Source organism: Lactuca saligna, chromosome 8 (assembly GCF_052625555.1).
Source record: "Lactuca saligna cultivar CGN05327 chromosome 8, ASM5262555v1, whole genome shotgun sequence".
In the NCBI taxonomy this organism is placed as follows: domain Eukaryota; kingdom Viridiplantae; phylum Streptophyta; class Magnoliopsida; order Asterales; family Asteraceae; genus Lactuca; species Lactuca saligna.
The window spans coordinates 246,035,273-246,107,361 of record NC_136424.1 but is presented as its reverse complement, the minus strand read 5'-3'; the positions used below and the strand labels follow the sequence as shown (position 1 = coordinate 246,107,361).

Sequence of the window (72,089 nt, the reverse complement as noted above, 5' to 3'; positions counted from 1 at the left end):
TTTGCATGAGGCTTCTACTTAGGTTAGAGAATTTAGAGTTTAATTCATTTAATTCTTCTTGATAATAAGTTTCTGAAATTTTAAGAGACTCAAGAATAGAATGTACCTTTTTGAACAATCGATCGCAGTCGTTGATCTTCTCACTCACTGGCTTGGCCGCAAAACACTTATTTCAGTCAGGTTCGGTTCCGAATCTGCACTCTCGGTTGATGGACCAGCAGTGACGATAACATTTTCCACCCGAACCTTCATTCTTTGCCACATTCGCCTTTCCATGAGTGGGTCTTCTAACCTCTTCGTCTTCAGAGTCGGTTGACCATACTTCTACGCCACCAAACTCATCTTCCTCAACGTTCTCCTGTACGATTAAGGCATTCATTGAGCTGCTGGACGCCTTTTTCTTTTTGACTTCTTCTAATTTGCGCATATAATACGCTTTGTCATCTTCACCCTCTCTCTTCTCAGCCATCTTTCTCAACATGTAATCTTTGGCAAAATGGTTTTTGCCGTGACAATAGTTGCAGTCGTATTTGGAGTCTCCTGCAAGCGTCTTCTCCTTTTTCTCTTCATCCTTTTGAGAGGAGACTTTCGGTTCATCCTTCATCTTTTCTGAACTGTAGCTTCCCTGCCAGTTTCGATTCTTGTTGGCGGGAAATTTTCTCCTTGCGAATTTCCTTGGATTTGTGATCATCAAGGCATATTCCTCACTTGTAAGCTCGCACTCTGACATGTCTGACTCTTCTTCTTCTTCTTTTTCAGCAATACTTTTTCCTTTAGAAACAAGAGCCAACGATCCCATACCAGAGACCACTTTCGCTGCCTTAGTTACAACACTTTCATGGGATTTCAGTATCCCTACTAGTTTCGCCAGCGAGTACGATTTGAACTGTTCATGCGCCTTGACAGTGGAAACCACAACCATCCATTCTGGTCTCAGTCCATTCATGAACGCTACTTTCTGCTCGATCAGCTTTTTCTCTATCTCATGCTTGATCATCTTACTTAAGAGATGATTGAATTGATCAAAGATCTGTACAAGCTTCTCTTCAGGTTTCTGTTCGAAAACTCCAAATTCTGATAGTAACAGAGTTTGAATGGAGTGTTCCAGATCTTCATCAGTTGAGTAAAGTTCCTTCAGCCTATCCCAGATCTCTTTTGCAGTTGTGCATGAACCTACAAGTCGAAAGGTGTCAGATTGCAGGGCGAAAATTTTCATCCGCGTGGCTTATACGTTACACAAGATTTTATCCTTCTCATCCTGTGGCATCTTTTGAACATCTGTCACCAACTTGTTGTAATCTTTTTGCGTCTTAACAGTCGTGTTTGTCTCCGAATGTACAAACGGTCCTAGAGTGATAGCTTCCCAGATGAGATAGTCATTGTCTTCCGATTCAACAACGTAATCTTCAAAGTGATGAGCCCATACTTCATAGTCTTTAGTATAGAGTATGGGTACTCTAGTTGTTGATCCGATGATGTTTGAGATGTTAATTAGGTTTGTATGTGAATCTTCTTGAGACATGGTGAGCTGCTCAGAATCAAACCTGTAAACTTGAGATTAGGGTTTTATCAAAAATAGAGTTATCATCGATATGAAGACGATGGCTTCTATTTATACGATAAAAGCGGAAACCCTAAAGAATTACGTATACAGAAGGAATGTGTATTGATCACACAGTCTCCTGCTCTGATACCAATTGTTAGAACAAAGTTCTTTTAGGATCGTATGATTCTAAGCAAGATATAAAATAAGAACGTAATAAGAACACAATTATTGCGCTGAATGTGTCGAATGATTAATGCATTAACACCTCAGAAGAGCCCGATAAAGAACTTCAATCTGTAGAGGCGTTTAGGGTTACAAAAATCAACGTAATGAAAAACTTGTTAGTATACGCATACATGCATGCATATATATATATATATATATATATATATATATATATATATATATATATATATATATATATATATATATATATATATATTATAACCCTAACAATCAATCTAGATAATTACGTAACTAATCTAGATAGACACGGATAGACAGGCCCAATCCGGATTACAAAATACTTAGCCCAAGACGCAACACAAATATACTCAACAATCTCCCCCTTTGCGTCCTTGGAGCAGAAACTTCATTCCTTCTTAACAACAGAAGGCTTCTTTACTGTTTTAAACACCTTCGGTATAATGGCCAGAATATGATGTCGAAACGTAATATACCACCGAAGCATGTATGTGAAGTTCTTCTTGTCAGCCACTGAGTTCTGCTTGCATCGATGTATGATATGCTCCAAGCAATCTGTTGAAAACAGATGCTTATCGACCAAAGCGAACAAAAACTTGTGTCTATCACCTTTAGTGAACATAACTGTCAGAAGTTAGATAATTCAAGAAAAACCAATCACGTTTAAACTGGTTAAACAATGCAAACGAGTCAAACTACTCGTAAACTACTCGAGATCGACTTGTTAAAAATTTGACTCGAAATCAATTTTAAACGAGGCGGAGGCAAGCTCGAGCTTAAGATTTGGAGTTTGAGCTTGTGTTACTAACCCCAATTAAACTCCTGAACCTAAACAAGCCTATATATATATATATATATATATATATATATATATATATATATATATAATATTTTGAATTTTACTTTTAGCTATTAAAATAAATAAATATTTAATAAACACTATTTTAAAAAATTATGATATACTTTATACGAGCCGAACCTAACCCAAGCTTAAGCCTAAATTATTTATGTATTATTTAAACGAGCCGATTTTGAACTTCGTCCCGTAAGACTCAAAATGAGCGTAAGACTCGAAATGAGCGTGTATTATGCATGTCAAATATCACAAATTGAGAAAAACAGTTATACTTTTTTTTATAAATATATATAAAAAGTTTATAAAACGAGGAAACAAGTGATAATTATGCTTAACCAACCATCTCTCTTCCACCATATATCATCATGCATGCTTTCTTGTTTTATCGCCCATTTGTCCATTCTTTTCTTTACTAATCTCTCTCTCTCTCTCTCTCTCTCTCTCTCTCTCACACACAAAAACACACAGTTGCCATGAACACCTTCGAACATTTGTAAAGAGAGACAACAGAAAGGGATTTAGAGAGAGGTGAAACCACAGGAAAAAAACAGTTTTCAGAAAGAAAAAGAGTGTTTGATGGTACGAGAAGTGGAACATTGCTAGAAGACTTTCTCGGTAGAAATATTTTAAAGGGTCGATCAAGAGAGAGAAGCAAATATTTCTAGAGAGAAAGAGAGATTGATGATGATGAAATCATGCAAATAATATTGCAGCTGCAGACATGAAAGAAGCAATCAACCCACCAAAATCATCAACACCCAAAGCTTTCTTTCTCTCTCTAATTCTCCTCTCTCTTTTCTACCTCGTCTTTCTCTCTCTACAATCCAAACACCCCAACTCCGGCCACCGTACAATCACCATCAACGGCCTCAAGATCCGACCCGGATACACCTCTTACGACACCTACATCCACCACCAGCTTCACAAAACCACCAACCCAAAACTCCGAAAAATATGGACCTCCAGGGATTGGGACCGAAAGATTCGGGTTTTCACCCAATTTTTTCTCCAATTAAAACAAGAAAAACTGCTCGCAAATTCATCAAAGGCTCTTTGTGTTGGAGCTCGGGTCGGGCAGGAAGTGGAGGCTTTGAAACAGGTCGGAGTTAATGATTCAATCGGGTTGGATCTTGTACCCTACCCGCCTATTGTGATCAAGGGTGATTTTCATCATCAACCGTTCGATGATAAGACTTTTGACTTTGAGTTTTCGAATGTGTTTGACCATGCTCTTTATCCAGATAAATTCATTGGAGAGATTGAACGGACGTTGAAGCCTGGTGGAATCTGTGTGTTACACGTGGCAATTTCTAGACGGTCGGATAAGTATTCGGCTAATGATTTGTATAGCATTGAACCGTTGAAGAAGTTGTTTAACGGGTCGGATCTTGTTCGGTCTAGAAAAGTTGACGGTTTCGGGTTGGATACTGAGGTGGTGTTTAGGAAAAGAAAATGATAATTTATTGAGCGATACATAAATAGAAGATTTATAACACATTACTATGTTATTTTGAACACGTTTTAGTCGTATGAGTTCATTATGTTTCTTGTCTTGCTATTCGTATATTTGTTAAATGAATGATCATGGTCACAATCTAATTGAACTATTTCCTGTTTGCTTCTTTATTTATATTTTAGTAATTTTGATCTTTCTGGTTAACTTATTTAACCAAACATCTAGTATTAAAATTTCCTTTCAATAGATGGTAAAACAGAGTCGAACAAATTTGCTAAAATGTTAAAAAGAATTCAACTCAAATGGTGTTAGATTAACCGACTAACAATTATTTATTTATTGTTTTTGGAAAATGATTTGGAGGGTGATTAATTAATTATGGACAGTCAAATATAATAATGTGTGCTCCATATTGTAGAAGCACAATTCCTTAAAATATATTTTAACATAGTGCCTATGATTGATAATCTTGGAGTTGTTGATGTGCCTTTGATTGGTAAGAGGTTTCCGAGAATCGATGTTGTTGGTGTTAAATTCTGCAAACTTGACTGTTTTTTAGTTTCAGAGGATTTTTTTAGGCTTTCGAAAATTTACAAGTTCTTGTTTTAGATAGGAAATGGTCTGTTCATTGCCCTATTTTGTTGCATTGTAATCCGGTTGACTATGGGCCGTCTTCCTTTAAGTTTTTTAACTCCTGGTTACATGTGGAAGGCTTTGATGATGTTGTTATTGGAGTTGCATCGAAATTTGTTGTTAATCCATGATGGACAGATGGAGTAAGTTTGTTTTATTTAAAAATAAACTGAAATTTATTAAAACTAAAATTAGGAGTTGGCATTTAGCGTACAATGATCAATTTGATGGGGATAACTCTCGGTTGTTGGTTGTTGGTGCGTTTGAAGGAGATTGATAAAGGTATTGATGATGGCATCTCATTTGATGAAGTTATAGGAGAACGGTTAGGTATCTTAGGTGATATCGCCAAGTTAGAAAAAACTAAGTCGTTGGATGTTGTCATGTTGCTCAAAAAGCGAAGGTTAAATGGTCTGTGGAGGGGATGAAAATTCGATTTTTTTCATGATTTGTTAAAACAACCAAGAAGACAAAAGTTGATTAGAGGTGTTACTTTGGATGGGGAATGACTTGTTGAACCTCGTATTGTTAAAATAAAAAAAAAATAAAAAAATAAAAAAATAAAAAAAAACTTTTTTTGATTATTATGCAGCCAAATTTCAACCGTTTCAAGGTATTCCTATGGATCGTAGAAGTCACAGTTTCAAAATTGTTGATCCGACTCTTGCTTCTTCTATTGAGTCTATTTTCAGGGTAGAAGAAATAAAAAATGTGGTGTGGGATTGTGGTTCGGATCGTGCTCCACGTCCAGATGGGTTTACTTTTTGCTTCATCGGACACTTTTGGGATTTATTGGGTAATGATATCATAGCCTTTGTTCAAGAACTTTTTGCTAGACCTTATTTCCCTATTGGTTGCAACTCCTCTTTTATTACTCTTATTCCAAAAGTCTTCAGTCCCATGTTAATTACCGATTATCGTCCTATTAGTTTTATCGGTATTCAATTCAAGGTCATTGCAAAATTGTTAGCTAATAGGCTTGCTCGTGTGCTATAAGATGTTATTGGGTTAGAACAATTTGATTTTCTTAAAGGACGTCAGATTTTAGATGGTCCTCTTATGGTGAATGTACTGACCAGGTGGTTTAAGAAACGAAAAAAGAAACTCATAATGCTTAAGGTCGATTTTGAAAAAGCATATGATTCTATTTATTGGGATTATTTGGATAGAATCTTACTATTATTCATGGGTTTTGGAGAGAGGTGGAGATCTTGGGTTCGGGTTATGTTCTCTGATGCTAGATCTTCGGTTTTGTTAAATGGGTGCCCTAGAGAAGAGTTCCAGCTATTCAATTCAGGGGCTTGCATCAGGGGGATCCTCTATCCCCTTTCTTTTTTATCATCGCCATGGAGGGTCTTCATATTGTTATGGAAGATGTTGTAGTGCAAGGAGTATTCCGTGGCGTTCCTTTGAATTTTAATGACATATTCTTTTCTCATCTTTTTTATTAGATGACATGTTATTTTTAGGAGAGTGGGATGAAGAAAATGTGCGGGCCTTATTCGTATTTTGAGGTGTTTTTATTTGATCTCAAGTATAAGAATTAATCTTCTTAAATCTAATTTACATGGGGTTGGAATTAGTGGTGATGAGGTTGCTACTTTGGCTCCTTTTATCGGATGCCACCTGAATTCGTTCCTTTTTTTGTATCTTGGGATTTCGGTTGGTGAATCTATGGTTCGAGTCAAGGGATGACAGTCGATAGTGGATCGCTTTAAGAAGATGTTGTCATCTTGGAAAATGAAGCTTCTTTCTAGTGGAAGGAACTTGACCCTAACCAAATATGTTTTGGGAAGTCTTGGTATCTATTTCTTCTCTATTTTTCGTGTTCTTGTTTTTGGGGTTTTGAACATGGCCACTACCGCCTTCATTGGATTAGTTAGGTTCGTCTGATCAAACTCATTTATGGGGATAGTGGCGGTTTCTTGGATACTTCTCGCCCAGTAATTGGAGGGGGTGTTTGGAAAAAAAATTGTAAGGTCTATTAATCAGTTACATGATACGGTATTATTCCTAAAAACTGTATGCATAGAGTTATTGGTAATGGTAATTAGAACTTGTTCTAGACGGATGTTTGGTGTGCGGGACTTCACTTAAAAGTGCGTTTCCATAGATTGTTTGCATTGTCTACCTGTCAAAATGCCTTGGTTATGTGAGTAAATTATTGAAATCGTCTCTATGGAGGCGTTCTATTAAAGATGGTGTTGAGTCTCAACAGTTAAACACTTTGTTGGCTTTACTCTCAGACATTGAGCTCCACTCGATCCCAGAATGGGAGTGGGACCTAGATCCCTCGGGTTTGTTTTCAGTGAGGTCGACTAGAAGAAAAATTGATGATGAGAGACTCCCCTCGGGTTTGCGCCCTACCAGATAGAATCATTTTCTCCCTAAAAAAAAATAATATATTTTTTTGGCATGTTCTTCTTGACCGAATTCCGGTTAAGGTTAGATTGGTGGAAAGGGGAGTTAATTTGGATTCCATTCTGTGTCATTTGTCTTAATGATAAAGAGGATGTGAGTTATATTTTTCTTCATTGTGTGGTTGTCAAACAGTTATGGAGACACATTGCTTTATTCCTTCCTTTTCGTCAGTTTGGGAAAAGATGGAGTGGGTGGATGCACGGTCGATTGCTAGGATAGAACGAACGATCATGACTATATTTTCCTAGTCAATATTTGAGTGCTATGGAGATATCCGAATGGTCTAATTTTGTCTTCAAATCCTAAAAAGAAATGTTGATTATGTTATTGAATCTTTGTTTCGTTAGTTTTCTTTTCGTAACTCTAAGGCTAGGATCAATTGGGTTACGTGGTTACAAAACCCAATCATGCCTTAATTTGTGTTTGTTGCTAGCTTTTTGCTAGTTTTGTATTGTTTTGTGTTTAATATATTTGGCTACCCTTCACAAAAAAAAAATGAGTAAATTACTGAAATCGTCCATGTGGTTTGGTTAAAATTGCATATTTGATCTCTAACTTTTATTTTGTACTCAGATTGTCCCTGTTGTTTGATTTTGTTGCATTTTTCGTTCCTGTAGTTTGGTCAAAATTGCATGTTTGGTCCTTAACTTTATGTATGTAAGAGACAAAAAACGTAACAAAATCAAACCACAGGAACGAAAAATACAACAAAATCAAACCACAGAGATGATCCGAGTGCAAAAAAAAAGTTAGGGACCAAACGTGCAATTTTAACCAAACCATAGAGACGATTTCAATAATTTACTCAAAAAAAATTGATGACACTATTGCTGACACTATTATTATTATTATTATTATTATTATTATTATTATTATTTTAAATTGATGACACTATTGCTAAGCCAAATCTATTATTATTATTATTATTATTATTATTATTATTATTATTATTGTAACGGTTGCATTGGGAAGAAGCCGATATAAATACGGTATTTAAAAGTTCTACTTGAGAGGTTAGCAAAAACTTATGTTAATAGCTAGTTAACAGCATATAGTTTTCCCAAATAAAATGTCTAATCTTGAGCTATTATCAGTACTGTGTTATGTGAAAACTCAAAAGACGTTATTACACAAATACGCCATAGTTACATGGAAATGTTAGTCAATTTTAATTTTGCTGATAAAAGTTGGTCAAACGAAGACCACATTTGGTCCTTTTAGCAAATAACTCGGATAATAATGGGTTAAGTTAAGCTAAAAAAGTCAGGTTTAGTGTATTTTTATATTTGTCTTTTCTTTCTTCCCTCGAAGCTTTTCTCTGTTGGATTTGATGAATATTGTCATAATTTACTGGTATTTTGAACATTGTTGGTTCAAATATATGGATAAAATGATCAACGGGGGGTTAAAAGAAACAACCACAAAGTAAATAATACTTGTTTTCTAAAAAATATTTGAAAGGACAATGACGACAGAAGAACAAAAGAGGAGTTCAAAAAAAAATAAGATTCAAGTATTTTTACATTAAAATCATGTCTCTTTCAAACCAAATTATGTTTAAAAATAATAATAATAAATAAAAACTATTTTATCTCTTTAACCTAAATGGGTTTAAATGAGACATGATGCTAATGTTGCCTTGGGCCAGATCTGATATTTAAATGGGTTTAAAAAATCAATGGCAAAATAGTCTTTTTAGGTAAGACAAGAACTAAGTACGCAACAAAAACAAATTGTAAGGACCTTCCGAGTTAAAAATTAAGTTAGGGACCAAACGTGCAAATAACCTCAAACCATAGGGACCATTCGTGTAATTTACTCAAGTAACAAAGGGAACAAAAGTTGTTATTTTTTGTCCAACTCAAAATGGTCAAACAAGGACTCACCCCTCGTATGTGCAAAAGACATAAATGCCCTCATCCTCAACCTCAACCTCGTAAATATTAATAGACAGCAACCAGAAACAAAATCAAAATTAAACCTAAAAAGTTGTTGAATTATAAAAAGTAGCCTTCCTTCCTAACCAAAACTTGAGACAAAAATGCCCCTAAACTTATCTCTTAGCCACGGGTTGACTTTCTGGAACAAAGTCAACAGGCTCACTTTCAGTATCATTGACCTGCGACTGTGATGCAGCAGTGAATCTGGCTTTCTTGTATCTACTTGAACTTTTCAAAAGCTCAGACATTGATATGTTCTTCAACCTGCTCCTATCATATCATACAAGTTCAAATGACCATTTTACCCTTAAACATACATACAACAAGCAAGAAATGGGAAACAAACTGTATATCACCAAACTTACTGTGAGTTCATGTTGTTGTTTCCACCACCTTCCTTTCTTTTCACTTCTGATACAAATTCAAAAGAAATCATCATAAAACGAAATAAAAATCAATGCTGCTTTATGTGGCATAAATTAAAATTAGTGAATAAAATAATAAAAATCAAATTACCATATCTTCTGGAGTCTATGCTGGAATCACTTTCCCCTGGTGATGATGGATTTCTTGATGGAGTTCGTGTGCTGGAATCTGAATTTATGATTGCATTATCATCAGCAGAACTATCATCACTGTTATCCCCAAATATTGTTCCAGGTGTACTCAATAAACTCTTGACACCTGGCACATTTTTCTTCAAGTTTTTAACTTGAGTAGTTGGTTGCTGTTTTGTAATCTTTTTTTGACTTTTCAAAGACCTGCCAAATGATTCTGATTCTGATTCTGAGCTCGAGTCCGATTCACTAAATGGTTGTGGTTGTGGTTTGTTAATCTTCACAGCATCAATCTTTGTTGTTGTTTTTTGGGTTTTTGCTTTAGTAACATGAGGGGCATTTTGGTCTTTTCCCACACCTCCATTTGTAGAAGCTTCTGGAATCTTCTTTGAGGACAAGGCTTTGTTGTTTTCATTTCTTGAAAGAGATTGAATCGCCCTATCGTCTTTTTGTTGGGTTTTTACTTTAGTAACAGTAGGGGCATTTCGGTCTTTTACCACACCTCCATCTGTAGAAGCTTCTGGAATGAAGACTTTGTTCGCATTACCATTTTGTTGTTCTTTTGATTTCCTTTTTGGTTTCTTCTCCTTCACAGACAATTTAGTGTCTTTCCTATTTTCAACATTGTCAAGAGGAGTAGTTTTATCAGGTGAAAAGTAGTCCATGAAGTCGATTTCATGAGATCCTTTACCAACATCAGAATTTACATCATTGCCCTTGGGAGCTTGAGATAGAGTCACATTCTTCGAGGTCTCTTGAGGAATTTCACTTTTCTCAATTTGTGCAGCTTTTGATTGAAGTTTATCATCATCTGTTTGAGATACATCAGCACCTGATTTCTTGTTTCTCTTTTTCCTTTTTCTTTTGATATTCTGTGCATCATCATCCATGTTCTCATTCTGCTTTTCTGAAATCTCTGCATTCAGTTGACTAGTTTTTGAAACTTCATCGTCTTTATCAACATGCAAATCATCATCTATTATTGATGTTTCTTTCCTTTCAATAACTTCATCCTTTTTTGAAGATTTTCCAACGTTTTTTTTCTTGTTTCTTTCTTTGATTTCCTTTCTTGATTTTGCTTCTGCAATCTTCACCTCTTTCACAATCAGATCATCAACTTTAAGAGAATCATCCATTGATGTTTTCTCTGAAGCTTCACTAATTATGTTAGTCTTATCATTGTTTTGTTCATCAATGGTTTTCTCATCAAAGACTTGAGTAGGAACAGTTGAAGAAATGTCAACCACAAGATCATCAGCATGCTTCACTAGCAATTCATCTTCAGTAGTTACTCCTTCTGAAAAGACATTTATTTAACTTAATCAGCTACAAATATTGAGAAAATTAAAGTTATATAGATATAATAAAGGTATCATATGTATGACTTACGCATTGATGATGAAGGTATTTCATTCCCAATATCAGCCTCTTCAACAAGTTCATTGCATTTCTCCTTCTGAGAAGTCTCTTGCTGAATATTCTTTTCCACAGCCATTGCAACATCATGAATAACTTCACTTGCTTCTGTGTTTTTCTGATGATGTGTTTCCTCTCCAACATTTTCTACACTCAAAGGGGCAACAATGGCAACTTGATCATGAGCAGAAATTTTACCTTTTCTAGTTCTTTTTGGTTTCTTCTGAATCACTGATGTGGTTTTAGTATTTTCATCATTCATAGCTTTGGTTACCACATCATCTAAAGCTGCATCTTTACTTTTTGATTGAGAAGCCATTTCTTGTTGACTATTTTGTCCCTCAACCATTGGAACATCAGGAGGAACTTCACTTGCTTCTGTGTTTTTCTGATGTGTCTCCTCTTCAACAGCTTCTACACTCAAAGGGACAACAATGGCCACTTGATCATGAGCAGAGGTTTGACCTTTTTTACCTCTTTTTGGCTTCTTCTGATTGACAGATATGGTTCTTGTATGTTCATCATTCATAGCTTTGTTTACAACACAATCTAAATCTGCATCTTTACTTTTTGATTCAAAAGGCATATCTTGTTGAATATTATTTTCCATAACCATTGGAACATCAGGAATAACTTCAGTTTCTTCTGTGTTCTTTTGAAGATGTGTTGCCTCTCCAACATCTTCTACACTCAAAGGGGCAACAATGGCTACTTGATCAAGAGCAGAGATTTTACCTTTTTTAGTTCTTTTTGGCTTCTTCTGACTCACAGATATGGTTCTTGTATGTTCATCATTCATAGCTTTGTTAACAACACCATCCAAAGCTGCATCTTTACTTTTTGATTTGTCTTCAATGGAGTTCTCATCGTTTATGCTTGTTCCCATGTTCTTTACCTTGTCAGCATCATTTGTTAAAACTCTATTCTCTTCTAGAGCTTTTGCATCTCCTTCTGTCCTCTGAGTCTTACGTCTTTTCATCACAGAAGCTTCCTCATTATGCACTTCACGTATCCTTTTCTTGGATTTTATCTCCTTATCAACAACAGTATATAACTTCTCTGTTACTTTAGGATCCAACTGCTGCTCTAAACTTGGTTCAAGATTAGATGACCTATCTTCCTCGATGTTCTTTGAAGCTTTTTTACAGGAACCATCAGAAGTAGGGAGTTTCTGATTCACAAAGGGAACAAAAATCTTGGGATGCTTTGATGATGATCCATGGATGAGAGACAGCTTTGAAGGTCCCTCTGCTTGAGTTTGACTATCATGTGTATCAATGGAACGACCCTCTTTTACCCAAGGCAAGGCTAGTTGATCCCCTGGCTTATGTTGAATGCCATCACATTGCTCTAAGTGAGAAGCATCTACTGAGAGAAACCAGTTCTTTTGACTATCTTTAAATGCACTCTTAACAAGCATAGAGTCTGATAAGTGATAATAGTTTCCTCTACGTTTTACCTGCCACAAAAAAAGAGAAGTTTGAAGGATGAAGGTACAGATACACGTCTAACAATCAGTAAAGGGAGCACATTGGGACCACTAAGAGTGTATTCTAGAAGGGGAAAAAGGGGAAATCCGGAAAGTGGCTAAATTGGTTAGGGCGTGAGAAGAGAATAAAAGGGAGGAGAATATTTTGTTTTGATCATCTGGTTATTTTGTTATATTTGTATTGGCTCAGGAGTATTCATGCTCTGTGAGAGAGGGACCACTCCCTGGACAATCGTATGATTGGTTTTGATTACGTTTTATCAATAGAAACTATCTCCCTTTCCATTCATTTCAGTTTTTTTACAAAATTTTCTTACATAAGCTAGTATTCTATCAATCTCAATTCTCTATCAGATGAAAAGCTAGAAACAAGATTGATAATCTTTACACAATGTTATAGGAAGAAAATACCTTCAAACAATGGATTTTAATATCTCCAATGGCAGGAAAGCACTCACGATGTTCTAACATAATTTTCCCTGAACAAAAAAGCATGATAAACGTTTTGATAAGAATCAAAATCTGCATTTAGTGGGCATTCAGTGTCCCTACCAACACACCAACAGATATTCTGTAAAATGAGCTTAAACCTACTCTGAAACTTTCATATTGTTGGAACCCTAACACTACTAAAGGGTATTGGTGTATTATAAACTGATTCATAATACAGAGGCCAAACTAATCTTATATGGAACAACAGATTTGTAATGCAAAATAGGATTTTTTTGCACCACATAAGCAAATGTAATGATGATCTTAGCAGTTACAAAATTCAATTCCGTCACCCATTGGTTCTCAAAAATCGTGAAATTCACATCAACTATTAAATCTGAGCAATATACCATTACATGCAGACTGGAAGCTAAGCTCTGTTCATGGAACCTTACACACACACACAGTATAAGTTACAAATCAAAATAACGATGTTCCTTCTCTACCGAAGACAAATATGAAAATGAAGTTAGGTTAAACTCAAATACAAAATGTGTTCATAAACTGTATTACACGATATATATTAGGGTAAACCGGTTACGAATGTTACCTTTAAGATCGGAAACAGTGTCGGAATCGGACACGATAGTAGCTAGATGAGTGTCGAGGCTAGTGTCAACGAAAACCGTTTTTCGATTCCCTTCTCCGTCACCGAGGCCATTCTCCGGCTCCATTTTTGGGTGTATTAAAAAGGTTTTTCAGAATGGGGAGGGGGAAGCGATTATTCTTCAACAATTACACGCCATATTTGTAGGGTTTAAGGACTGCGCACAATTAGGATTTTGGTAATTTGGTTTCCCGCAAAAGAAATTATGTTTTTTTTTCTAAATTTTGTAGTATTATTTTTGTTTTGTTTATAATAATTGATTGATGTAGCCATAGTTATTTATCTTGCATATGTGTAGAAATGTTCCCCTTCTAATTTATTTGGCTCATACGTGATAGGTTATCGTAAGACGTTCTAAACGTTGTTAAAGTAAATGTCAAAGTAGTATCAAATACACATAGGGGGTGTATGACTCCACTAGGTACCATGGGGACTATAATGAACCATGTGTTTTGATCCAAAAATATTTCAAAGTTCACCTAGTTTTTAGAGTGTGAAACATTAATTAAGATTAAGAGGATGTTTGGATAAAATTTGCTTATATCTTATTAGCTTATTAGTGATGAGAGTTGATAGTTTTTACAAAGTGTTTGGATTAGAAATAATCAGTAAGTTGATTTTTAGCACTTAAATTTAACTTATAGCGTAAGCAATAAACTATAAGCTCTTTTTTTTTTACCTATCCAAACACCCTTTAAGTATGGGTGTCAAAATTGAAATTTTGGTAAATCAATGATTTTACTGCAATCCGGGAAAAATGGTTACCGGAGGAACAAAGAGAACTGATTATTTGATTGATATTGCAATAAAATTGTAAATATAATAACATAATTGAGAAAAAAATAATTCGGTGTCAAAATCAAAATTGTATAGTAATATAGTGATTTTTTTTTGCAATCTTCTCGTTTAGTAAATGTAAAATAATTGTTCTTTCAATAATTAACTTGAATGTAAAATCTAAATAAATAAATATCTATGATTATAAAATACTTAAATAAAAAATATTTATATAAATATAAACACTTACATGTTTTATATAGAAAATTATAAAATCATTTGAAATAATTAAATGGAAAAATTATTTATGAAGGTAATGAACTTTTAACTTTGTTTATATTTAGCCTATGTATACCATTTACCAGTGAATCTATTTTCTGTGTTCAAAAAATATTATTATAACCGGTTATTGCAAGTTTATTTTGTAAATCTATTTTTAAATCTCTTTCTAAATCTCTTTCTTATCTTCATAAAAAATAACTAAGCATTAAAATATGACTTAACAACCATCTTAATTATAATAAATGGAAGATATTTTGATGGATATTATATTTATTTGGAACTTCAATCTTTTCAGGTTTTCACACTCGAAATGTCAAGTTAATATGAACATCAAACACGTGTACAAACATTTGAGGTATACACAAAAGTTATATATATTTATAAAAAGTTGTTAGACTAATGGAAATTATATGATAAATAATTTATAAATTTTTATATTTTCTCTTTTAGTACTTTGTGTTATAAATATTTTTATAAATATTATAAAAATTATTTTGTAAGTCCTTTTTATACCGATCAAAATCAATTAAGCAATTAAATATGAGTTTTAGTTATATTAGAAACTTCAATTTTTTCTTTAAAGTTATAAGAATAAAAAATGTCAAATAGATAAGAACAACAAACACTTACACCAATATTTGAGTGAGGCATAAAATTTTAAAAGAGAAAAAGATTGTTCTTAAACTTTTGAGATTTTAATAAAGAGTTTTGATGTTTCAAGGAAGAGAAATATTGTTCTTAATCTTTTGTATATCACTCAAACATGTATACATGTATTTGATATTCATATCCATTTGACATTATACTTGTGAAAACTTGAAAAATATTGAAATTCCAAAGTGAATATAATGTTTAAATGATCAATTAGGATATTGGTAATTTGGTTTCCCGCAAAAGAAATTTTGTTTTTTCTAAATTTTGGAGTATTATTTTTGTTTTCTTTATAATAATTGATGTAGCCATAGTTATTTATCTTACATATATGTAGAAATGTTTCCCTTCTAATTTGTCTGGCTCATACGCGATAGGTTATCATAAGACTAAGGTGAACATTGTTAAATTAAACATCCATCAAAGTACTATCGAATACACATAAGGGGTGTGTATGACTCCACTAGGTTTTTTTTCGGAAACATAAACAAATTAAGCGGAAACCTACTCGCAATATTTCAACAAACACCCTAGGTTTGAGCTCTTTTATAGGACAAACTTAAGGGAACAGAATTTCCAACTTCCGCTCCACATGAGTATAAAACTCGGGTATCAACCCAACTAGATTGTATATCACTTGCACTCCACTAGGTACCATGGGAAGGGATGTTAATGGGAGCGAAAAAAGTTGCCGCCGCCTCTTCCTCCCGCCTCCGAATCTCTCGTTTACATAGCCTAGAATACATTCATCGCCCTCGATCCCGCCCCGTTCCCCCATTTTTTAGGCTTAAATTTGATTTTTTTCTAAAAAATTGATATATTTTGAGCTAAAAAAACTATTTTACATAAGTTTAAAAGCTTAAAATCTAATTTTTTTAGCAACTAAAAAAATAAAAATCCAACATTACTAAACGACAAATCCAATAAACTTACAAATATAAAATACGACAATCTAACATTACAAATATAAAATACATCTCCAAAAATATATGACCAATTCATTACATCATCAATATCCATCGATTGCCTTCAACTTTTCATTTTTTGACATTTGAATATCATCCCAAAATAAATAATAACAATAACAATAACAATAATATAAATTGTTATATTAGTTTAGTCAATACAAAACGACAAATTACCTCAATTCTCTCGTCGTCTTCATCGAAAGGGCGTCGGTAGGCTACAGGCAATTGGCTGTCGGTTACTTTGTCGCCGCTGAAGCTGATGATGGGAATGGTCGGTGTCGGGTCTTGGTGTCTTGGGAGGGACTATGAGAGAAGTCGACATGAAGCCGTATGTGTTAAGTGAAAATTGATGAAGGAAACCCTAAAATTAGATAATCTGTTTTCTATATATATTTTATATTAAATATATTTTTTTCATATCAATATACAAACGGGCCCCTACGGGAGTACGGGACGAAAATTCTCACTCTCGACCCCGATCCCGAAAATAAACGAGGTTTGATCCCGCTACCAACCCACTTCCGAAAATTTTTAAAAATTAGTCTCGTACGGTATCGGGGTCGCACGAGGGTTTTTGACATCCCTACTATAGTGAACCTATGTTTTGATCCAAAAAGGTTTCAAGGTTCACCTTGTATTTAGAGCGTCGAGCATACACCGACTAAGTGTAGATTATTATGAGTTTCAAATACATAACTTGGAATGGCTTTTTTGTATTTAACTAGTGTATGTTGCAAACACATTTGGTTCATCCGTCATTCTTCTAGTCTTGCTTTAGATGACTTTGTTCTTTGTCGAAATATTTATTGGATAAAGAACGTACTAAAACATGACCATTGATCCACTTTTATTATATAAACTAATGCTTTCGATAAAACTTAGCAAAATATGAGGGGTTTCTTTATTTCTATAAATTGACTATTTGTCCCTCTGTTAGAGGTGTTCCAGAAATGTTTGCTATCGGGTAAATAGCTCTACGAACAAATGGATTGGATCGACTTGGAAAATGGAAAGATTTGTACAAGTTATACGTTTCGTCACCACTTTGTGGAAAAGCCTTAGGTATGAATATGTTAGATACCTGTTACTCGATTGCTGAAATAGTATATCTCCCCCCAAAAGCATGTTTTTTATTTACCGACGCACACGAGAGTTCTTTTTCTTAATCTCATGAATAAGATCTAAGAATCCATTTAGTTGATGGAAGAAGAGGGGGCAGGCCTAAGGATCAACCGGTAGTAGGCGAGGGGGTTGCTTTTTCCTTGAACGCAACACCTTAAGATGGCATAGCCTTAAAATTAAGGGCAAGGTTCAAACGTGGAAAGGCTTACATTGGATACCTAGGCACCTAGAGACGAGGAAGGGCGTAGTAAGCGACAAAATGCTTCGGGGAGTTGAAGATAAGCAAAGATCCGGAGATTCCCGAATAGGTTAACCTTTCAAACTGCTGCTGAATCCATGGGTAGACAAGAGACAACCTGGCGAACTGAAACATCTTAGTAGCCAGAGGAAAAGAAAGCAAAAGCGATTCTCATAGTAGTGGCGAGCGAAATGGGAGCAGCCTAAACCGTGAAAACAGGTTTATGGGAGAGCAATACAAGTGTCGTGCTGCTAGGCGAAGCAGTAGAATGTTGCACCCTAGATGGCAAAAGTCCAGTAGCCGAAAGCATCACTAGCTTATGCTCTAACCCGAGTAGCTTTTAGAAATAAAGAAGTCTAAGTCTAAAGTTTAAACCCAAAAAAAACATAAAACATCAAGGTTGTGTTTAGTTTCGAAAAAACAATTTTCCTTTTCCGTTTTGATTTTCAGAAAAATGAAATAAGTTTTCATTTCCAATTTTCATTAGAAAATTTAGAAAACGCGTTTAGTTAAAATTTATTTATTTTCATTTTCGGTTTTAAAAAATTATAAAACTTGTTTAGATGTAGGTTTTCATTTTTAGAAAATGATGGTGGTGGTAGGGTGGGATGGGGGTGGATGTGGTGGTAGCGGTAGCGGTAGTGGTAGGTGTGGGGGTGGGGGTGGCGGCGGTTGATGTGGTAATAGTTGTGGTAGCGATGATGGTGGCGGTGGTGGGGTAAAAGTGGGGTGGTGGTGGTGGTGGTGGCGATGGTGGTGATGACAGTAACGATGATGATGGTGACGACGATGATGGTAGTGGTGATGGATGTAACATCCAGCTCCAGGTAAGCATTTATGTTAGTCTATCAGTTAAATTTTAAAGATTTAGCCTTAGTCACAACGTGAGCACTTGTGTGTCACGACGTGACCATGCCCCAGGAAACATGCATCCAATTGGATTGTCACAACGTGACCACATGTGGGTCACGACATGACAGCCCTTGTGTGCCAAACCCTAATTTCGAGAGTTCTCCCCCAATTTACGGGAAGTGAAGGTTAGGGTTTGTTCACCCTCAGCCTTCATCACCTCCATTCACTCTCAAGAAAACCATAATCCTCCCTTGTTGATTTTGAGCTACTTTTTGGGCGATTTCTAGCCAAAAAGAATAAGAGATAGAGTTTCGGTGCATCATCCCAGCCTGCAAACCTCACTATGTAACGCCCCAAATTTCAACCCAAATTTTTTAATTAAAACTTTAAGTGTTTATTCAAATCACAACTATAATATCTTAAAACATTTATCAGAGTATCATTTAAAAGTTATCATGTACACAAGTACCCATTGATATGCAATCGAATCGTGCCCCTCCTTTATTTTAAGAAAAACTGAAACATTTAAACTACAAATCGTAAGCACAAAACTTAGTGAGTTCCCCAAAATACCATACACAACACATCACAAATAAACAAATATGAGTTATCAGCAACCCTAGGGACTATTAGCAGTCCCAGTGAGCTAATAGCACACTCGATGGATTATCAGCAACCCTGGAGACTATCTACAGTCTCAGTCACATATGAACAGTATAACACAATAATAACAGCTAGACCCAGTTGCTCATCATCGATACAACTATGCTACCACATATGCTCATATAAGTATGCAAGATCGACCTTCATTTATTTTTTGTTCAAATTGAGCTTCTAAACCATAATAATATCTCCTAAATCGGTTAATTGATTGACATTGCAACAAAATTGTAAATGAAATAACAAAATTGAGGAAAAAAAAAAACTCTATGTCAAAATCGAAAATTTGTGGTAATATAGTGACTTTCTTGCAATTTAAAACTGGGTGTCAAAATCGAAATTTTGGTAAACTCGATGACTTTATTGCAATCCGGGAAAAGTGGTTATCGGGAGAACAAATAGAACTGATCATTCGATTGATATTGCAACAAAATTGTAAATATAATAACATAATTGAGAAAAACATAATTCGGTGTCAAAATCAAATTTTATAGTACTATAGTGATTTTTTTTGCAATATTCTCATTTAGTAAATGTAAAATAATTGTTCTTTCAATAATTAACTTGAATGTTAAATCTAAATGAATAAATATTTATGATTATAATATACTTAATAAAAAATATTTATATAAATATAAACACTTACATGTATAGAAAATTATAACATCATTTGAAATAATTAAATGGAAAAATTATTTATGAGAGTAATGAACTTTTAACTTTGTTTATATTTAACCCATTTTTATGTATACCATTTACCGGTGAATATATTTTATGTGCTCGAAAATATTATTATGACCGGTTATTGCAAGTTTAGTTTATAAATCTATTTTTAAATCTCTTTCTTATATTCATAAAAAATAATTAAGCATTAGAATATCACTTAACAACCATCATAATTACAATAAATGGAAATTATTTTGGTGATCAAATATTATATTTATTTGGAACTTCAATCTTTTCAAGCTTTCACACTCGAAAATGTCAAGTTAATATGAACATAAAAAACGTGTGCAAACATTTGAGTGATACACAAAAGTTATATATATTTATAAAAAATTATTAGACTAATGGAAATTATATGATAAATAATTTATAAATATTTATATTTTCTCTTTTAGTACTTTGTGTTATAAATATTTTTATAAATATTATAAAAATTATTTTGTAAGTCTTTTAATCTCATCCTTATACCGATCAAAATCAATTAAGTAATTAAATATGAGTTTTAGTTTTATTAGAAACTTCAATTTTTTCTTTAAAGTTTTATCAAAAATGTCAAAAGAACATCAAACACTTACACCAATATTTGAGTGAGACATAAAATTTTAAAAGAGAAAATGATTGTTCCTAAACTTTTGAGATTTTAATAAAAAGTTCTGATGTTTCAAGAAAGAGAAATATTGTTCTTAAATTTTTGTATATCACTCAAACATGTATGCATGTATTTGATATTCATATCATATATTTGATATGCATATCCATTTGACAATATTACTCGTGAAAACTTGAAAAATATTGAAATTCCAAAGTGAATATAATGTTTAAATGATCATCAAAATAATTTATATTTATTATAATTCGGTGATTCTTAAGCGAATTTTTAATGTTTAATTGTTTTTTATCAATATAAGAAAGAGATTTAAAAATAGATTACAAAATAAAGTTTCACAAAAATGAATGTTTTAATATTTAATAGATTTTTTAATGAAATTAAAATGAAATATTATGAATGATAATGAATTATGAGTTGATAAAATTTTACTTTTGTTCACATTTAGTCATTTTCTTTTTTGTGTACATAATTAATAGTGAATGTATTTTTTTTCAAAAAATGCCCTTATGACCTATGACCTACAATAACCAATTATAATGTTATTTTTTTAATCTCCATGCTTAATAAAAATCTCTCCTACATGCCACTTGTCATTTTTTTAGATTTCATTTTTCCACGTGTCCTCTTTTTGTTTAACCCAAAATTCGTTTTCCGCTCATCTTCCCTTCCTTTATTAATGGATGTCATCCCAAAAAATCAGGGATCCTAATTTAAAACCTTAGTTGTTATCCCAATATATCCAGGAATCCTAATTCATCTCTCAATTTCTATATTTATACTATACATTCCATTCAATCCTTTCAAAATCAACAATCAACATCCACAAATTGATCCATTCCGATTTTGAAACGACTTCAATTTTCTTTTGCGTCTTCTTCTTTATGTACTGAATGTGTTAATTTGTAGCTTTTTGGGTTCGGACTTTTCTCGATCAGGGGAAGGTTTTTGGGTTAGGAATTTTCTCAATCAGGGGGAAGGTATTGTTTTTAAGGTTATCGACACATCTATAGTTTCTATAATTGAAATTTTGAATACCCCGTCCTCCATATCTATACTATGTGTTTCTTCCTTCGATTTGGGTATCTTACTGGATTAGTAGGTTTTTATTCACCTGCTTCATGGTAGAAAACTAGAAACATTATCAACAGGAAAAGCTATTCCGTTATCTTTTTTTCTCTAAAAACCCTAGCCATCGCCGCTAATCGTCTTGATAAGGGAACAAGAACCGTCATACCTTCTTTTTGTATGCATAAATCAGCAAAGGTTAGTCTTATATCTTTTTTTTTTTTCTATTTGAGTCCTAAAATGTTCATATGTTGTTTCTTTTTTGTCTAACGCTTTGGAGGAACACAATAGACTGGTGCAATCTGCTCACTTTCTCCTTTGTGTTAGATCTCACTCTTTCCAATTCTCCCTTCTAATTAGACGGTATCATCATCTTCCTTGCTGCCCTATCTGAATTGACCATGTTTTCACACTTATTCAAAGTTTCAATATATCAATATTCTGTCTATCATCTTCTATTTTAGTTTTTTTTTAATGAGCTTATTGTAGGATATCTATTTTATATATTCGATCAACTCAAATTAATATGTCAATACTAGCTCATCTTCTTGGTGGTTGTAGGAAACATCTACTTCAAAGCTCACTTTGGCTCTAGAGATGTTTTTGATTAGTTATAAGATTTATTAGTATTCAAATGAAAGTGCTCTTGCTGGAAATATCAAATTAAAGACAAAGCAAAACATATCCGGAATAATTTTTTGTGTGTGAGCTGGAGATTTGACATGGTATTATAGTAAGATTGTTCTTCCAATGAGATTGCACTTGCTAGAATATTTAGTTACCTTGATACATATTAAGATTTTTACCTTATGTTTTTAGACATATACTTGAGAAGTTGTCATCATTTATTTTTATTATTTTTCAATTTGTTTTTTGTTTTACAAAACTTTCTTATACAATGAAAGGAATCAAAAAAAATGCGAAGTATATAGCTTTCTGGAGTAAAAAAGATGGGACCTCTTGCCAGATTTTGATGTATATAGCATTTGGGTACTTGCACTAGAAGTGATCAAATGAGAGTATTATTATTATTATTATTATTATTATTATTATAGCATTTGGAATATTTATTTTCAATGAAAGTAAGAAAGAGTGGAAAATAAAAGTTATATAGGAAATCCTTAAGAGCAAATGGTCATTTATTTATAATTTATAATGAATCTAAATTCAAAGGTTACAAAATAAGTAGAGTAGTTATGAGTCAAAACAATTATCACTAATCCATTATCCATTTTTGTACTTTCAACATCTTTATATGTTACCATAAAGATTATTATTAAAATTAATAACCTATTTTTTAATAGAACTAATATTTGGTAGAATTGTTAATTTTATTTCTTTCGTTTTCAACCAAATCTTTGAAGTGTAATACATCTTATGGTAGAATGAATTTCTTAAAAAATAATAATTTTTATGTGCTTAAGACCACATTAAATGCATAAATAGAATGGAGCTTCCCTGTTTAAGTGGTACCATGGGCATTTTTGTCTTTTTGACATTGCTTAAACTTGTATATGGTTTTTGATTTGATTTATTTTTACTCGCTTTGATATATGTTTGATTCACATTAATTCCAGTACACCACCATTACTCTTAATACCGAAGATTGGGTCGCATACTTTATCTCTTAGCACATTCTTTTTGCTAGGAAATATTTATTGCTCTTCCCTCACCGATGCCCCCCTTCTCCCTCTCCATGTTGCCTTAAGCTTTAGGTTTGATTTGAATTCAATTCTATATTTTTTTTCTTCTTCAACGATTCAGGTTTTTTTTTATCATCCCTAAAACCACCGCTCATCATCCGTTGGATGGTTTAACTGTCAGTTTTGGTTTTGGATGTTCGTAATATTAATTTTCTTTTTTTGTTTGTGATTCTTGCAGATTTATCTACTGTTTCTGGGCCTGAGCCTGGGGAAGAAAGTCAAGGACATGGCCTTAGGAAGAAAGTGAATGGCATGGATTTAAAAGAGTCTAAGCACATATTAAGGTATTTTCAGTGTTACCTCCAATGAATGCATACAAATCTATACTTGATTGTGTATACTATTATTCTGTATCTAAAATGTAGACAAATACTTTGTTTCTTTTTTGTTGTTGAAATCTATAATTTTTATTTTTGCTATATTAATGTCAACACCTCTAATATCTACTCCAAATCCAGTGCCAAAGTAGCCATCACTAGCTCTGGCAGAAGCACGGGTTGGGGAAGGCTAATTGATGATATGGATGTTTGTAGAAGCAATTTAATGAAAGGGCAATTTGGTAATATTTATTGGAATATAATCATTTTAGATTTAATTGATTATTTAAATTGGAAAATGAGATTGAAAATATGAATATTGATATAGTTTTTTTTCTATCCCCTTTCCAACTATACCCAATAATGAAAGTATAATAATTTTTATGTTTTTAGCAGGGAAATATGCGAAAAAATCCCAATATTTTAGCCCAATTTACGATTTAGTCCCATATTAAATTTTGTTTACAAAAAAGGACAGATTACCGGCTAAAACTTCGGATTAACCCTTCGTGGCCGGTTTCACAGATTTAGCCGGTATCTCGTCTTTTTTCGTTGATTAATCCAAATTTTGGGGCTTTTTCATTAATTAATCAAAATTTTAGGGTTTTTTCATTATTTATTACCGATAAACCAAAATATTTGGATTTTTCTGAAGATTACCTTTAAACTAATATATATTACATGATCTAATTTAATATGTACTATTCCATATATTCTTTCTTATGCTCTTCTAGGCTCACCGTGTGTTTTTATCGGTGTCGTCAAACCCAACAACAAAAATCTCACTCACAAGCCTCGTTAACTCCATCAATTTTCCAAAATTATATATTCACAACTCTATGATCATCTTTCAATCTCCAAATAAAGAATGGAGAAAATCCTTGTTGATTACGTGGATGTCCCTATTACCTAACCATGACTTAAACCGTGGTTCCAACACTTGGATGTTCCTATTAGCTAACCATGAATTGAATCCTATTTCGAACCCATACACTATTCGCATTGTCCATAGTGTTGTTCAAAACAAAATACGAATCCCACATGGTTTAACCACTGATACCTTGGCTCAAGTCTTACATAACCCTTGTTTCCTTACAATAGAGCTTGAAAACCATGAAGAATGAACCATTAAGCTTAAAAAACACAACATAGGTAAAAAAACCAACTCGATATTATGTACTGAAAACCATGAAGAATGTTAACTCTAATTGTAAAAAAATATGCCAACAAGCTATCCATCATAGACTATTAAAATATTAATTTGGTATACCTACGAACTACGGTTCCAGCACTCGGATGTTCCTATTACCTAACCATGACTCAAACCTTATTTCGAACCTATACACTAATGGCATTGTCCATAGTTTTATTAACAACAAAATACAAATCCCACATGGTTTAACCACTGATACCTTGGCTGAAGTCTTACTTGACCCTTGTTTCCTTACAATAGGTGTAACATCCCGACTCCCAGGTATAATATTTAATTAATTTGTATTCTTATTGTCTTATCAACTTGACAAGTTAGAGGCCCCAACTAGCCGAGTAGAGAGTGTTAATGGTCACGTAATTTCTAGAGTCTACTCGACGAGTTGGAGGACCCCAACTCGACGAGTAGGAGCTGAGTTTGAAAACCCTAATTTTCAGGGGTTGTGTCCTATTTAAAGGACCTTAAGACTTCATTTCCGCCTCCCTTGTCATCTTAACACTCTGAGAGAAACCCTAATTGAGCTATATGCTTGTAGGAGAGAAAGAGGGGATAATATTGCATATTGTAGTGCATTTTTTGGAAGAAGATTAAGGAGAAAAAGGCTTGGGACGAGAAGGAGCTCTTGGATCCATCAATAAGATTGTGTTCCGATCTTTATCAAAAACTTCATCATTTATTGGTTTTTGTCTTGCCAAAAACTAATGCATTCTGGAAGCCCCAAATAGACTAAAATGTAATAATGACAATTGTTGTGATGTTACGTTTAAGTCATAATGACAATTGGTGTGATATTACAATAATTGTCATTATTACGTTTTAGTCTATTTGGGGCTTCCAAAATGCTTTACTTTTTGAAAAGAAAAACAATAAATGATTAACCATGTGGGATTCATCTTATGTTGGGGCTTCTATAGTGTTGTAAGGAAACAAGGGTCAAGTAAGACTTGAGCCAATGTATCAGTGGCTGAACATGTGAGATTCGTCTTCTATTGTTAACAACACTATGGACAACACCATTAGTGTATGGGTTCAAGTCATGGTTAGGTAATGGGAACATCTAAGTGTTGGAACCACGATTTAAGTCATGGTTAGATAATAGGGACATCTAAGTGTTGGAACCACGATTTAAGTCATGGTTAGATAATAGGGACATCTACGCAATCAACAAGGATTTTCTCCATTCTTTATTTGGAGATGGAAAGATGATCATAGAGTTGTGAATATATAATTTTGGAAAATTTATGGAGTTAACGAGGCTTGTGAGTGAGATTTTTGTTGTTGGGTTTGACGACACCGATAACAACACACAGTGAGCCTAGAAGAGCATAAGAAAGAAGATATGGAATAGTACATATTAAATTAGATCATATAATATAATATATATTAGTTTAAAGGTAATCTTAAGAAAAGTCCAAATATTTTGGTTTATTGGTAATAAATAATGAAAAAGCCCTGAAATTTTGATTAATTAATGAGAAAGCCCCAAAATTTGGATTAATTAACGAAAAAAGACGAGATACCGGCTAAATCTGTGAAACCGGCCACAAAGGGCTAATCCAAAGTTTTAGCCGGTAATCTATCCTTTTTTGTAAATAAAATTTAATTTGGGACTAAATTGTAAACTGACCTAAAATATTGGGACTTTTTCGCAGATTTCCCTTTTTAGCATAGTACCTTTTGCATTCTAGATTTAAGTGGGTATTAGAATTGGAGAATGTGTGTTTTTCCTTAAATATTTCTTGGTTTTGATTATTATTTTTAGGATTGTTGATATAACTTGATAATTTTTTTTTGGTGAATTGGTTGTAGAGGGAAACATACACACATAACAATTCTATGGTTTTTATTTCAGAGACAAACATGCACAATAAAACTTCTTGTGAAAAATAAATGTATTATTTGCATGATTCAGGATATTTACTCATATTACAGTCAAATAATGTTGTAATGATGATACAAATTGCCCATTTGTTGTTGATAATATTGTAAACGTAACTTTAATTTGGTCAATCGCTTGATGAAAAGGATGCAGGTAGTTTAATCTCTCTACTTGACATTAGGTTTGGCATGGATGATAATCTCACATGAAATTATTTATGTAGTCATTTTGATGTAGAAATCTATTATAATAATAATGTCTAAATACTTGAACTTATATCTCATATGTAATGACTTTACAATATCAAACTCTTTCATTACGTGCATAAGTATTTTGGATATGTAGATGTGTACTTGAGCACATATTATTGAAGTTAGATGTAAGCCTAATTGAAGATATATGTTTCAACTTTTTAATTTAATTTTTAAATAAAATAGTTATTAAATTTCATGATTTGGTATGGTATCAACATCATTAAACTAAAACTCAAACCACAGACCAAATTCATTATATATATTGAGAGCACATTAAAATTTTGCTGCCAAAAGGAAACTAACTTACTAGAAGTTGCCTAACAATTTTACTAGAGATACATAATATTTCATGCTTTATATAAACTTAAAAAAAAAACAATTTATTTCATTATTTTTATTATTGATTGTGTTTTGTTATGTAAATATTAATTTTAAATTTTAAATAATCAATATAAACCTCTAAACAAAAATTATATCTCTTATTAATTTTTTCAATTATAGTATTTAATTTCATTTCAATGTGGGTTATAGCAATTTATTTCTTTGTTTTTCAATTATATTAAACTTTCATTTTGATATAGATTATATATTTTACTTTCAATGTTGTTTTAGTCTGTCAACCGTGTAGGATACGAGTTATAATCTAGTATAAAAAATAAGTTCACTCGTAAATAGCATAAAAATGTATTTGATATTAAAAATATAAATAAGACACAATTTCAAAAATCGTCCTTAAACTTTTCAGTTTATCCTTAAAATAATCCTTATGAAACCTCTTTTTTGCATGGATAGTCCCTACAAAGCAAAGTTTGCACACAAATGAATGCTAACCAATGGGTCTCTCTCTCACACACACACACACACACACACACACACACACACACATATATATATATATATATATATATATATATATATATATATATAGCACAGATTAGCATCGAGAAAAATGCCATCTTTCAAACCCCAACAAAATTTTACAACCATTTCTTTAATAGATCTACACAAGAAAAAGTGCTCCCAGACTTTGTTTTTCACACAATCTACATCTTTCCAATTGTAATCTTTCAAGCAATCTACAAGCTCCCAAGTGTTCATAAATTCCACGGCTTTGATCAATGGTTTGACATGAAACTAACCTTAAAGTTTTCAAAGTTTCACAGTAGGAAAGAGTTGACAACCACCCATCATCCATTCGATGATCACAGAATGTGACTTCTTCTAAAATTTGACAACATTGTATGATTGCTCTGATTCCATCATAACTCCCCTCGCATCCTCTGAGTTCAAGTTTCGTTAAACTTTTACACCCTTGAGCAAGAATTGTTAACCCTTTGACTGAAAACAAAGAGGAATAAATTTCGTCAATGGTTCCAATCAACTTCAGTAATCACACACAAAATGATCATGGTAGTGATACAAAACCATTTATTGCAAATTCGGACACCCTTTTGCAAGATTTGGTAACCCGATCTCGAAAGAATTTAAGAGTACAAGTCATTGAGATTGGGGTATGTAGTAGCTAAAGATTTCAACACAAAATCTACTTCGTTAATAGGTCGGAAAGTATTGTTGTTTGGTGAAAAGTCATCGGAATCGATGCAAAAGGGGCCAAAACTCACGGCCTAAAGAGAGTCCCCAACTTTTTGTATGGTTGCTAGAAATTATGCTTTCTTGATGTAAATCAATGTCAATGAGGTTATGGAAATCTTGTGAACATTCGACCAGATGTAAGGAAACTCCAATCGAAAACCCTAACAACTTACCTTACCAAACGAACTTGGAGATTGAACCACAATGTGGAGACCAAAGAATTTGAATTCCTTTGAGATTTGTCAAAGAGTTTGGAGAGAATTTGTAAGAGTGTTTCATCATAAAGGAGGGAAATGAAATCGTGAGAAGGGACTACTTCGGGGGAATTAGGAAGTAGGGTTTCTTTGTTATGGGTTTGTTGAAAACGGGGAGAATGAGGAACAACGGTCACTTCATATGGTTGTTGTTGTTGTGGCGGCGATCTCGTCACAGGTGAAATGATTTGAGTTCATTAAGTCATGAACAACTGGTACGTTGGTGGTTAATGGTGATGGTTGTGGTGGCAGGCATTGTCATGGTGGTTAATGGTGGCAAGTTGTGTCATGGTGGTTAACAGTGATGGTTATGGATAATGGTGATTGTTTTGGGGGCAAGTAGTGTGGCCGCAAGTGGGTGGTGGTGGTGGTGATTAGAAAAGTGATTGTAGTAGGTAACAATAGGTAGTGGTGGGCAGTGGGCAATAGGTGGTGGCAGTAGGTGTTGGTGGTAGGTGTATGCTCTTGAATGCGTGTGAATTTTCTTAAGTATATTTTTTTTTATATAAAGAATTAAAAAAACAAAAACAAAGGGTATTTTTGTCATTTCACAAACAAAATTTGTTAAGAAATTTATTCATAAGGATCATTTATGTGCAATGTCTGCTCTGTAAAGACCAAAAAAAAAATCATAAAGACTATTTTAGGAACAAACTAAAAAACTGAGGGACCATTTGTGAAATTTTGTCTACAAATAATAACATTTAAAATGTTGATCAAGTACTAGAAGGAAAGAAATATAAGCATAACCACAATAACTACTAATCGGGATCGCTCTCTTTCGTCTTCTAATGGTTTTATTAGTTTTTAAGCCTGAATGTGTATCACCCTCGCAACTCATAGTGAGGTGATGTGACATTGTAGTGATACGATGAATGTCACATCATATGGTGTGCGGTGAAGACCATCGCATGACACATTTTATTCGTAGTTGTTTCTTTTCTTTCTTTTCTTCTTTTTTAATTTGTTTGATTTATTATTAATTCATATATATTAAAAATTTACAAAAATTATATCAAAATTCATGGTTTTTAATTATCTATAAATAGAGTATAATATTGATGCATTATTTATATATATTGGAAAAAAAAAAATAAAAAAAAAAAAACAAAGTGTTTGGTGACCATATTAGTGTGGGGTGAAAGGAAAATAACATGACGATGATGTGATATGGAAAGAAAAAAAAAAGAGGTGGTGAGAGGGTACACCCCTTAGCCTAGTTTTCCGTACCAACTTATCGCGACATCATTTTCTCCGTCTCACTAGGAGGATATGGTTACATCTCACTCTCTAACTTTTATTTTCTTTTTTAATCAAATATATTAAATTATAATTTAATAATTATGTAAATATTTAATATAAAAGATGAATATTTCATTAATTCATTAATAAAAACAACAATTAAATAAAAAAATAATATTAAAGAAGTCTAGTTGAAACATTTTCAGCTAATTTCCTCTCTTGCCCTCAAAACCATAGTGAGTTTGTATCCCGAAAGATGATCGACGATTTACGATAGAAATTTCATATCATGATCTTTTGTTTCTTTGCGCAATTTTTGCTTATGTTCTTGCGCTTTTTCTTTCTTGACAAATTTATCTTTTTCGAATTGCAAAAGAACTACGAAATTCAAATTATATAATTCAAAACTATTTGCCACTTTGCATATGTCATCAAGTTTGTCGTCCTGACGAAGACTTTTTTGCCCTATCTCTACCTGAACAGACTATTTCTTTGAGCTCAAACTCTTCATCTTGGTTCAAGTGAACCCGAAACAAGCATCCAATGAAGTTGTGTAACCCGTCTCACAATTTTTTGTTTTTTCGATCCACCTTCTTCTTTCCAAAAACATCTTTCCATTTCTGAAAACCAGATAAGAACTTCCAAATATCAACAAATTTGAAAGGCCTCCCTTATTGTATATCTTAAATATTTCTAGCGCCATCTTGTAAACATTTGTATCACATTCCTCGCGATTTCATTGATTATTTAAGTTGTTGTACACATTGCTGAACTTTGTAAAAGTCATGTTCATTTCACGAAACTTAGTCGTCGATTGGTGTTTCGTACGATACTCGTTACTACTTATTTCATTGTGAAACTGTTCGATAATGCATATCCAATTGATTATTCACTTTGCGCATTTCTACGCTCGGGATCCTTGAAAATATTGATCCATGATTCTATTAACTCTTTTTCTTCTTGTGGTGTCCATTGTCGAGGGGTGCATTTTCCTTTCTAGCAGGCGCTTTTCCTTTTCCATCTCCTTTAAGTTCAGATGGTCCATGATGGTGTTCGAGTTTGAGTTTGACTTCAGGTGAGTTGGTTGCATTTCCTAAACAAACTTGATTTCCGACTCAGTCGGGGGTTGGCTTCTCAAAATGTATTATGAGAGGAGAAAAATCGTGAAATAAGGATGGGCTAATGGGCTGCATAGAGTAATATTGTGGTATATTTTTATGGTGAAATTGTTGGGACTAGGGTCGGGGTGGGGTGCGGAAATAAAAAAACATTTAGTTGTGATCGGTAAATCAATTATAAACCGACCGATAGAAAGCAAAAGCATTTCAAATCGGTGTCGTTGAAACCACTTCCACCCGATTTGTTTTCGATTGGATCTGAGATTGGTGGGAGGGTTTTTTGGATAGATTTTGGTAAATGTAGGTTTGAGTAGTAGTAGAAAATGGTAGAAAGTTATGTGAAACAAGGAGTAAAAGCTGTAATATTTGGTAAAATTAATAATTAAAAAAAAACAAAACAAAGAAACAAAAATCAAATACTAGTTGTTAGGAGAGGAGAGGAGAAGAGAGAAAGATAGGCGTCGGTTTTCATCTGTTGCGTTGCGGTGGCCTTCACCACACCACCATGCACTACCCAATGGAGTGTTTACCGCGCCACCACTATGACACCGTCTCCTCTCCACGCGGTTTGCAGGGCATGCACACCCATCCGCCTTATGCAATTTCTTGCATTAAATAATAAATCCACGCATATAAAAAGTTTATCATATTGACATGTATAGTTTATCAAATTGAGTCGTGAACCATAAGCCAAAAAAACAACTTATATATGTAATATGATTATAGGTTTTCTATATTATCAAATACCATTTTAATAAATCCTCTGATAAATAGGTTTAATATTATAACTTTCTATCTGGATTAAATGTAGAACGAAAACACATCAACCCTTTATGTCTTTTTTGGCTGAATTTTAACTAATATACTTTTGTAAATAGTTAACCTAATAATAAATAGTAAATTAGATGGACCAGGTACATACGAAAAAGAAAGAAAATTACCTGTTTAGGACAAGAAAAATTGATAATTATTACAGTAAATATAGTTTTAATAATCATATTTTAGACATCAACTATTTATAAAATTCAAAAATCAAACAAAAACATATTTAACGGTCAGACCAAAGAAAACCATATCCAGCTTCAAAAATGGGACCCACAAACAAATGTAGTATGATTTTTTTTTTTTTTTATGTTTTTGTGATTCATTGAACTATACAAATAATTGTAGTACAAAATGGCACTAATCTAGTACTAGTGATCCTCACCAAAATTTGTACAAATAATATGGCACAAAATGACACCCTAAGGTCAATCTCCCAACATACCCTAGCTGCCTGCCTAAGGGATTGATGGGATTATGTATCTTAGTAGATGGTGACAAGGGCATTTACGTAATTACAGTATTATAAAACACCTTAGTGGTAGTGGGTAGTAGTGGGATCCCTTGACATGTGGTCTTGATAGAAAGGGTCATCGGGACAATGGACACAGCTTAATCTTGGAGAAAAATCCCAACCGTTAACTTGTTCAAGTTCATGGTCTACATTTCTCATAGCCGCTTCTTCTTTGAATTTTAAGAAGAACATCGATGACCAATAATCTTTTGCTAAGTTCTATAAAATAAAATAAAAAATATAAGAGATCAGTTTTTATTTCCTTTTTTTTTTCTTTTCCTAGAATAACAAACAGGTAACACATGACAGAACTATGGGCTTGCTTTAGTGTCTCATATGTGGAAAAGACGTAAATAGCCTCGATTCGTCATATTTTCTTAGTAAATATACGGATGGATATGAGGTAAAAAAAACTAACCATGTTTATCAACTGAAGCAACTCATTGAGTGCGTTTTTGAAGAGATCCGGGTGTGCAATATCAAGAGTTGTGAGAATTTCTTGCCGGGTTCTGTGAGATATATTTACCTCCATGTTTGCACCTGTTTCAAAATTAAGAAAATATATATTATATTTTTTACAAAAAAAAAAAAGAAAAAAAGAAAAAAAAAAAAAGAAAGAAAGAAAATGGGTTTAGACCTTATAATACCTGTGTTTATATATTTCTCAATAATGTGACGTGCCATGTAAATTCTTTTAACCGGATCATTTACTGGTATTTTTTCAAGCTGTTGTACTTCATCATAAAAATGCAGACTTTCCCCTGCCAAACAACTGAAATCATGGAGAAAAACATACTTTACTTGGAATTGGATCACTAAAAAAGACAATATGGACAGGGCTATTTTCAATGAGGAGTAAAAATAAGAGAAGACCTGTCAGCGAATTCCATGAAGGATAAACGGAATCTTCTGTTGAGAAGAAGTTTATCCAAAGGTTGATTAGGATCGACATCTAGAGTTGGATCATTTTGTGACAAAAGCCCACTATCGGGTATTCCAAGAGCCTGGCCCATACTCTTTACCCCAAAGCTATCTTTCTTGTTTAAGCTCATAACCGACACCAGAGGTTGAGAGAATGAAATAGAGAAGAAAGCCACCACAAGAATACTTGCCTATAAAATAACACTCCATATCATGTATCCATAAAAGCTTCAAGCTTTCTAGTGCTCTTTTCAATGATGAGGATGGTAAGGGTATTCTCGTCTTTTTCATACACGAGAGATCGAGAGCGAGCCCCTGTCCCACATTTTCGGATGGATAAAAAATTACAATTTTGTCTCATTGACATCAGTCTCAGTCCTAGCACAATGCACAACAAACACATTGCAACATGTTATGTCCTGTGTAACAAACAAACGGGCCCAATGGGCCCGTTTTCTAGGATAGGACATAACAGGTTGTACTGCGTTTGACATGCATTGGACTAGGACTGAGACAGATGTCAATGTGACAAAGTTGCAATTTTTTATCCATCCGAAAATGTGGGACAGGGACTCGCTCTCGATCTCTCGTGTATGCAAAAGACGAGAATACCCTTCTCATCCTCATCATAGAAAATAGCTCTTTTTAAGGAAATGCCATGAAAGGTATTAAGCATACCACAACTAAAAGCACGCATCTGGTGGTGACTTGAAGCCACATGATCTCCTCATGTGTCTCATTTAAAACATAAGCAACCACCCATACACCTAGAATGAAAAAAAAAAAAAAATCATAACCTAAAGGATCTAAATAAAGGTGATTTTGATTGCCAATCACTGTTAATAGCAACATATTTTCATTTATTTGTATATTATAGCATCTTACTTGAAAGTCTTTTTATTACAACATTGTACTTTATAAAATCTAAAATCTAGCCAGAGTGATAATTGGTTAGATTTTTCAAAGTGCAAAGTTGTAATAACAAAAGTAGAATGCTACAACAAATAAATAAATGAAAGTATATTGCTATTTTTTTTTTTGCATTTTGACCCAACCCAACATATAAATAACTCCAAATTACAAAGAATTATAATCAAAACTTACTGATAGAAAACACAGTTACGAGTATTGCACGCCAGAGATCCTTAAGCTCATCAAATTTGAACTCGATATGATGAATGGCTGCAGTAATAGCAACCAAAGCAGAAATATACAACACAGGAAGGCAAATATGTGGAATAGCCCATTGAATCCCCATGTGGCAGTGGTTACTTAGAGGCTGCTTTATTTGAAGCACTACACAAAAGAAACTAAAATATAAACAGCCTTATGGGAAAAAATAAAAATGGAGGTTAAAAGAAGTAAAAGTGGAAATATTATCTATCTTACATGCAGCCCAACAAATCCACGGAAGAAGAGCTAGTGGAAGACTAATATATGATCTTATAGGAAAGAGACGCCTCCTGAAAATCACAAGGTAGTTAATAAAATACAAAAAAATATAAAATTGAGTTCCTAAAAATGTTCAAGACTGAAAAACTTACTTGACAAATACGGAATATAGGTGAGTTACTTGTATAAGTCGACAGCTCAATAACAATCCAAATCCTAGTGGAACATGAATCCAAACTGAAACCAAAAAGTTGATATAGGCAAAGATGAAATTGACAAATGAAAATGAATGTATAGAGTGATTTTAGTAATCAAGGAAAAAGAAAACATACCTCCCCAGAGATAGCAGGATTGCCACCAATGCGTCCTATGAAACCTCACAATATTAAGAGCCATCTGAAAACAAAATTTGAATTTCAATACATAGATAAATTAGGATTTAGGAAACAGGAACTTTATGTTTTATTAAAGGACAGTAGGCTTACTGCAAGTGACATCAAAAGATTGAAGCTAGCTATGATCTGAATAGTTGGGAGCCAAAAACTACTTCCTTTAGGTCGAGGAACTTTGTGAATTATAAAGGGTAAAGTCGACCTCAAAAATAGGCTGCAAGACAAGAACGATGTTCATCATACACATTGCCAGATATGAGAAGCAATCAAGTCAAGTGTGTTGATCAATGTCAAAAGTGATGGTGTAATGCTTCCTAATTTGACATAAAACAATTTTGAGACAATTGGTTTTCTTGCTATAATTGTACAAACTGAAGGGATTTAACTTATTCTTCTTCTACACCAATGAAAGATGACATAACAACCACAATTCAAAATTCAAAAGTAAAGTTTGCAGTTTAGTCAATTCTAGTAGAAGATATGCACTTGTATAATAGGGTGATAAAGCAGCATGAACAACTAATTTGCTATTTACTTCTATGTACATCATTTCTAGCATCAAGTAATCGGTAATAATTTCTTAGGAAATATTGAAGGTAACTTTAAGGAGATAAAACTATCTGCGAAAGTTGACGTTAACCTAGTGTTGTCGAAATGCGAATCTACAGAACTTGAGCAAAAGCTTTTTTGTGATGAATTTCTAAGCAAATCTGAGACCGATATTATTTCAAATGGATCTGAAGTTCATGAGGTTTCTAAGCGTCTTCTTAGAACTCAAAAGACCAAAACTCATATCGGAAAAGTAACATGTTTAACATCCAAATTCAAGGCGTAACAGCGTTTGGATTGAAAGTAGCATGAAATTATTAAAATCCTAGATTAAATCAAACTTAGATCACAATTCGAAGTTCAAACTTGTATAGTAAATGCGCATAAGCTACGTAATCTTCATCCAAATAAGCAAACGAGATAGCGCAATTGCATACATTCCTGTATAATATATGTGCAAATTGGGGGAAAAAGAGACGTACGAGACGAAAGAGATGATAGAAACGGAAAGAGCAACGTAGTCGCTGGGACAACCGCCTATGACATCGCAGCTAGTCATCTTGCACAGGCATACGGCGGCAAACGGATACCGCCGGCGACTCTTGATCGGAGAAGCGCTGTTGTTATTGGAAAATTGAAAGTTAAGTTCATATATTGTTCAACTTTAGTCCATTCCCAAGTTTGACCATTGACCAAAAAAGGTTTAGCATTTTCTCAAAATAAACGTATAATCCAATTGTCCAAAAGATAAAAAAATCAAAAGTAGAAATATTGTTAATTGCCATCTGTTACGAAAAGCTAGAAATAATGCTTGGTTCAAGAATGTTTATATCAACCGCCTTAAATTGGCTGTTTAGTTGGTTAAAACCTCGATAATTTTGGTAATTGTAAAAGGGAGTTTTGGTATTGTTTTCATTTTGACGTAAGTTGTTTTTCTCTTTTTTGACCAATCTTTTTTTATTTTTTGGTTGTGGTTTTATAAAATCCGTAGGTTCCAAATAAAAAAATATCGTTATCTTGTTTGTATAAATATAAATATTGAAAGTATTTTTGTCATTTTGATTATATATATATATATATATATATATATATATATATATATATATATATATATATATATAAAATAAATTTATTGTCTTAAGTCATCTACAATCGAGCAATGCTAATTAGTTTTTCAAATGTGTCACATTAGCTTTGTAATTACGTCTACATCATTACAATATCATTTATATTTCAAAAGTGGTCCTCACTACCACCAGGATCGGTCCTGAAAAATTAAATATTCTCAAAGGCCTAAAACGAATAAGAAAAAATAATCATTATCTTTGTTATAATTTTATATTTTTAAATAAAAATATATAATGAAAAAATTGGCTCTATGCAGCTGCCCACTTTGCCCCCCCCCCCCCCTCAACGCCCACCATGACTACCACCTCGCCAACCATTTTATATTTTTGCTTTAAAAATATCATAAATATTAATAATAATAATAATAATAATAATAAGTAAATAAATAAAATAACATAATTATAAATATCTATAAATCAAATAAAAACATTTAAAACCATGGTTGTCAAAATCGCGATCCTGATCGTACGATCCTACGATCCTAGGTATGAAAAACGATTCAGATCGTAAAAGGATCGTATTTGGGGTGGGATCGCAGGTAGGATCGTAAGATCGTATGATCGAGATCCGATCCGATCTTACTTTCTTTTTTTTTTTTTTGCAAATGAAATATTTCTTTTACCATTTTATGTTTTTTACCCTTACCAATATACCATTTATCATTTTTTTATTGTGACTTATGATTAATATTTTGAAGTTTTTTTTAACTTTTGAACAAAAAATTAAATGTTTGAAATATTTCCTATGGGTAAATATTATAAATTAAAATTATTTTCTATTTTGTGAGATCTTAGGATCTCGATCCCGATATTGCAAACTAAAAAACAATCATAGGTAGGATCCCGATCTTGACAACCTTGTTTAAAACATGAAAATCCGAATATTAGAAAATTCATCATCCAAATCATCATATTGGTTCCAAATTAATTTGTAATTGAAAAAGGAGGTATATATATATATATATATATATATATATATATATATATATATATATATATATATATATATATATAGGGGAGGGTTCAATTGAGAAAAAAAAAAGGTCCAGAATGAGGGAATCATTCTCAGTCAATCATTTATTTTTGCCGCAAAAGCCTCCACGTACCGGCGGAAATGGGAAAGGAATGCACATGTGTTTTCCAACAAAACATATTTCCTTAAACTATGCTAATCATTACCTTAATATATACAAAAACATAGTTTTTTTTCGTTTTTTTTTTTTAATTTTTATAAGCTATTTTTATCAAAAAATGATTTTAAATATACCAAAATTCATGATTTTTATTCTTTACAAATAGACATCCATATTGATATAGTTTTAAGATAATTTTTTTTTTTTTTTTATATTTTCAGCTATTGTTATTCATAAGTGAATAAAAATGCATCAGGTTTTATTAAAGTACATTCGTTATTCATTTATGAATAAAAAGTATGATTTTTTTTTACAATTTAAGTATTATTCATATATGAATATAGCATATAATAAACATAGTATATTCATATTTTAATATTGGACGATGCATTCACTTGTGAATATTAACATAGTATATTCATTTGTGAATATTAGATGGTATATTCACTTATGATTATTAAATGATATTTTGTATGTGAATATTACATAGTATTACATGGTATATCACATGTGAATATTACATAGTATATTCACTTGTGAATATTAGATGATATATTCACTTATGAATATTACACAATATATTCACATATGAATATTACAAGGTATATTCACTTATGAATATTTGAAGGTATTTTGACAAATATATATATAATTTTTATATGTTATTCACATATGAATAATATAGATTTGCATATTTGTTTTGTGTTTTTAATAATCATATACTGATTCAGGTGAGAAAACATATTCATATGTGAATATAACGTGGCAATTTAGTTTATGCATTTCATCAAACAGTTGGAGTGCAAACAACTTAACTATTTTAAAAATGTTAAAAACATCAAGTTATCAATTCCAAATCATCATATACTTCCAATTTCGACTTCAGATGCGACATCCTATGTCTGATCGATTTCTCATTTTGATTTTGATTTCCGAAAATCCGATTGGGAACCTGTGAGTACCGATTCTGAGTCCCTCAATGTCGACTGTGACTGCGAGTCTAGAACTCCAATTCCAATTTCATGAACAACGAAGAAATTATGGTTTAGTTGAAGAAATCTGGATGCTTATTGAAGGTTGAAGGAAAAATTTTGATAATGAACGAACTGTTATCGAATTCTCTATAGTTACGTATTTGAGATTGAATGTTATTACGATATTTATAAGTTTGTCATTGTGTTTTTTATGCTTAGATTAAATGGGTGACTGAGAATGATTCCCATATTCTCAACCTTTTTTATTTTCTCAATTGAACCCACCTCTCTCTCTCTCTCCCTCTTTCTCTCTCTCTCTCTCTATCTATCTATATATATATATATATATATATATATATATATATATATATATATATATATATATATATATATATATATATATAAAAAATTGGTTTTGATATTTAATTAATATCATTTGATTAAAAAAATAATAAAAATCAACTTGCAAACCTTTCAAATGGTGAAAGACAAAAGCATATGTAGCATTTCAAATTGGTGAGGTGGCATTGCAAGTATGTTTGCAATGTCTTGATGTCGAAGGTCTTATGTGAGGATAATGTCATACAAAGTGATGCGTTTTTACAAATATTTCGATTTATATTATGCGATTGAATATAAAATTATGATCCGTTAAAGTTATTTTTTAAGATAAATCTACAAAATAGTGTGATCTTCTAACGACTCATTCATAAATAACTAAAAATAGCATTTAGCCGAAAATAACCAAAAAAAACCGCAGATGAAACTAGCATGCATCATCTGCTCACATGTGATTTCAAATACGCTATAAAAATAATAAAAAATATATTTTTTTTCATTTTTAACCGAAGAAATTGCAGATGTCATATGGCCATCTGCGGTTTCCTCAACTATTTTTTTTATGATCCAAATGTAAGTTTAATTACGATTTTTTATATTTTGACTACGATTTCTAACATCTTTAATATAATTTCTGCAATTTTACTAGTATATGTATGAAATAAATGTAAGACAATTTTTTTTTAATATTAGTTTTACTTTTTGGTGTAGCTCTAGTGAATATTCCATTGTGGTTATAACTAGCGGGAGATGTGATATGATTCTCAACTACATATGTTTGGCTACCGGTTGGGAGGGGGATTTCTAGAATATTCAATTTCGGTGTGATATTTTCGGGGGATTATTAATTTTAGTGGATTTTTATATTTGATGAAAAAAAGAATTATTTGTTAGATAAATCTAATATTAGTTTTACTTTCCAACATTTTGAAATATAGTATTATACAGCCATAGTTGTTAATGATGATGTTAGATACCTGATCAATGTAATTAAGAAGATGAAGTAAACGAAATCATAATTGAGTTGACTTGCATGTTTTTTGTATGGTTATTTCGATAAATGCAATCTTTTTTGCTATTTTGGGTTAAGCCATTAGAAGATTAGGTTAGTTTTAAAAATTTTCTCTTTTTTAAATTGGTAAATGGTCGTACATGTTAATTTGATTAGTTGACATTTATGTATACGCTTATTTTAACTAGTTCCATATGTCATGTATGTCACATGCTCAATTTATTTTTTGAAAGTCGTAAGATAGTGGGAAAAAAAATAAGATTTAAATGTTGACAAATTTTAAAATATCGTTTTTATTTTATGACTTTCGAAATCACATTTCAAAAATCCAGCATAAGTCCCCCCAAAAAAAATACATAGATCAACTAATAAAATTAACATGTAGAACACAATCAACCAATTTAAAAAATAACTTTAGTGGAATATTTTTCTATTGTTCAATGACATGTGATGTATAAAAGAAAGCACACCACACTAAAAAGAGTACATGTTACTATTCTCTGACAATAAAATTTTGTGTAAATGTCACATTTTTCTGATAACGACATTTTATTTTGCAATTCACATGATTCCTATTATCGCACACATAAGTGGTTACAACTTTACTTCCTTGCTTTTCATCCACAATGTTATTTATCGTGATATATACTTTAAAAAAAAAAAAAAAAAAAGAACCATTTTAGGTTATATTTATCTTCAAGAGATCAAATATGTAAAATTTAAAAACATAGCACTACATATTACATATCAGTCAAAGTAAAGTGCCTAACAGAAAACCAGATTTAGATATAAAAACAAGACCGGAACATTCTCCAATAACATGGAGGCTTATGGTTATGGATTCTCTGAATCCCTAAAATCTGATTTCAGAGAATCAAAAGAACAATTAACTATTAATTTTTTTTTTTTTTTTTTACATCTACATCAACTCTTAAAAAAATTAATATTAAAAATTAAAAAGAAAAACACTCAAAAGTAAAGTTGGCACCTACTTGTACATGTATGATGTAATCATAATGGTCACAAAATAGTGCCCAAAAGCCATAGGTGCAACACAATCCAATACACTATAAGCCCCAACCTTGCCCGAGGTCGACGCATCAAAGCCCGATCACCAGATACCCTGCACACACAGATAACAAATAACAGATAACAAAATTAAATCCAGTATCACCAAATGATTTTTAAGTAATAAAACTAAAATGTTTGTTTGACTTCATAAAAAATAAATTTATATATAAACTGTATATTTTTAAATTTTACAAAAACATAAATATTAGAAAGTTGGAAACTTGAAAAGTTATAAAATTAGATACTTTGTTATAAAATTATTGTAATATAAAATAAATAAAAATAATACAAATTATTATTATTATTATTACTTCTAACAGAAATAAAAACTAAATGCGTAGCAAATAATTTGACATTTTTTAAGCATGCCTCGTATTTTCAGAATAGACATTACTTAATACAAATTTGTATAAAAAATATTCACTTTTATTATGTATATTTAATTGAAATATAATAAAGATTTCATATTTAAATATATTATTATCCAGAGTGTAAGATGAAATGTAATTAAATCTAGGAGCCAAAATATTAAAAACATAAAACATGATTAAAAAGTTGGATTTGACCTTTCCAAAAACCCCTAACAGTGATTTAATGTTAAAATAAATAAATAAATAAAAAAAAAAAAAAAACCCTTAAAGTAAGTTAAAATAGTTACCATATTCCATCGACTCGATCTGCAATCATTTTCCCCTGAATTGGGACAAGACCCGATGTGTTGAGTGATTTGAATATATGACCTGAAAAGTATTTCAAAAATTCAACACTTTTCAATTAAAACAAAATTTTCCCAAATAATCTGTCTAGTGACCCAAGGGTAAGGGAACAAGTTATTATTTATCAAAAAAAAAAACAAACCTTTATCTTCAAAAGATTCGGATTTATTACTAAGCAAACGTTCAGATTCTGAATCAATGGTAATGGCAAGCTGGTCATTTGATCCCTTTCGTAAGGATCTCACCTGGGCAGCAGATGGCACTAAAGGCAACCCCCCTACTTTCCCAACTGGGCTCTGTACCAACAAAAAAAAAAAAAAAATACAAGGGTAAAATCGTCAATTAACCATCTTCTACTTTGTGTATACAATACAGCATTAACCAACTCCAAACAGATAACATACCTGATCTTCAATTTCTGATATCTCTGATCCAGCAGGCAATGAACCTCCTCTTTCCTGTATCTTATCCTGTACACCTGTCCTATTTTCAATATAATCTTCAAGCAATTTAACCCTGTTTGTTAATTCCTCTTTTACCCTTTGGCTCTCCATCAATTTAAATCTTGAATTTTCCCCATCCAGAACAATACCCTGAATGAGCCTCTCTAACACCGGGACCAGTCCTGCCACGTCAGCAGCAGATTTCTTGACTCCAGAATACTCCTCGCCTCCAAACTTCTGAATAATGCTCTGTAACCCTAAAGATAACTCCCCCTTCAAATGCTCAACTTCTAGGGTTTGTTTTGAGACAAGATCCTCTTTTGAATGAGACAATAGGGTTATCTGCTCTAGTAATTCCTTTACACTATCAACTATGTAAAACAGCTTTTTTACAGGGTCCAAGGATTCTGAAATTACAAGGTTTGAGAAAGGGAAAGGGATTGGGATTCCATCTATCTTGTCAAATAGCCTGTTTATCTCTGAAGCTGATAAAACACCCTCATCCTCTGAAATACAAAATCAACATGTATAAAAATGAATGGAATGTGTAATTTTAACTCTGTAAATTATTTTTAACTATAGTTGATCAACTTTTATTTACAAATATAAATTAAAGAAAACCAATAAAGGATAACACTTTTTCGTTGATTTTAAAAAAGAAACTTGAAAATTAAGTAAAATTATAAATGAAAATTCAAAATATTTGTGTCGTTGAAGATTACATAAACGAAAACGGGGTATATATTAACAATACAGATAATAAAAACATATTAAAACCCAAATATGTTATGATAAAAATTAACACGTTTACCTTGATTCCATCACATACCAAACACTACCCGAGTGTATGACTTTCATCAACTAGAAATTATAATGAAATGAATGTATGATTATAATAAGAAAAAAAAAAGTTTACCATGATCTTTAATGGAGGAAGTACTTTGAGCAGTAGACAACTCCCTTTCTCTTTCATTCCAGTTCTCCTCTTTTGTCCGATAATCTACTAATTTAGAGCTTATCTCTTTGCACATGTTTCTAGATGCTTCTAATTCTGTCTCCAATTTAAATACCTTTCCATGGTATGCATCATTTTCTTCTTTGGCTTTATCATACATTAATCTAGCTTTCTCTAATTCACCCTCTAATTCTTTTGTTTGCTTAACCAAAGATGGCATGGTATTCTTTATTACCTCCAGTTTTTTCAACAAAGATGCAATCATGTCATCAATCAGTATTGAGAAACTACCAAATTGATCAGCAAGAATTTGGTTTCTAGCAATTAACTTATCCAAAGTTTTTCCAACATCTGAACCAATAATAATACCCTCCCTATCTTCTGCATTCAACTCTTCAAGCATCCCAATGTTCCAATCATTGCCAAATCCAGCATCCCAACTTTCCTGTAAATCATAAGAAATGAGATGAAAGAGAAAAAAAAACATGAAACTAAACGACTAAAATTGTAAGAACTGATGATATTATTTATTACCTCAATTGAACGATGATCTTGAAACTGTTCTGAATCAAAACTACCATTTATGTCTTTGAGAACATAGTCGATTTCTTTTAAGCTTTCGAATTTTTTCTCAAAACTTTTCTTGAACAAAGTGAATAAAGATTCATCCTTTAACAGCACTTGAAGATTTCCTAAGAACCTAGAGAGCTCTTGACCCCATTTATCATTACATGTATTTAACTCAGTTTTGAGGGTCAAAATATCCTGTTCAGCTTTCTTCTTTTCCCCAACAAGATCAGAAACAGTGTTCTTATGGTATTCAGCTTCTTCTTTGAGTTTCTTTATCTCACTCTCTAATACACTTCTACTATCTAATGCCTTCTCGTTTTCTTGTGAAAACTGAGAAACATTCGTCTTTAACTGTGACATTGCATCTTCAAGGGACTTTATAGTCTTGTAAGCTTCATCTAGATTAATGGAATGTGTGGAAGCTTCCTCCTTAACTTTCTGTAGCTCCATTTCAACAGCAACTTTGCTAGCTTGAGCCTCTTCTTTTTCACTCATGAGCACATGTATGTTGTTTTTTGCAAGTGAAAGTGCCTCTTCAAGGGAGTTTTTATGGGCAGAGGTTTCTTGAAACCTGTTTGTTTGAGAAGTAGCTTCCCCTATTGCTTTATGTAACTCCTCTTCAACATGCATCTTTTCTTTAGTTAGTTGAGTGATGGTTTTCTCTGAGTTTGAGAGTGTATCTTCAAGTGATTTCAAGTTTGTCAATACTTCCACCAACTTGTTGTTCAATGTGCTGATCTCCTCATTTAGAATCTGTACTTCTTGTTCTGAGTTTGTCTTTAAAATGTCTAATTCGTTCTTTTCTTGAGCTAATTGAGAAAATTTTCTCTCTGAAACTGATACTGCATCTTCAAGGGATTTCATGGTTGTCAATGCTTCGGTCAACTTACTGGTCAACATACCAGCTTCATCTTTTATGTATTCTAGCTCCTGCTCTGTTTGTGCCTTGCTGACTTGGGTTTCACTTAAATATGTTGCTAACCACTTCACCTTTTCAACTGGCTCTTTTAGATCAACTGGCAGAAAAACACCATCAATTGTTTCAAGTACATTCTGTAACATGCTATTGCTTTGATATAAAAACTGTTCAAGTTGACCCTTTTCTTCTTTCAAAAGCAGGAGATCAGATTCCAAGTTATTGATCTGGTTCCTGTATTCACTCAATGTTGATTCTTGTTTCTGTAAGTCGAGAGTTAACCCCTCAATCTGAGTGTTCTTTTCAGCCATTTGTTGTTTCATATTCTCACGTTCTTGAACAAGTCCCTTGCCCTTTTTAACTGCCATAGACAATTTCTCCCTCAATAATGAGGCTTTCTCTTCGGATCTTTGAAGATTTATTTGCAGAGTGTTCTTCTCATCTTTTGATCCACGAAGTTCTTCAGAAAACTGAAACTTATGCATCTTTTCTTCCTCAAGAATTTGCTCATACAGCTTGGATTCATGATCCCTAACATACAAAAGATTTTGAATCTTTTCAAGTACTTCATTGTCCATAGGCAATGATTCAGTAGAAGCTATGTGTTGTTCTAATTCTTCATACTTGGTTGTCAAATCTTCATACTCCTGCTTAAGATAATACTTCTCCTGTGATTCTGCTAAAAATGATGCAGTCAAACGATCAATCTGGACACGTGCAGCCTCCATTGTTGCATGATTTTCATCTTGTAGCTTAAAAGAATGATCTTGAGCCAGATTATATGCATAAGTGAGTCTCTCAAATTCAACAGATAGGGATGCAAGTCTACTTCTTTCATTTGCAAGCCATGTAACACCTTCAATGATATCTGATGACTGAAGTTCAGCTGCAGCACCACTTAGCAATAAAATTTCTCCACATCTTTGAAGGATCATGTCTCTTTGTGTAAGAGCTTCTTGTAGCGAATTAGCCAAAAATGCAGTCTGCATCAACTCATTATTCCTAAACTCAGCAGCCTCTAGGGCAGTTGACTTTTCTTGCAGTTCAGTCAAACATCTTTCTAGTTCACTGGTTTTTTCAGAAACTGATTGTTTCAATGAGTCACGCTGTTGGACCAATGCCTTTCCTTTTGTAACAGCCATGCTAAGTTTTTCTTTGGTATTAGTATACCTTGTCTTCTCCTGTTCAACTTCCCCTTTAAGTTTTGTGATCTCTGTGTTTAGAAGCTCAATTGTTTCTCTGTTTTTGTCAATTTGCTCCATGAACTGTCCGTATTGATATTCTAAATGGGTATTTTTGTTGGTTACCTCAAGTTCTTTCCTTTTTAACTCAAGCAACTCCTCTCGTACAGTGATGAAAACTGTCTCTGTTCCATTTTGCATTTGGAAATCTGGCTTAACCTCAGCCAAACAATGGCTAAATGATTCGATTTCAGAAAGCAAGTTGTAGTACTTCTCAAGTAAGAAGGAGGTAGTTCTCTCAAGATGAGATAATTTTTCACTAACAGATGTATTAGACAATCCTGCATCGCCAAAGGCAGGTGCAAAAGAATATAAAATCCTATCTACAATGGCAACAACAGATGATAATTCATCAGACTTGAGTGCTACTACATCTTGAGATATAGAGTGGTCATTGACCCTCACCATAAGATCCTCAATCTCTTTATCCTTCATATGTAAGGTGGCATTGAGTTCACTGATTGTGGCCTCAGCATGTGACTGCTCATTCAAAGAAATCTCAATAAAATTGGAACACTCCTTTACCATCTCATGCAAAGACAACAAAGACTTTTCACCACCCTCTACAACATCAGTCCCATCAGTAAGTTGCTTTTGCTTGCTTAGAGCTTTAAGCAGATGATGAAGATTTCTAACTTCCTTTATCAGAACTCCATTCTCTTCCTGCAAGAGAAGCTTAGTTATTACAATTGCAACATCCCTATGGCATTGGAAGAAGAAGAAGAAGAAGAAGAAGAAGAAAAAGAAAAGGTTATAGCCAACCTCATTGTCCTGTGGAAGGGGAAGGATTTCCCTTTCAATGTCAGGTGCAGTATGTTGAGTAACTTCTGTATCATCATCCCTAAATGGCAGTTGGCGTGGCCTATTGACAACAGCAGGGGATCTCGCTTCATTAGAAACCAAGTCATCTGGACAATCTACAAACTCATCGGGTCCCACATCTTCAGTTGTCCTTACATTAAGTGGCTCTGGCTCATCCTGTACAGCATCTACTCCTGTTACCACTACTCCATCATCCTGCTCAAGACGCTCAACCTGAAGATAGCTTGCTAATCTTAACTTATCAACACGAATAATACAAGTGTACAACAGATACAATAAGTAATTCGAGAAACTGTGTTGGCAAATCATTCAAGAGAAGGGAAAGGGTCATAAACCATTAAATATGTGCTAAATTGTAAATGTAAAACCTTTCAGTAATAAGTTTAATCTATTTGTCAAATTTTCCATGGAAGCTCTCGAATTGAGATGATTTTGAAGTTGAAAACTAGTTAGTTGGACATCAAAAAATCGTATCACAACTATATTTCCTCAAGTAGAATATACTATTTACCCCAAAATTAAAGATTACTAAAGTCGTTGATAATGGAATCGAAGATTTAACTAAATAAACACTGGACTCACCTGATCAATTGAACCGCCATCCATTTGAGCAGAATCAACTGACTCTATATGAACAAAACCATTCTCTCCAGCTGTTGGACTCCCCGTGACCTGCTCCAAATCATTATCATCTTCCATATCTGTGGATCGTGATATAAACCGATTAGATCTAACGCATTGAAATCAAATCTTCCTCGGGTTTTCATTCAATATGCATGATTTAACCTAAAAATAATTATAGGTTAAGATGTTACCTTAGATTTGAGAAGGAATATGACTATAGTTGAATCGGATTTGAAGCATATGATCTCGAAAACGATGGAAATTGGGGGTTTTCTCGTTGTTGATCTGGCGTGGAAGACGGTCGAATTTGGTTTTAACGTTTTGCAGTGTGCGTAAGCGATAGTCACCCGCTAAGTGAGAACTCGTTGAATACGGCGTCGTAAGGACGTTGAACGAGAAATTATAAAAACAGAAATTACATGTGCCTTGATTTGTTGTTGATTCTTTGTTGGCCGACCAAAATAAAATAAAGGTGTTGTTTTTTATTTTAAATAAAAACATTTCGTAACAAAAAATTATTTATGTTGTTAATTATTAATATCTTTTTTGAAAAATATGTTTTTAAACATAAATGCATGTCTTGTCTAGACAAAATAATAAAAAGTAATCCCTAAATAGTGATGTTAAAAATATTGATATTTGATCAGGTGGTGAAGAAATCAAATCAATGTTTAAAAAGGTTAAACACAATTTTTGATTTTATTTGTCAAATTAATCATATTTTCCGTTATAATTTGTGTGTTTAAAAATGAGTTAAACACCATAATGGTGTTTGTTAAACACCTTCATCGGTTATAAAATGTGTGTTTAATACCGAGTTAATCATCGTAACAATGACCGTTATGATTTTGGTGTATATATATATCGTCATCAACACATACAAAAAAGAAAAAACAAAATACAAGATAAGATTTTGTTTTGGTTTTCATTAAGCTTCATATTGTTGTTGCATACTCTCCGGTTTGAAGAAATGAGGTAAAATTTTACATTGAGAGATCTAGTAATTTTCAATAGTATAGAAAAGCTTCCATTATGCATCATGCTGTTGTTACATACTCTTGAGTTTGAAGAAATGAAGTAAAATTTTGCATTGATATGTCTAGTAATGTTCGATAGTCTAAAAGAGTCATTTTCGATTGTTGTATCATGCGAGACAGACATCTAATAGTATAACTGAAATGTAACATCCCAAAAATACTGAATAAAAATTTCATTTTAAATAAGTTAAAGTCATTCATTCATTGTTTCAAAAGACAATAAGAGTCAAAGTATTCTTAAAACATTAGAGTCATTTGTAAACATTCAGTGCGGAATAAAACTCCAGGGGATACAGTGCGATCAGGCTGAGCCCTTCCTTTTGAAAACGGAAGTACTTGAAATGATAAACATAAACTGTAAGCACAAAGCTTAATGAGTTCCCCAAATTACCACATACGACATATATATATATATATAGGGCTAGGTTATTTTGTTTTTACTAAGTATTGTGTGCCAGAATGCACAGATCTGGACCAACGGATGAAATTGATCAATGGACATGATTTGAGAGTGTATGATATTACAATGGGGTAATATGTACCGTATAATCACACAATTTTTAGCAAAAGGGTATTTTGGACAATTAACTACATTTATAAAAGGAAAATTTCGAAATTTTAGGGATGATTAATTCTCCTAGTTTAAAAAAAAATCTGAATTTTTTAATTAATTCAATTTCAATTTTTAACGATTTTATTCTATCAAAATATTTTTTGTTAGAATGATACTCTTTCAAAATTTTATTCTATTCTAATATAATATTATTGAAGAAAAACAAAATTCTTGAATAAGATGTTGAAAAATAACAAACGTTCTAATATATTCTTATACATCCGAACTTAAATACAAATTCATACATATTCTTACAGGCTAAAAATCTTATACATTTTAAATATAGTTATAAATATTCTAAAAGAATATCAACAAAAATGAATAACATTCTTAAAAAATAACAACATTCTACTAGAATACTCTCGTTCTCCATGTTTTCTTCTTGAATTCTGAAAGAATATTGTTGTTTTTGGACGTTGAATCCTGAAATTCTGAAAGAATTTGATGTATTCAATAGTCACCATGTAGAACACTGCCCTGGTCAACGACATTCTGCTAGAATACTCTCGTTCTCCATGTTTTCTTCTTGAATTCTGAAAGAATATTGTTGTTTTTGGATGTTGAATCCTGAAATTCTGAAATTCTGCTAGAATACAAAGAATATTCTTAAATTCTGCTAGATATTATCTGATCAAATCTTAGATAATAGAATATTGTAATCAATAAAGAAAATAAGATACCTGATTGAGTTTTAAATTAACTTTTATTCTGTTTCAACATGTGTTTCCTTTTGATTGACAGTCAATGAATCACCAAAGAAGCAACATCCAGTTCCGGTGATGGGTATGGTGGCCAAATGAACCAAGAACACCGCAAACCCAATTGGAAGAGGAGCCAAAATCTACAATAAACACATTCAAATTTAATTCAAAATAAAAATCTCACCTTTTCTAAAGTGAATATCTGTATATAATTCAATAGTCAATGGAGTGAGTTGCATACACGGACATGGGAGTCTCTGGCGCTTCTTTTAGCATCAGCTGCAGAGAACACGGTGTAAACAAGCACGAAAGTGCCAACAATCTCAGCACCAAGACCATCACCCTTGGTGTAACCATGGGCGATGACATTAGCACCACCGCCTAACGTTGTGTACCGCGCATCACCCTGAAACCCTTTCACAAATCCGGCACCACAGATCGCTCCAAGACACTGCATCACCATGTATAACACTGCCCTGGTCAACGACAGTTTTCTTGCTAATAACAAATCGAATGTCACAGCTGGATTAATATGCCCTCCTGTTTGAAGATGAAACATAGTTTTTAGACGATTTGAAGAAGAAAGAAGATAAAATTAGGGTTCCGGTGGAAAGGGGAAACATACCTGCAGAAGAGCGCGTGTGATCTCGTTTGAACAATCATTAAGGACCTTCTCATTGATGATCGTGGCATTGCTCATCTGCTGGAGAGCACGTGAAATGCTCCCCTAATTCCGCCAACACCATCTTCGATTATTTGCGTGACACGATGAACAATGATTTGTTCATAGGGAAATTGGAACCAAAATCAAACACTGGTTTCTTAATTGACCAAAACTAGGATAGTGGTTACGGTTTCAGATTTAGGGTTTGGATGCTGGAAGGGGAAAAACAACGGTGTCGCCGGTGGTGTGATCTGTTGGTACGTATTTGTATACGGTGGAGGTGGCTATCTCGTGGTTGTACATTTCGAATATGGTGGGTGAAGAAGATAATCGTATACTCTGATATAGAATTAGGGTTATTAAGATGAAGGAACCATGATTTAAGGGATCAGATACGTGATATTCTATTATTTCCTTAATTATAGGATTCCAATTAAATTATTTCCTTTAATTAAAAGCATAAAAAGTCCAAAATACCCTTTAATGGTTTATTTAATAATTTATTATTTCTTGAATTTTCATTGGTGCATTTAGGCACACAATAGTTGTTAAAAACATTTGAACCTAACTCTCTCTCTCTCTCTCTCTATATATATATATATATATATATATATATATATATATATATATAACAACAAGTGGTTGTGTCAGGTTCGTATCAACCCTGAATCCATAATGGCTCCATGTAACAACACGTAGTTGTGTCGGGTCTGTATAAACCCCGAGTCCATAATGACTCTAAGCCTAGATTGGCTCCATACATATAACATATAATCATACCAGTAATAGTCACAAAGACAGCAAGCATATACAAGCATATCGGTAAGCGTCACAAAGACCACTACTATCCTACCACATAATCCCAGTGGGCCAGCATTAGTGCATTCGACTCACAAATACAATGAGGAGACTCACCTCACAGCCTGAAAGTATCACACTCCCGAACCGGAACGGCAGAAACATCTGGGGGTAGATGACGTTATTGTACAGTATCATAACAGTTAAATATAAATGAATCAAAGAATTACAACCATTTTATTGAATATTTAAGAAGTTTACATTATGTTCAAAACATTTTTTACATGATATCAAATGCATAAGACAAAATATATAGCGTGATGCGACGACGTCCCATCCACCAAAAACTTTTGATTACCTGTTTACTGTTCTCCTGAAAATACAAATGATTTTGAAAAGTGTCAACAATTAAATTGGTGAGTCCATAAGCGTTTTTAATTAATATAATATTATTAATTCAAATTGGTAACTATCCAACTCCTTATTATCCATGTGGGATAATTAAGAAATCCTAGATTATCCATATATATTTCGTCCAAGCCTTCTCTAGGAAGGTTCTGGAACATCTTGCTCAACTATTGAACAATTACACTTTAGCCCCTGTACTTTTAATTAATTCATTTAATCCTAAAATTAACTCCAATTAATTTCTGATTAAATGTTAATTAATTATTACTATTTCAAATTAATATATTATTCTCATAATATATTAAGAAATCATTTATTTCAATTTATTAATCAAATAATAAATTCAACATCTCTCTCCAAAAGTCATCATGTCTAGTTGCTAGTTTTGACGGCAACCCAAAAGGATTGTGCTACTATCAATTCAAGTATATACCAATTATAGTGATGGGCTTAGACACCTAATCCAACATTCTCCCACTTGGATAAGTCTAATAATTATAGTTGTCAATATAACCTCTAAAACTTTAGCAAATTATAACTCTCAAAGGCGTTGTGAAACTCTGACCCAGTCAGTTACTTGTCTTGAGATAAGTGATCAAATATTTCTCCATTCTACAATATATCGTACAGACATGAGACATGGATTATAATCAATCTCTTTGTCCAAGTTTTGTTTCATGAATTAGAGTGAAACCTTTTGCCACATAGATTTTATGGTGTATGTGTTCCCATCCATGTAAATCTATCATTTCCAACCTACAATCATAAGACCGGGTTTATGACAAATTTAAATTCTAATTTAGATTTCATGGGCTGAACTTTAAGTTTTCTTAATTCTTTGCCTTCTAGTAGCATAAGGAACTACCAGTGCTTATGTAACATCCGGAATTTTAGGTATTATATTTATTCATTTTATTTTGAGTTTTGTGGAAGAACTCGGGGAGTTGGTGCGTAGACTCGCCGAGTAGAGATGCGATTTCTCATCCGGATTAATGACTGGACTCGACGAGTAGCATTAGTGGACTCGGCGAGTCCGTGCTGTTTAATGAAACCCTAATTTCTCGGGTTTGGGGCCTATTTAAAGGGCCTTATGGTCGTCATTTGTGCTCACCAGCCCCCAGAGCGAAACCCTAGTGCACTTGAGCGTTTAGAGTGAGATAAGGAGCCATTATCAACCTTGGAGGTGTTGTCTAGCAAGGGAAAGGAAGCTTTAGCCAAGAGGAAGCAAGAAGGTTAACTTCCTGAAGATCTAAGGTCCAGAACATCACATTTGAGGTAATATTTTCGAACCATTTTCTGTTGAGGTGATGTTCATGTTGATTTAGGGTTTATTGAACACTTTTGTGGCTAGATCTAGTGCTCCCATGGTCCCTTAAGTGAGTTAGATTATGGATTTGGACCCTTGGAGGTCCAAAGTGTCCCTTTGTCTAAGCTTTTTATGAATCCATGGAGGTTTTGGTTTGGGATCTTTGTGTTTGAGGTCAAAACACCATTTATGAGTCATTAGGTGTGATATGAGCACTAAGACATGAACTTTATGTGATAAATAAGCTTGGAAGGACTGGATATATGAGTTAGTGGAACAGATCTGACCTTAGAAGGTCATTTGGGGTTGTGCATGGAATGCACTTGCCGAGTCCATTGGTAGACTCGACGAGTTGGTGCGGGTTGTTCAAGGATTTTGAACCAGGGGTTGAGTAACCGAGTTGGGTGAGTGACTCGGTGAGTCGGAAGGGACTCAGAGGAATCGGGTCCCCATAGAGACTCGGCAAGTCCACGCCAGACTCGGCGAGTTGGGGTTGACCGTTGACCATTGACCAGTGTTGACTTGATAGGGTTAGTCAACCTTAGTTAAGAAAGTGTTAATTAGAGATGTATTGTGTTATAGGAGGACTATAGCTCGGGAGATCGAGCACTAGTGATTTCAGGGATTTACGAGTTACCGAGATACACGAGGTGAGTCTTCTCACTATACTTTACCTTGAGTAGGTAAATAGAGTTATGTGATACAGTGTTTTATATATATTATTGTTGCATTGCATTCTTCTATGTGATTTATGTTGTGCATGCTTGTAGAGTTAGAACCTGAGGGTTCACAGAGTTTGGGTGCACGGACCCACAGAGTTATAGCCTCAAGTGGCTAATATGTGTTATATGTGGTATTTTGGGGAACTCACTAAGCTTTATGCTTAAAGTGTTTTGTGTTATGTGTTTCAGGTACTAGTGAGGATCGCGGGAAGGCGCCGACTTGATCAGTACACACACGGGATTTTTATGATATGAGATCTTGGGATATTTTTATATGTTATAAATTGAGTATCAAACAATGATGTTTTTATGATTTACAAGTGAATTATGTTTTTATAAATGCGAGAAATTGTCTTGGAAATTTACGGTGTTACAAGCTGGTATCAGAGCCTTGGTTTGAGGGATTCGGGTACACCTTCGGTAGTATTTGAACTCAAACTGAGGATTTGGAAAATATTTTCAAAATAGAACCAAATTTTCTAAAAGAAGTAAAAGATTTTTAGAGAAACACAGATCAGAAACGTGTGTACGATCAGTCAGCGCCCGAACGGTGATTTCCCAAAATACCCTTATGTTATATGTTTATGAGATTGATATGATGTATTCTCTTGCTAGAGTGGGCTAGGTATTCCTATTAGGACTAGAGTGGCCTGATATGTGATGCCTTAGCCTAAGGAGAGGTGAGCTGCTATGAGATGCTTGAGAGTGAATAGGTAGCAGCGAGGAGCTTATGATAGATCTGTTAGAGAGTGGATTATGCATAGTAGAGTACTTGGGATTTGGGATCCGAAGAGGAGGACTTGGGGTGTATACTGATACGGTGCGGACAGTAGTATTGGGCCCGTACTACTGAAAACACCGGGTGAAGGGCCATGTAAATGGTTTGGGCTAGGCTTAGCATGTGATGTGTTTTGTTTTGTGTCTGTAATTTCTCTTTATGTTAATTTGAACTTTGTTGTGTTTACCACCGTAAACACGTTTACGGCCGTAAACGTGTTTACGGCCGCAAACTCAGTTTGTGGTCCAGATGAGTATATATAGTGTAGGAGCTTGTCTTTTGGAAGGCTGGTTGCTATAGAAGTTTACTGTCACTCTTGAGTTGTACCTGACGATTTCTTGTGTTTAATCGTGTGCAAGCTCAATTCATTCATCTTACTGTGTTACTCTTGATTCATGTTTGTTTGATTATCAGTTTTAGATCCGGAATTGGACCTAACAATTGGTATCAGAGCAGTAAACTGGTATCAAACTCATCCGATCGAGATTTTGCATGTTCAAGTTGTTGTTTTCATCGATTGGTTATTGGATTTTACGTTCTGAGCTTTGAAGAAACATCTTCCGTCTGAAAAATACGAGTTTTAAAGGCTGATTGAGAGTTTACTGCCAACCGTAAGCTCTGTTTACTGACCATTTAGAAATCGTAATCACTAAATACTCATACACCGTAAACAAGTTGATGAACCGTAAACATCAAAACCGCAAACACCAAAAACCGCAAACACCAAAAACCGCAAACACTAAAAGCCGCAAACACCAAAAACCGTAAACCCATAAAACACAGTAAACCCAGAACCGTAAACACCTTGCCGTAAACATCTAAACCATAAATCCCATACCGTAAACTCTGTTTAGGGTCACAATCTTTTCAATTAACCTTAACAGTAAACTCTTTTGGAACTATTAAATCACTTTCAAATGGATTCTCAAACTCATTTTCAGGAACTTGATGCTGTTATGGGCACTACTACACGCATTCCGAGATTGATGTCTGCTGAAGGTTTTCCCGAGTGGAAATATAGAATCGAAAAATACATCAAAATGAAAGATTTCAAGATCTGGAGAAGTATTGTTAGAGGTCCTGTCAGAGTCACGATGACAGTTGGAGGTCAGTTGATTGACAAAGCCATTGAAAATTACACTAATGAAGAGTTTGAACTGGTTGAAGAATAGGAAAGAGCATTGGCTACTCTAACCATGGCATTATCTCCTGATATTGCTCAAGGTTTTCATGAGTACACTTCTGCAAAAGCTCTATGGGAAGCTCTTATTGAGGTCTACGAGGGCAATGAAGATATGAAAGAAAGTCGGCAGGACGTGTTAAGACAAAAATTCAACATGTTTAACTACATTCCAGGAGAAACCCTTGAGGCTCAATTGCAAAGGTTCACCGCTCTCACAACTGACATGAACATTTCAGGAATTTATTTGTCCAAGTCAGAAATCAACAAGAAACTTCTGAACGCACTTCCTCGATCATGGGATATGAATGTTGCTGTAATTAAGAAAACCAAGGACTTAAATCGTCTCACTCTTGCAGAAATCATGGCAATCATCAAAGCCTGTGACATTGATGACAAATAGAGAGAAATCAACCACATGAATTCATATTCTACTACAAACCTTGGTGTTTCATCCAACAATGCAACACTATCATCCTTCATGACTTCCTCTGGTCAAGCTTTCACAGTTCAACAACCTCAGATTCAAACCCTCAATGCTGCAACATCAATCTTCAAGTGTAATATCTCCACAAACTATTTCTGCTCCTAATATGTCAGCCAAAGTCCCCTCTTAAAACATCAAAGAATCTGATGAAAATCTTACTCTAGCCACTGGGCTAGTTAATTGCTACAATGCCTTTGTAGCCGGAGATCTTCCACCTTAGCTATCCTTTGTTGACTTGGACCAGATGCATCCCGAAGATGTAGAGGAAATGGACATTAATTGGCAGATTGCCATGGCTGTTTTCAGAGCCAAACAATTCGCCAAGAAAACAGGGAAAAACAATTGGGCTATGAATGCTGACAAAAAGGTGGGATTCAACAAAAGTATGCTGAGATGTTTTAACTGTCACAAGCCGGGTCACTTTGCTCGTGACTGCCCGAAGCCAGATCGCAGAGTCAACAACAACCGACAGATGGTCGCAGTGGGAAACAATCGTGCAGGAGCTACAACCAATGGAGAAACAACTATAGTTGTTCAATCATTTGATTGGGAGGATCAAATTCAAGCTTTAAACATCACAAGGTCTGAAAATGGTCATCTAGCTCAGATTGATGATGGTGCTTCAAAGAACAATGATACTGATCCCGAGGCAGAGATTATGGAACAACAGTTTTCCCTAATGGTTTCTACCTCCTCTAAACTCAAGAAAAGCAAGGTAAATATACCGTCTTGTTCTTTTGCTTGCAAAGAATATGTTACACTTCTTCGAAATGAAATTCAAACTTTAAGTAGGCAAGTAGAGGACCTTAAATATGAGGGTTATTAACTTAGGAAGGGACAGAAACCACTTAAGGCCCAACTAGAAGCCAAAACAAAAGATTTTAGAAAAATTCAATCAGAATTCACTGAAAAGTGTGAAATTTATGATTATACTAAGAGACAACTTGATGTTGTGACCAAAGAACTTGATGAGTTAAAAATTAAAAGTGGAAAAATAGATGTGAGTTTCAAAAATTATTCTGCTTCTAGCAAAACAGTTGAGTCTTTGTATGAAACCCAATTGAAATTTAAGGAAAATCAAAACAAGGGTTTAGGGTATGATTGTGTTCCACCTCCTTTTAATCATAACTACACATCAATCCCTTTGACACAAGACGAAACTAACAGGGAGTCACATCTTCGATATGGAAAACCTGCTGGTTTTGTTTCAAGAGGTTTTATTAACATTGAAAGTACTAATGTTTCTACTTCCTCTGCAGATACACCCTTAGATCAGGCCAAGTGTGAAGCTGGAGAATCTGTTTCTGTTTTTAATTCTGATTTTTCTATTGTGAACAATTTTGAGTGTGTTTCTGATGATAAGACTGAAAAAACTCCTTGTGATAGCTCATCTTTGGATAATGTTGAATTTAATTTTTTCAATATGTTTGATGAATTGTTTGGTAATTCTGATGCTTGTAATTCTCATGAGGAATCATCAACTCCACAAGTCAAATCAAATGAGGCACCCTCACTTAATTCTCATACATGTTCTTCTAAGAAGAGTAAGAGTGTCTGTAAAGAAAATAAATCTGAAAACTGCAGTACAAATTGAAATAATAAACAGATTTGTTTTAATTGTGGAGTTGGTGGTCACATAGCTAGAAATTGTCAAAATAGGATCTTTGTAAACCATCTGTCACCAAGAGGGGAGAATGAGTCTCGAGGAAGGTCTTTAATTAGAAAATCCTCAAGAACTCGCTCTCAAAGTAAGGATCAAAAAGATAGTAAGAAAAGAAAAGGGGCTGTTTTTCAAACAAATAAAAGGGTTTTTACTAACAAAACTCGAAACAGGTTGTCAAAACCGAACAAGGCTCAGCCAATATCGGTTTTTTCAAAAAGCAATTCTAGATCTTCTACTAATTTTGGTAGAAAATCCAGAAGGTCTATGCAAACTCCTGTGAAGTCTATTTCAAAATCATCAGAGACTGTTGTAAAACCTAAACTTCAATGGAAGCCCTAATCACTCTCTAGTTCATCGTTACCTCCCTCTGAAGTGATTAGAAATGAAGATCCTAATTTGCAAATCTTAAAATCTAAATCAGAAAAGGTGAAAAGGAAACCCAGGACAGTGATGACCTGGGTTCCTAAGTCTAAATGATTCCGCTCATTTTGCAGGGGCAGTTGCGGAGGAATATCGTGTGTCCTTGGTACATCGATAGCGGTTGTTCCCGGCATATGACTGGAGACATCTCCCAGCTGAGCGAAATTCAATCTTTTAATGGGGGTTATGTTTCCTTTGCGGGCGTAGATGGTGGAAAGATCACACAACGCGAACTGTTACGAATGGAGTGTTGAGCTTTGAAAATGTCAACTTTGCACCCGAGTTAAAGCATAGTTTGTTGAGCGTTTCTCAGATATGTGACAAAGAATGGATTCTCATGCCTGACATCGTCATCCCAGAAGAATGGATTCTAGTCAAATCAAAACGGGATGGGAATGCCTACATCATTGATATGAACAATAACCTACCTGAACAAGTCACTTGTTTATTCTCAAAGGTTTCCGAACACAATGCAATGTTATGGCATCGAAGACTTGGTCATGCTAATGCGAAAAACCTGAATCGTCTTGCGAAAAATGAGATGGTCCGAGGCCTTCCTGTCAGAGACTTTATCACGTTTGAAAAATGTGTTTCCTATGCTCAAGGCAAACATCATCGGAAACCACATTTGCTCAAACAAATCAGCTCAATCAATCAAGTGCTTCAACTATTGCATATGGACTTATTTGGTCCGGTCAACGTCCTGAGCATCAACAGAAGCTCGTACTGTCTTGTTGTGATTGATGATTTCTCTAGATTTACGTGGGTCTTCTTCTTATCCAACAAAACAGGGATTGCAGATCTGATAAAGAAGTTCATGGTGATGATTGAAAAGCAGACTAACAATCAAGTGAAGGCGCTTCGCACTGATAATGGAACTGAATTCAAGAATTTGGTTCTTGATCATTTTTGCGCAGAAAAGGGGATAGTGCATCAATATAGTTCTGCTCACACGCCTCAACAAAACGGTGTTGCTGAACGGAGGAATAGAACATTGAAAGACACTGCAAGGACAATGCTTTGTGACTCAAAGCTACCTGTCTTCTTTAGGGCCGAGGCGATTCACACTGCTTGCTACGTGCATAATCGTGTTCTAATCAACAAAGCACAGATGAAGACAACATACGAGATTCTTTATGGACACAAGCCTTCCGTAAGCCACTTCCATGTATTTTGTTGTCCTTGCACCCTTCTTCACTTAGATTCCAACCCTAAATTTAATTCCAAAGCTAATGACTGCTACTTTGTGGGGTATGTTGCGCGCACCGCATATAGGGTTTACAACAAAAAGACCAAGAAGATCGTTGAATCTTATGACGTGCGCTGGCTGGAGGAGAATGAAACTGACGCTAGAGTGGGTCCCGACTGGTTATTTGATTACGCATCCCTATTCAGATCTCTCAATGTGTCTTCGAATAATTTAAGTGGATCTTCCTCGGGTTTGAAGAATGTTTCTGTAATTGAAGACGAAGATGAAGAGGTTGTTTACAAACCCCCAACGATTGAGAGGGAATTCTCTGCTTCACTTGAGGGGGAGCTCCCTGTTCAATATGAGGGGGAGTCATATGTACAACCGACTAGTCCAATGTTTGAGATTCCAACTGCAACTCTTAATGCTGATGCTACACCTCTAACACCCATCGAAAGAGACTTCATGTCTAGAGATGCTTCCGCTGTCAATACAACATTTATGGAACTCCTCTTTCCTGAAGAAATTGCAAATGAGTTTGTAGCAGAGTCTTCTAATCGGACTCAATCAGCAGATGATGGAGGTTTCAATATTCACACTCTTCCTGTTTCTATCAATGAGATCAGCCAATACATACCTTCTCGAATTCAGCGCGATCATCCGATCGAAAATGTCATTGGCCGGCTGGGTGATGGAGTTAAAACCAGAAGTCAGAGTGCGGACGTTAATGAATGTCTTTACTCTTGCTTTATATCTCAAATTGAGCCCAAAAATATTGAAATGGCTCTAAATGATCCCAGCTGGGTAGACACGATGCATGAAGAGCTAAATCAGTTTGACAAACTGGGGGTCTGGAAACTGGTTGAGTTACCAAAAGGGAAACGGTCTCTTGACACGCGTTGGGTCTATCGTAATAAGCAAGATGATTCTGGTGTAATTGTTCGAAATAAAGTGCAATTAGTGGTCCGAGGGTCTTGATTATACTGAGGTGTATGCTCCCGTGGCTCGTCTGGAGGCTATTTGAATCTTTCTCGCGTATGCTTCCTATCAAAATTTTACGGTCTACCAGATGGATGTCAAGACTGCCTTCCTGTACGGCAAGGTGAAGGAAGAAATTTATGTTGATCAACCCCCTAGGTTTGTTGACTCAATGTTCCCTAATCATGTCTACAAGTTGGACAACGCATTGTATGGGTTACATCAAGCTCCTCGAGCATGGTATGCAACCCTAACAAAGCACTTGCTCGAACATGGCTACTCTCATGGTACCATTGATCAAACTTTATTCATCAAGCATGTGGGTGATGATCAGATATTGGTTCATATCTATGTTGATGACATCATCTTCGGGTCCACATGTTCAAAGCTTTGCAAAGAGTTCGAAAGCATCATGAAGAAGAGATTTGAGATGAGTTCTCTAGGTGAAATGACTATGTTTTGGGGGCTTCAAGTCAATAAAAATTCAACCGGAATCCTGCTACATCAAGCAAAGTATGTTGAAGATATTCTTGAGAAGTTTGGATTTTCAGACGCGAAACCAGCTTCCACTCCCATGGCTGAAAGACCCCTGCTGACTCCAGATATTGATGGTGAATCCGTAGATCAAACTCACTACAGATCGATGATCGGTTCCTTGATATATCTCACTGCAAGTCATCCCGACATCATGTTTGCAGTATGTCAATGTGCTCGCTATCAGGCTAATCCTAAACTTTCACATCTTATTGCTGTCAAAAGAATTTTTCGGTATATCGAAGGCAGTCCAAAACTAGGTCTTTGGTATCCGAAAAATTCTGAATTTAACTTATATGCTTTTGCTGACAGTAATTATGGAGGCTATGAACTTGACATGAAATCAACATCAGGAGGGTGTCAGTTTCTTGGTGATAGACTGGTATCGTGGCAATGCAAGAAACAGCATACAGTATCTACTTCTATAGCAGAAGCGGAATACGTTGCTGCCTCGGCGTGCTGTTCTCAAGTTATCTGGATCCAACATCAGCTGTTGGATTACGGTCTGAACTATCTAGAAACCCCAATTCACTGTGATAATGATGCCGCTATACAAATAACAAAAAATCTTGTCCAACATTCCACAACCAAGCACATTGACATCAAAATTCATTTCATCAGAGATTGTTTTGAGCGCTCGCTCATCCGGCTAGAACAGGTTCCCACCGCTAGCAATGTGGCGGATTTGTTCACTAAGCCGTTTAACAAAGCTCGATTCAATGTGCTTGTGGGATTTTTAAAAATGATTCATTTTGAGGATTAATTTTTGTTTTTAGGATAGTTTAAATTTGCGCATTTACTTTCGTTTCTCTCCTATGCACAAATTTAGGGGGAGAAATAAAAACAAAACAAAAATTAGAAAATTTTCAAAAATCCAAAAACATTAGAAAATCAGAAAATTAAAAAAAAATATGTTGGTTATGAAATGTACTTGAGGGAGATGTTTTGGGAAGTGATATTATCAAGTGATAACAGGCAACCCGAGTCTACGTAACGTACCCAAAGTTGAAGGGTCTAGGCTCTGGTTTGATGCGTCGGTAGGCACGAAAGATTCTAAATGGACTTGACTAGGTAGAGTTGAACTTAGGAAATTTATAGACTTGACAATGTTTGACCTAGTTAGATCCGTTCAGCCTGACAATACGACGCTCAGATAGGTTGAGCATGGAGATATATATGAGAATCTACTCGTCACATTAATTGAACCCGTACTTGGAACCGTGGTTTAACTTTTCCTCGATGTGCACATTTGTCCTGAATTCCGGTTGGATGGGGCGACTGGTAAATTCCGATAAATTAGGTTTGTAGAAAATCGTTTTCTTTCTTTCTGTCTATTAGTCATATGTTGTCTCCTTTGCGTGACCTCAAATCTGACCTGGTACACAACATATGCGACTCTATTTCTCTGCAAGTTATATATGTGAAATACTTCTTATCTGTTAGCCATATGTTGTCTCCTCTGCGTGACTTCTAATCCGACCTGGTACACAACATATGCAACCTTCTACTTCTCAACTCCTCTGGAGTAATAAGTAATAGAATTATGAATCTATCCTCTCTCTGAATGGTTGTCTGCTCACCCGGTGTAAGGAGTACTCTGGAAGTTCTTGATGGCTGGGGCATATCTGGAAGCGAGAAACATGTTCCAGTACACTTAAAATTGAACTCATACAGATTGTCTATAGATCTCGCTGCTCAATTTAGGTGGACAACAATATCCCTGGTTGTCGTCAGATGAATGGTCCTTAAGATATAGTATCTAAGGAATTAGGATCAGGTATAAATTTTAGGATTTTAAGCTCACCCTGTCTTGTAACAAATAGTATGTCCTAAATCTGTCATAACTTTTCGTGTTTAAGTGGACCACAATACCGACGATCGACCAGACAAAGATGCGAATATGGAAGGTACCGACAAGTGGATAAAGGTTGTCTAACAACTTTGATCCTAGTGCCTCAAGATGAAGTCAAAAGGTTTACTTATGTTGCTTAGTTAGAATTTTATTTTTATTTTTATTTTTTATTTTTTATTGCTGAAATTAGAATATTTTTTATTTTTATTTTATTTTTTAATTTTATCTTTAATTTTTACTTTTAAAATTTTATTTTAATAATCCTCAAAAAGTTTTATTTTTGAAAAGACTCACTTGGAAATTGAACTGGAAGTTTAACAATGTATGCAGCCTAAGGTCAAAGGAGTATAAAAGCGAGAGTTTACTGCTGTAAACACTCTTTACTACCTCACTCACTGCAAAACCATAAACTGCCCGAATCTCTCTAAATTTCGGAAAAATCAGGTGCATCCTTTCTCAAAATCGTTTAGTCCACGACAAAGGTATGTGAATTCCAACTCTGAAACTGTAATTCTTGTTCAAAATCGACTTAGAATCATAGGAATAATTTAGGTTTGAAGGCTGTCGGAGTTTACGGTTTTTGAATGTTCATAGGGAGTAAACTCATAGACCGTAAACCTGTAAGGAGTAAACTAATAGACCGTAAACCCGTAAGGAGTAAATTCATAGACCGTAAACTCACAGGCAGTAAACTCCCTTTCGGCCTTTCGACCATAAACTCGGTTTTGGCTTTATGGCCGTAAACTCTGTTTACGGTCCATTGACTAATTTTGACCGTAAACTCTTGTGTTGGGATGAGTTTAAGAAATTGTAACAGCCCGAAATCCAGGTACCGTTCTATTTAACCCTTCATCTTTAAATTGTTGCCATTTAGGGTTTTGCATGTTGGGCGTACAAGGAGTACGCTGCACATACTCGCGCACTTCATTTAAATGCGTTCACCCTCAGGTATGCTGGGCGTACCCAAGGTTACGCTGGGCGTAACTGGTCCAGATACAAAAACCCTAATTGTGGTGGTTAGCTATAAAAGGAATGTGATGGCTTGATTCCCCAGCCACCATCCCTCAGAAAGAAACCCTAAGAAAGTGTTCCTTCATTCCTAGCCCTTTTGTGTGTGTTCTAAGCTTGGTAGTGTCATTTCAAGGTAGCAAAGGAGAAGAAGAATCCTTTGGGAAGGCTAGAAGTTGGTGTTCAAGTGTAGATCCGGGCTTAGCAAAGGTTGGAGCTTCATTCTAAGGTAAAAAGTTCGGATCTTGACTTGTAGTTCTTGTGGTATGCTTTATGGACCATTTTCTAGGGTTTTGGTCCCAAAGGTGGAGACTTTATGAGCAAATGGTCTCCATTAGCTTAGATTCATCGTATTTCTGGTCTATTTGAGTTGTAGACTCATAAAAATGTAATCTTGGACGTGAATGTTTAACTATGCATGAGATCTAGATCCTTGAGTTGGAATAGAAAGATGTTAAGGAGTGTAGGAGCCTTTACAGCCATGCCAAGGCTTAAAGGTTTCGACTTTACGGGTAAAGATGCTTAAATAAAGCCGGATCTAGAAGTTAAAGTAATGGCTTAACCTATTAAGACCAAAAATAAAGAGTGTTTAGAACTGAAGGTTACGCTGGGCGTAACTCCCAGTACGCGCAGCGTACTGGGTGGAGACCCCGATTTGTGGGTTGGCGATGTACGCCCCGCGTACATCAAGTTGTACGTCCCGCATACTGGAATGTTGACTTTTGTTGACTTTTAGGGTTTTGGTCAACATGTGGACTTTGAGTCAAGGAAGGGTAAAATGGTCTTTTACCCTCTAAGGAATGATGATAAGAGGTAAAGTCTAGTTGTGGAAGTCTATATTAATTAAAATAATATTCGTTATGATTAGGCGAGGTTGAGTCTTCGTTGGGATTTGGAGATAGCGAGTACGCGAGATTCTAGACTTTCCACGAGGTGAGTTTTCTCATTATACTGTACCCGGAAGGGTTTTTATTGTGTGGCCGGAAGGTCGGATATATTATGAGTTATATGCATTGTATATGATAAGTTAATCGTTTATATGTGCTATGTATGATATGCTTGATATGGGCCGGGAGGCATTATGTCATGGGCTGGAAGGCGTATATGTTATGGGCCGGAAGGCGTTGTGATGTGGACCGTAAGGTTGACGCAGGTAGGACCGGAAGGTTTACCGAGTCGGGATGGAAGTCCGCTGAGACACATGGACCGGAAGGTCAGGACCTGGAAAGGCGTATGTGCATAAGTAGTATTTTGGGGAACTCACTAAGCATTTATGCTTACAGTTGTTGTGTTATGTGTTTCAGGTACTAGCGAGGACCGTGGGAAGGCGCCAGCGTGATTGTACACACTGACGAAGGAACTGTTTTATGATCATGGGATGTATTTTTTTACAATGACATTTGTTACACATTTGATTTCAGAATATTAAATGTGGGTTTTTGATGTTTGCAAAAATGAAAAATTGTTTTGAAAATTCACGTTGTTACAAGTTGGTATCAGAGCCTTGGTTTGAAGGATTCGGATGCACCTTCGGGCGTAACTGAACTCAAACCGGGGATTTGAGGAAAATTTTTAATTAATAAAAGCATAAAAATTTTATAAGAGATTTCGTAATAACCAAAGGAGAAGCAGTGTGTACGGTCAGCCAGCACCCGAACGGTAAAATCCCCAAAATACTCTTACAATATATTGTTGGATAAGGTGTCTAAGTCCATAACTTATTTGGTACATACTTGACCCGACCCGGTATGGTCCATTTGGGTTGCATTTCATCCAAACGATTTATGGATATTTTTATGAGAATTGTATACTTACGATTTATTAATATATTATAAGTTATAATATATTAATATGAAGTCATGTTATTTAATTAGTTTTACTCTTAAATTAATTATGAATTAATTTAGAGATTAAAAAGAAGACTGATTAAATTATGGGCTATTATATTTTATATAGTGTGGGCTAATACTCATTTGTTAATGGGCTAAGCTAATATGGAAGTCCATGGATGATCCATGGAGCTTTTAACCCATGGATCCTTGGAAAGGAAAAGACATGGGTTATTAGGGTTTCACCCTAACCATGCACACTATATAAAGAAGCATATGATGCGAGAAATGACTCTCTAGTTGTGTGAGACTTAGTGGTGGCCGATTTCATAAGAAAGTATACTACTCTCTCAAAGTTTTCCAAGTGTTTGTGGTGATCTGTGATTTCCATTTGAGGCATTCACACTATTGGTGCTTGGCTCTCAAACTCCATAGGAATCAAACTCATCATAAGGTATGTAATCTCATCTAATTCTTTTATGTTTAAAAGTACCCCATGCCATGTTAGATAGGTTATGAACCTTGGAAAATTATTATTTTGCATGTATTTAGACAAATATAGATCCAAGGTTTATTAGGGTTGCATGCACACTTAGGAAGTGTTAGATTGCTCAAAACCCAACAGTGGTATCAGAGCCTAGGCTTGTTTTCTTGAATACTTGATGCAAATTGCTGAAAATCGAAGTTTATGTGCTGTCTGCACAGCAGACTCGCCGAGTCCATGAAGGGACTCGACGAGTCCAAGACAAAATTCATCCAACTCGGCGAGTTGGTTCATGCACTCGACGAGTTGGACCCCCAGACAACATATCTTCGAGTTTTGGTGCTGGAATTGGTCTAGAATCATTGCCTTAAACTGAGTTGGACCCCCAGACAACATATCTTCGAGTTTTGGTGATGGAATTGGTCTAGAATCATTGCCTTAAACTGTTTTGATCTCATAAAACCTGTTTTTGATGTGGTAATGATGATGGTGGACCAATTTCAAAGTTATAATCAAAATTTCAAGTTTATATATGTTCATATGATTCTTGAAATTGTTGATGTGGATGTTCATGTTCATATGAGTTTTGTTAGATCATAGGAATTATTTGCAAATTGTTTGTTAGTTAATTCTTGATCTTAATGTGTTTTAATGAAATTCATAATTTGTCCTCAAGTTATGGAATTCCAAAAGTTTTTTCTTTTAAATGTTTTTTTAAGAAGTCATAAGTTACACTTTTGAAGAGTTTTTCTAATAAATGCTTTTATGAACTTCATAACTTGTCCTCAAGTTATGGATTTCCAAGAGACTCTTCATTAAAAGTATTAAACACTTAATTAAAACTCATAAGTTATTAATATCCAAAAGTTTATGAATTGTTCAAAACTTGCCCTCAAGTTTTGGAATTTGTAAAGTCTTACACAATCTTTAATTCCAAACCCTTAGAGTTTTAAAAGTTAAAATTCAACACTTATACTATTTATAACATTAATGGTTAATTATTATATATATATGTATAAGAACAAGTCGTTTTACTGTTAGTAGGCCTCATTCACAAAGCCGGTCTATAAGGTGGGTATAAGGTTGTTGCCTATAAAATAGCAACTTAATGGGTGTCCACTCTCACCCACCGCTTGCTTGATCGGTGGAGGGTCGTTAGCCGAACGGGTTAGACAATGACTTTAAATTCTCATTAAAAGTATAATGATTATTATAAAGTAACTAAATATTTTTTTATTTAATTCCCAATCTTAGTTACTTTAGGAAAAATGTGAATTTGGTTCTAGCCCATGGAATTCACACTTTGTACCTTACCAAGTCGTTGGTGGAGCGTGTGTGGTTAACCGGCACACTAACTTGGACTAGTAAGGATCACAAAGGGTGACTTAATGTTTGTCATAGATCAATGGAGCGTGTATGGTTAACCGGCACATTGATTAGGTGATAATATTAAGGGTACCAAGTGAATTGGTATGGTTATTCACACCTTGTTTTGTGATCCTCGGCATCCCAATCACAAAATTGGAGAGGGCACACTCGAGATTGAAACATGCCATTGAAAAGTTCAATGAATCTTAAAAGATCTAGGAATTTCAAATCCAATTACAACCTAATAAGTTATTTCGTTTTTCATGGTGGAAATTGGTGAATCGTCATTCGCCTACCTTCAAATATTTTATAGCTTGGATTACAGCATCCCTCTTCCAAATTATAAAATATTGTGTTGGGTCCTAGCCTTAATATTTCATATTGGGTGTTATATTAAGGATTTTGAATCAACTAACTTGATTTTCTCCCATTATAGATGTCTGGTTCAGACAACTATGATCTTCCCAAATTTCTTGAAGATGGTGTCCCTCAACATCATGCTTCACTTCCTCCACCTCCTCCAATTATTCTCCCTCACCCACAAGTTCTTGAAAAGTTTAAAGTCACTCAATCCCTATTGACAAGCATAGTCTATGTGTGCTCACATCTTGGAGATAAAGTCACATATTGATAAGCCGGGAGAGGTGGGTGTCAAAGTCTCGTGAAAGTTGGATGTTCAATCACTTTCTTAGTAACATAGTGAGTCTCTTTGGGACTACTATGAGATAGACTATGACATGAACCTTAATGATGTTATCTATTTGCTTGGTGTCGTGGAATCAACAATGATTTGGAACACCAGTAAAGCAAATTCGATTAAAATAACAACTTCCGAAGTCTTAAATGGATATTGACAATGGTAGCATTGGATATCTAGAAAAGGATTTCTCTTCCCAATGGAAAGGGATCGGCTATAGTCAACTCGGTTGACCAAATGGTAAAGAGAAAGGCTAAGTCTGAGATAGTCTCATGTGCCATTACCAAAGGGTCCATGTGTTTTGTTACCAAAGGAAGGGGCATTGGTTGCGAAGCTGCCCTCTTCACCTGAAAGGTCATAAGGTTGATCAAGTCAAGAGGTTTGACTCTACTTTGGGTAAAGTACAATGTCTAACTCTATTAAGTTCCTATTTGGAGATTCTTATTACATAATGTGAATGGGTCACATGCTGATGTTTTGAGAATCAAATAAAAGATAGGAAGCTTAAAGTAAGTATATGTTGATTCTGATTGCGAAGGTGGGTTTCGATCGCATGGTTCGGTAATCAGAATTTTGAGCTGTTGCTTAAGAGTTATAATATATTGGTTATGAATAGATAACAACAAGGTTTTCATGTGGATTGTAAGGATAAGTTTTTCCGCAAAGTTTTAAAATAAAAGAAAAAAAGGGTTTTAATTTTATTTATTTTAAAAATATCCTTACAATGGCATCTGTGGAAAATTGTTGCTTATATGTTTCCAGTAATAGCAATATTGGAAAGTGGATTTGATTCTTTCATTTGTGGTAGTGTCTGAATTTACCAAATGAAGAAAGTTTTTCATCACCCAAGTTTCAATTGGACAGAAACTTGGAATCATACAAGTTGTATTGTATGATGAATGAGAATTTTCATCTTTGAAAATTAAGACTAATTCTTTGATCACATGTATATGTGAGTCAATTGAAGGACTAAGGAATTAGGTACACTGGGTGTACGCTGGTCAAGGTCCACCACAAAGATTGATTTGTCATGATTTACTAAAGATTAGTAAATATGATTATACTTATGAGGTTAAGTATAATTCTGTAACATTGGAAAGGTTAGAATGTATGACAAAACAAATGAGAAGAATCAAATTAGGCAGAAAGATAAAAGTTTCTCAAATCTGAAAGGATGGGAGAGTACTTTAGTATCATATTTCATGATCATCTTAATGATTATGAAACCATATCACAAATTCATACTCTAAGGACGTCTTAGTGCATTGTTATGGCTAAGAAGAGAGGTCATGAATTGTTGGATTGGTTAAAATCAAGAAGATGAGTCATACTTCGTTCCAAAACAATTCTTAGAGTCATACTACAAGATTGTAACATTGAGTGACATAAAGTAAGGTTTAAAACACTTATCAAATGTAGTGTAAAATGTTTATACTCTTGTACATTTGAGATTGGTAAGTTGTGATGTCTTGGATGAGACAAAGACCAACTAAGACCAATTATGTAAAGTGTTAGTCTTGATAAGAATCCGCACTGTCCCCTGAATATTTGTTTTGTCAAGGAATGGTTCTTGACTGGGGAAACCTATATGTCAAGGGGACAGTGGGAGCCTTAACGATCCTGAAAGAGTTTCAAGATTTAATCAAGAGTAAAACCTGTAATTTATCACTAGCACACGACTTAAGGTTTGCAACCTATCGTGTTGACATAATTCTTATTTCTGTACCTACTTCAAATAAGTTTAATTTACATGTGAGTTATCAGAGTTCAATTTGGAAGCATTGGTGGGCCTTGTGCTACTAAGGTGACAAGAAACTAAGATTGAACAAGTTTAATCCATGTAAGGCTGAATTTGTCACTAACCTTATCTTGTGATTATGGTTTTGACAAATTCACATGGATGGGAACTCATACACTTTAAAATCTAAGTGTCATAAGGTTTCTCTCCGATTCATGAAAATGATGGTGAGGAAACGCTTTCATTAAGTAGATTTTACGTAGATATCAATTGTGTTATTTGTATTTTCAAAAGTCGTTATTGGAGCACGTGTGGTTCACCGGCACACTAACATGGACTTGTGAGAAATGGCAACGGTCTAAACAATTATGACTATGATTATGGTATCCCTTTTGATAGTTCTGAAAACTGTTTAGACACACATGTGAGCTATCTAAGAAAGGGTGTATGAATCTAAATTTCAGAAGTCCAATAGATTTCTGGAAATATGTCAGAGCTAGTGGGAGCATAAGTGTTATGTTGATAATCATCATGTTAGTGGGAACATGATTGTTACGTTTAGTGTTGCAAGTTAGCAATGTTAATTATAGAAAACAAAGTTTCAATTCGTGAAGTTGCAGTGGTTGAAAAGTTGTTTTGCTATAATTAAGGGAGAGGAAATTATACTTCATTTCAATTCTAAAGCTTAGATTGAGATTTTAATCATCTTTAGTCAAGAATATATATATATATATATATGAATTTTGTGTTGGAATGGTTCAACTTGAAGAAATTCTATATATATTGCGTTTTCAAAATTCGATTATGATTACGGCATCCCTCTTCATAGTTAAATTTTGAAAACATGGCAAATAAAAAATATTGTAGCAAAAGACTGGTCTAGTATCATGTCTTTATATCAAACATCATGAATTGTGTCCCATATGCTTCGGATATAGGATCGATTGCATGTGCTATAATATTCATCTTTTCTAAATTTTCCAAATGCTTAAGGCATTGAGAAGTGAAAAGTCTAGAACTGGATATGACTAAAGTGATTAAGCAATTGTCAAGGATAATCTGAGGTTCGCCAAAGATCGGTTGCTCAGGGAAAGTTGGAAGTATGATGTAAGTTGTCGGAAAGGACCGTATTGACATGTTCTGAAAAGAAGTAACTCTTGTTCGGAAGTGATAGTCAAAATGGGACTATGGAAATGTCTCCTTAATACAAGAAGGATGTTAAAAGCAATGGACTTTGAATATGAGACTTCCATTCCATTGAAGTTGACCTTCTTTGGAATCCTATGTAATGACTGGTGACAAGGTTTTGGTGACTTTGTGAATAATCATTACAAGAGGAACATTGCATAAAAGTTTAAAATTTAACAGATTTTTGGTAAATGATAGGAATCGAGGATTTTCACATTTACAATAAGGATTTGGGATTGTGAAATGAGTATCATTGGAATCATGTTCAATTGATCTACATCACAATGTAAGGATCATAGACAAACATAGTGTGCATACTTGGAGTATGGCATAACTATTGTTTAGAAAAACAAAGTGTACATGCTAGGAGCATGGGACGACTGTTGTTTTTATTCAAGTCTTAAGTTGATTGTTTGAAACATTATACAATGAATAATGTGTAATCAATATGGTGATAAATACAAGGTGGTTCTATTTATATTCAAAAGGGTTCTGAGACCATATTGGACTCGATTATTATTGTGTTTCACTTTGCATGTTTTGACTTCAAAAATAGCTAGGTTATTCTTTCCGAATGACTAAGTTATTTAAACACTCCGCAGTCGTTCATATGTTGGAAGTAGGTATGAATCAAGACTGTCATGAATCGAGTTTGTAGATGGCTAAATGGGTTTAGTCATAGCTGATAAGATAAAAATCTCTAAGATCGATTAGATCTTTGAAACAGGTATATAAAGAATGTAAAGCAATACTCAAGAATGGATTTGAATGTGTCG

At 34.2% G+C, this 72,089-nt stretch overlaps 4 protein-coding genes and 2 pseudogenes across 5 annotated transcripts; 1 reads left to right on the top strand and 5 right to left on the bottom strand.

The window, feature by feature from the left end:
• Positions 1–2,954: 2,954 nt before the first annotated feature.
• On the top strand, positions 2,955–4,213 carry LOC145008437 (sterol 24-C-methyltransferase erg6-like). The gene has a single exon (XM_078967055.1). It carries the CDS (start codon positions 3,328–3,330, stop codon positions 4,060–4,062), a length of 735 nt encoding a protein of 244 aa, XP_078823181.1. The 5' UTR covers positions 2,955–3,327; the 3' UTR covers positions 4,063–4,213.
• Positions 4,214–8,899: 4,686 nt separating this feature from the next.
• Positions 8,900–13,831, bottom strand: LOC145010127 (uncharacterized). 2 transcript variants are annotated; one of them, XM_078968710.1, is made up of 6 exons: positions 13,561–13,831; positions 12,930–12,997; positions 11,003–12,488; positions 9,573–10,910; positions 9,422–9,464; positions 8,900–9,326 (listed from the first exon to the last, which is right to left on the bottom strand). In XM_078968710.1, the coding sequence occupies exons 1-6, from the start codon at positions 13,682–13,684 to the stop codon at positions 9,170–9,172; spliced, it is 3,216 nt and encodes a 1,071-aa protein (XP_078824836.1). In that variant the 5' UTR covers positions 13,685–13,831; the 3' UTR covers positions 8,900–9,169. The 2 variants fall into 2 exon arrangements, with proteins under 2 accessions (XP_078824836.1, XP_078824835.1); XM_078968709.1 differs by having other exon boundaries at positions 9,422–9,467; positions 13,561–13,830.
• A 13,864-nt stretch (positions 13,832–27,695) lies between these two features.
• LOC145010577 (F-box protein At5g07670-like) lies at positions 27,696–30,723 on the bottom strand (annotated as a pseudogene).
• A 1,486-nt stretch (positions 30,724–32,209) lies between these two features.
• Positions 32,210–36,372, bottom strand: RGS1 (REGULATOR OF G-PROTEIN SIGNALING 1). Its single transcript, XM_078971979.1, has 11 exons — positions 36,211–36,372; positions 35,273–35,393; positions 35,120–35,183; positions 34,940–35,024; positions 34,785–34,858; positions 34,500–34,691; positions 34,074–34,162; positions 33,348–33,586; positions 33,122–33,246; positions 32,893–33,014; positions 32,210–32,693 (listed from the first exon to the last, which is right to left on the bottom strand). Exons 1-11 carry the CDS (start codon positions 36,285–36,287, stop codon positions 32,496–32,498), a joined length of 1,386 nt encoding a protein of 461 aa, XP_078828105.1. The 5' UTR covers positions 36,288–36,372; the 3' UTR covers positions 32,210–32,495.
• A 4,652-nt stretch (positions 36,373–41,024) lies between these two features.
• Positions 41,025–48,043, bottom strand: LOC145013152 (trans-Golgi network-localized SYP41-interacting protein 1-like). Its single transcript, XM_078971956.1, has 9 exons — positions 47,863–48,043; positions 47,630–47,748; positions 46,988–47,260; positions 44,033–46,888; positions 43,460–43,943; positions 42,505–43,049; positions 42,243–42,396; positions 42,043–42,124; positions 41,025–41,436 (listed from the first exon to the last, which is right to left on the bottom strand). Exons 2-9 carry the CDS (start codon positions 47,744–47,746, stop codon positions 41,334–41,336), a joined length of 4,614 nt encoding a protein of 1,537 aa, XP_078828082.1. The 5' UTR covers positions 47,747–47,748; positions 47,863–48,043; the 3' UTR covers positions 41,025–41,333.
• A 1,981-nt stretch (positions 48,044–50,024) lies between these two features.
• On the bottom strand, positions 50,025–50,581 carry LOC145010576 (putative aquaporin PIP1-4 pseudogene; annotated as a pseudogene).
• Between the last annotated feature and the right edge of the window lie 21,508 nt (positions 50,582–72,089).

What these genes read in the sequence shown, in the direction of transcription:
- LOC145008437 (XM_078967055.1), top strand. Translation starts at nt 3,328, where the DNA reads ATGAAAGAAGCAATCAACCCACCAAAATCATCAACACCCAAAGCTTTC.
- LOC145010127 (XM_078968709.1), bottom strand. Translation starts at nt 13,684, where the DNA reads ATGGAGCCGGAGAATGGCCTCGGTGACGGAGAAGGGAATCGAAAAACG. An exon ending in CATAGACTCCAGAAGATATG is followed by an intron (nt 9,468 to 9,572) that starts GTAATTTGATTT and finishes AATTTGTATCAG; the next exon opens with AAGTGAAAAGAAAGGAAGGT. An exon ending in AACAACAACATGAACTCACA is followed by an intron (nt 9,327 to 9,421) that starts GTAAGTTTGGTG and finishes ATGATATGATAG; the next exon opens with GAGCAGGTTGAAGAACATAT.
- RGS1 (XM_078971979.1), bottom strand. Translation starts at nt 36,287, where the DNA reads ATGACTAGCTGCGATGTCATAGGCGGTTGTCCCAGCGACTACGTTGCT. An exon ending in CGTAACTGTGTTTTCTATCA is followed by an intron (nt 34,163 to 34,499) that starts GTAAGTTTTGAT and finishes TTTTCATTCTAG; the next exon opens with GTGTATGGGTGGTTGCTTAT. An exon ending in GATGCGTGCTTTTAGTTGTG is followed by an intron (nt 33,587 to 34,073) that starts GTATGCTTAATA and finishes GTTATTTTATAG; the next exon opens with GCAAGTATTCTTGTGGTGGC.
- LOC145013152 (XM_078971956.1), bottom strand. Translation starts at nt 47,746, where the DNA reads ATGGAAGATGATAATGATTTGGAGCAGGTCACGGGGAGTCCAACAGCT. An exon ending in AAGATCATCGTTCAATTGAG is followed by an intron (nt 43,944 to 44,032) that starts GTAATAAATAAT and finishes TATGATTTACAG; the next exon opens with GAAAGTTGGGATGCTGGATT. An exon ending in CGAATCTTTTGAAGATAAAG is followed by an intron (nt 42,125 to 42,242) that starts GTTTGTTTTTTT and finishes AATACTTTTCAG; the next exon opens with GTCATATATTCAAATCACTC.